The sequence below is a fragment of the Mytilus trossulus genome, chromosome 8 (genome assembly GCF_036588685.1).
Source record: "Mytilus trossulus isolate FHL-02 chromosome 8, PNRI_Mtr1.1.1.hap1, whole genome shotgun sequence".
NCBI lineage: Eukaryota > Metazoa > Mollusca > Bivalvia > Mytilida > Mytilidae > Mytilus > Mytilus trossulus.
In genome coordinates, this window is record NC_086380.1 from 5,488,980 (window position 1) to 5,561,068 (window position 72,089).

The 72,089-nt window shown below is 31.4% G+C and overlaps 3 protein-coding genes and 1 long non-coding RNA gene across 4 annotated transcripts in view; all 4 read left to right on the top strand.

The window, feature by feature from the left end:
* Nucleotides 1-6,817, top strand: part of LOC134681539 (uncharacterized) — a 12,041-nt gene extending 5,224 nt beyond the window's left edge. The window contains exons 2-5 of the mRNA XM_063541182.1: nt 3,028-3,148; nt 3,860-3,975; nt 4,708-4,966; nt 6,490-6,817. Coding sequence (XP_063397252.1) covers nt 3,028-3,148; nt 3,860-3,975; nt 4,708-4,966; nt 6,490-6,709 — 716 coding nt within the window. The 3' untranslated portion in view covers nt 6,710-6,817. The remainder of the gene's footprint in view (nt 1-3,027; nt 3,149-3,859; nt 3,976-4,707; nt 4,967-6,489) is intronic.
* A 23,949-nt stretch (nt 6,818-30,766) lies between these two features.
* LOC134681540 (collagen alpha-1(I) chain-like) lies at nt 30,767-35,715 on the top strand. Its single transcript, XM_063541183.1, has 4 exons — nt 30,767-30,972; nt 31,657-31,677; nt 33,937-33,978; nt 35,195-35,715. The coding sequence occupies exon 4, from the start codon at nt 35,197-35,199 to the stop codon at nt 35,713-35,715; it is 519 nt and encodes a 172-aa protein (XP_063397253.1). The 5' UTR covers nt 30,767-30,972; nt 31,657-31,677; nt 33,937-33,978; nt 35,195-35,196.
* An 833-nt stretch (nt 35,716-36,548) lies between these two features.
* LOC134681541 (uncharacterized) lies at nt 36,549-38,964 on the top strand. The gene is made up of 2 exons (XM_063541184.1): nt 36,549-36,653; nt 38,519-38,964. The coding sequence occupies exons 1-2, from the start codon at nt 36,632-36,634 to the stop codon at nt 38,962-38,964; spliced, it is 468 nt and encodes a 155-aa protein (XP_063397254.1). The 5' UTR covers nt 36,549-36,631.
* A 32,878-nt stretch (nt 38,965-71,842) lies between these two features.
* The window catches only part of LOC134728173 (uncharacterized), a 3,305-nt gene continuing 3,058 nt past the window's right edge, over nt 71,843-72,089 (top strand). Inside the window, exon 1 of the long non-coding RNA XR_010108777.1 lies at nt 71,843-72,089. This exon is cut by the window's right edge and continues 490 nt beyond it. This is a non-coding gene — a long non-coding RNA (uncharacterized LOC134728173).

The following is a 72,089-nucleotide window of genomic DNA, read 5'->3' on the forward strand; positions in this document are numbered from 1 at the left end:
ACACAGCAAAATTTGAAAAGTGAACCATTTACGGCCTTCAACAATGAGAAAATCAAATGCATTATATTTAGTTAGAATTGTTGAAAAAATATGAAAAGTGAAGCATTTACGGGCTTCAACAATGAGCGAAACCAAATGCATTATATTTAGAAGTTGCTTTAAAAAATATGTAAAATGAAGCATTTTCGACCTTCACCAATGAGCTAATAGCAACTGTTGCCTAAAGAGTGTTTCAATGGAAGTCGCGAATTTCTGTATTCTTCCCATTATGATGTCATTGGTCTGTATTCTTTATTTTTGTTTAATTATTTTGTTAAAATTTCTTCATACTTTACCACCCTATTAGCCTTTATTTTTTATATTGGGGTATAAAAGCGTATAGTATGCATTTACAGTTTAAGATGCCATAAATAAATTAATATAATTTCTGACACTATAAATTCTGTTAATAAGATATTTATTTAGGCGCTCCATATAAATAACATGATAAGAATCAATCAAGTTCATATGGACAGGTTATTCGGACATTTTTCTATAAATAGAGAATCAGGTGAAAGCTGCATGGGTTCTTATTATAGGACATTAATCACGACCAGGTCAAAAATGTTGCATAATTAGTAAAGGTTGAATCAAGTGCATTTGGTAACTATGCAATTATTCTAAAAATAGTAAAATCACGTGAAGGCCGCGTGGAGTCTGCATGCACAAAGCGTGATAGATATTGTTCGGAACCAAATTGCGTTCTGAAATTCTCTTGACTTTTTATTACTTTAACATATTCCCAATCATTTATTTATTTAGTATATTGATATATAATAAAGCCTGACGAAAGTTCATTCTGTTGTTTCGGGATTGTTCTTAAATACTCGGATACATCGGGATTTTTCAATCTCTAAATTCTGAAAATCAAGTGAAGGCTGCTTGGAGTTTGCATGCAGCAAAAAAAGTGAAACCTTTGGGGGAACAACGTAAAAGTAGCATGTTCTGACAGAATATTAGACTTAAGTGAAATGTTTTTGACATCTCTTTTGAAAAAGATCAAAATGGCTGCCGTTGATATGGACACAGCAAAGTTTGAAAAGTGAACCATTTACGGCCTTCAACAATGAGAAAATCAAATGCATTATATTTAGTTCGAATTTGTTGAAAAAATATGAAAAGTGAAGCATTTACGGGCTTCAACAATGAGCGAAACCAAATGCATTATATTTAGAAGTTGCTTTAAAAACTATGTAAAATGAAGCATTTTCGACCTTCACCAATGAGCTAATAGCAACTGTTGCCTAAAGAGTGTTTCAATGGAAGTCGCGAATTTCTGTATTCTTCCCATTATGATGTCATTGGTCTGTATTCTTTATTTTTGTTTAATTATTTTGTTAAAATTTCTTCATACTTTACCACCCTATTAGCCTTTATTTTTTATATTGGGGTATAAAAGCGTATAGTATGCATTTACAGTTTAAGATGCCCTAAATAAATTAATATAATTTCTGACACTATAAATTCTGTTAATAAGATATTTATTTAGGCGCTCCATATAAATAACATGATAAGAATCAATCAAGTTCATATGGACAGGTTACTCGGACATTTTTCTATCAATAGAGAATCAGGTGAAAGCTGCATGGGTTCTTATTATAGGACATTAATCACGACCAGGTCAAAAATGTTGCATAATTAGTAAAGGTTGAATCAAGTGCATTTGGTTACTATGCAATTATTCTAAAAATAGTAAAATCACGTGAAGGCCGCGTGGAGTCTGCATGCACAAAGCGTGATAGATATTGTTCGGAACCAAATTGCGTTCTGAAATTCTCTTGACTTTTTATTACTTTAACATATTCCCAATCATTTATTTATTTAGTATATTGATATATAATAAAGCCTGACGAAAGTTCATTCTGTTGTTTCGGGATTATTCTTAAATACTCGGATACATCGGGATTTTTCAATCTCTAAATTCTGAAAATCAAGTGAAGGCTGCTTGGAGTTTGCATGCAGCAAAAAAAGTGAAACCTTTGGGGGAACAACGTAAAAGTAGCATGTTCTGACAGAATATTAGACTTAAGTGAAATGTTTTTGACATCTCTTTTGAAAAAGGTCAAAATGGCTGCCGTTGATATGGACACAGCAAAATTTGAAAAGTGAACCATTTACGGCCTTCAACAATGAGAAAATCAAATGCATTATATTTAGTTAGAATTTGTTGAAAAAATATGAAAAGTGAAGCATTTACGGGCTTCAACAATGAGCGAAACCAAATGCATTATATTTAGAAGTTGCTTTAAAAAATATGTAAAATGAAGCATTTTCGACCTTCACCAATGAGCTAATAGCAACTGTTGCCTAAAGAGTGTTTCAATGGAAGTCGCGAATTTCTGTATTCTTCCCATTATGATGTCATTGGTCTGTATTCTTTATTTTTGTTTAATTATTTTGTTAAAATTTCTTCATACTTTACCACCCTATTAGCCTTTATTTTTTATATTGGGGTATAAAAGCGTATAGTATGCATTTACAGTTTAAGATGCCATAAATAAATTAATATAATTTCTGACACTATAAATTCTGTTAATAAGATATTTATTTAGGCGCTCCATATAAATAACATGATAAGAATCAATCAAGTTCATATGGACAGGTTATTCGGACATTTTTCTATAAATAGAGAATCAGGTGAAAGCTGCATGGGTTCTTATTATAGGACATTAATCACGACCAGGTCAAAAATGTTGCATAATTAGTAAAGGTTGAATCAAGTGCATTTGGTTACTATGCAATTATTCTAAAAATAGTAAAATCACGTGAAGGCCGCGTGGAGTCTGCATGCACAAAGCGTGATAGATATTGTTCGGAACCAAATTGCGTTCTGAAATTCTCTTGACTTTTTATTACTTTAACATATTCCCAATCATTTATTTATTTAGTATATTGATATATAATTATCAAAATTCAAAATCCTACGGAGAAAAAGATGGGCTCTGTGTAGATATCTTTTGCTTATTATGTCTTTAATTTGTATTTAAGATGACCCGACTTTAGATGAGGATGAGGATGACGAGCAACCTTCATCAACGTTTCAACTAAGCATTAAATATTCCTCTAATGCTATAACCTTTGAATCCTGCTGTCACGTGTATTATTATTCGTAAGTATGATACAAATTACCGATACATTGCAGTTTGTTTAGTGTTGTATGTTCAACTTGTCTTTTAGGTCGGGGTTTATTTTAACTAAAATGTTCAACATTTATGTAAAACATGGATTTTTTAAAATTTTAATTTAAAGCTGTTTTTTTTTCTATTAATTCGAAATGAAAGAAAGTCTTAAATTACACGTATTATAAGTTACTTGGTGTGCTAGTGACATAATACGATGTAAATGGGGTAAGTAAATTCCATGTGGGGTAAGAGCGAAGCTAGATTCTGAATATCATTTCCTTTGATCGATATTTCCTGCTGGGGATTAAAAAATCCTTTTACGTATCAAATGACAACTTACGAAAAACAGAGGTTCGAACAACTTGTCAAGACCAAATTCAATACTTTAAGACATTTTTTTTTATAGTATTATACATTTGAAAGCTATTAAGAACAGATCACTTTATGCTTCATTAAAAAAGGTTACATGCATTCAGTGCAATTAAACGGGTTATTAAATTAACTTTTCAAAGTCATCTGACGGACTTCTAAAATTGTTGAGGTCAAGGTTGAGTTACTTGTGCGCACAAGATAGTAACTTAATTGTGCGCGCAAGTTGTAATTTTATTTTTGCGTGGCACTTCAGGGCTTCTGTGTGTCATAGACGTTTCTTTTAAAAGTTTTAAAAAATTCTTATAAAAATGTCTATACCTTTGTAGACAAAAGACATTCTTCTTGCCTTCGGATGAAAACGTGATGGTGAAAACAGCAGACGTTAAATCGTCCAATGAGCCTAAAGTCACGTGGAAGAGGGAAAGCGGATCTAGACGAAAAGGTTAATATTTGTATTTTGTATTAAAAGCAATTGTTGTTTCAAATCTTTAAAAAAATATAATAATGCTGAAATATTAAGAAACCGAAAGGGAGGGGCGATAACTAAACATATATTTTGGTGAATAGAATAACAAGTGACGGAATAGCAAAATACAAACCATATATTTTCCAGAACGTATGTGATTAGCAATTTCATACGATGTGATCAAGTAATGATTTCCGGAAGAATACATCATATTGTTAATGACCTTTAAGTTTGGCTACCACAGTGATAAGTAATATTCCATGATCACAAGCTGAAGAAAAACGTGGCTAAACAAACAGAAAAACAAGCCTACCAATATTTTAATAGAAAATATGTGTTCCATTTGTCGTAAAAACGACATCTTCAGACTACGTCAGGAATTGTCATGCCAATTTACTATTAAGGTTTTCGTAAATATAGAAACACCCACTTTTTTGTTATCCTTACTGCCTATTTAGTAAAATAATTGTTTACTTCATCAATGAAAAGTTTTTAATCCTTTTGATTTCAGGTTACTTTTAATAATTTATACCGGCCGAAAACTAAGTTTCAAAATTTTCTTAAACACATTATTATTGTCATAATGTAACTGTATTTATAGTTAAACGTTATATAGCATAATGTACCTTTAAAAATATGTCAATTTTGCCAGACTGATTATTTTCGCTGCAAATTTTGATAACACCAGACCATTTGTTATTTTTATAGGTGATTATTCGACTTTGCTTATGGTAACTGGTTACACGGAGTCTTCTAACAAACAAGACAACCAGCCTCATATTTACACCAACTGGATGGTAGCTAACATTGCTAACGGACAGGTCTCAAGTGGAATAACAGTCAAAGAATATGAGGGTCCACAACCAACCCCTAACACTGACAATAAAGTTTACTTCCTATTATATCATCACTCAAAATCTCTAGAAATCTCTTCATTAGGAAAATACAGCAATCCGGAAAACTCAAGGTAAAATGTCCAAAAAAAAAATAATGCCTTTGAATAAATTGAGACAAATGCGAATTAATATTTAAGGTAAATGTGTAATAAACTTCAATGTAAATAAATAGAGATCAAAAACAACTAATTTACAATAAAACCAAAGGTTCACTTGTATGAACTTATTTTTAATACTTGTCCAGATATTTCGTCTCTCTTTATAATTTGGCATGTCTGGAATTTGGTATGATCAGATGGCAGATCTGAGATAATCTCTATTAAATAAATTCAACATTTTTCTAAACTTGGAGCAAATTTAGTTATGATAGGTGATGGTTTAAAACATTCATTTATTGGATATTAATACCGTGTAACGCCAATTGCTATGTGAATTCCGAATAAAGGATAAATTTTAACAATGATTTTTCATTATTGCTAAATGTCGTCTCCCGTCAAATTCTGCATGTGAAATATAGCTACGGAAATTCAACAAAATATTAATTGGGTTTGTCCGGGAAAATCGTTTGATCTGCTTTAAGATTTTTCTTAGGTTATATAATTGTTTCATACAAAATCACTATACTTTGAGATGGCTTAAATTAGCAAGATCTTTCAACAGCACAAACATTGATTTTATGAAGTAAGGCAAACAAATATATACTGCGATCCTGCTTCCATGCAGGTAAAATTATTGATTTACTTTATTTGTTTACATCTATTATATAGAGAAGTACACTTGTATTTTTCGGTATGTCCAGTGGCATAGGTTACATTTTCAAAATCACTTTTAAATCACTCAGGTAATTATGATCAATCTTTAGCGAGCATTTTCATGTAGCTCTGACGGAAGATTTTTTTTTTAAATGACGTTTTTTAAGTGGACACTGTGGCTCTTGGCAAGCTACTTCTTTATCCCGATATATATAAATCAGGCGTGGGTGTGGGTGCTGTAGGTATATATAATAATACGGAGATGTGATATGATCTCCGGCGCAGAGTTCATATCCGTTCCATACATGCTCCGCAATACTGCACTTGTTTGAGTGTAGTGTTACAAAGTATTGAACGGAACGGATATGATCTATGCGGAAGATGTGATATGATTGCCAATGAGACAACTATCTACCAAAGTTCAAATTAAGTTGTTGTAAGCAATCATATGCAACCATTCGCCAATTAGCAATGAGAAAAACCCATACTCTGTGGTTACAAAAGTATGCATAATCCGCATGCTTCCAATATAATCAGATGATCAGATGGTCCTACATTTCTGTATATTTGTATATCCTTTTGCCCATTACTATCTATCTATTCTTTACAGTTATTGCCCATTATTCTCTATTCGTGATATTTTAGCACCCAATTATATCCTATTCCTAATTTTTAAGGCTTTTTGCAATTCTATATATTTTGGCCCATTTTTGCAGTATAGTCATAGTATTTCATATTCTGTAATCACCACTCGGACCCTCAAAATACGAAGTTAACACTGTAAACTCTTTCTAAAAACTATATTTGAATGATAATTAACATAATCGAACTTATGTATTTAGATACCAGCTGGATATAGACGCCATCTTGAAGGACAACAAAATGGACTTAACAGCGTCAAAGTATATGTTAATGGAGGTCGATGAATATTCTCGGTTCAAATCGATTCAGGACTCACATAGGCCCGAATCTGAAGTTTGTAAAGGTGTAGTTGGATACCCAAAACTATGTGGAAAGACATTACGAAAGAATGTTCCTTTAACGATCAACAGGAAGAGATAGATAAACAATATCTAATGTATATATTAACATTTCAGTTGCGAGTGATATGATCTGTGATACTGGTAACTGTTTTGTGTCATATTGTTGAAATTGAAATATAGTATAATTGTACAGAAATGTTTTTGTGTGTGTTTGTTTTAATTATATAAACAATACAAAGATTATATTGAATTTCATTGAATTTTAAACGTTAATAAAAATACGGTCATTGCGAACGAGTTAGTATAAATAAATACTAGAACATAAGATGATGCCAAAGAAATATCACCTTCCGAAAAAGGAAAATTAACGATAGGAAATGAAAAATCGTCCCTTTTGTGGTAAATTTTGACGGTTACCTACTGAGTCCGGCCATAAACAATACTTCATAACAGTACAAGAAGTAGTCTGATATGAAAGGGGCACACATGGTACCCATACGAATACCTACAACCTCTCAATTAACTTAAGCTTAAAAAAAAAGGTTACCTATTAAGAATACAAAAGCTATAGAATATGTTTTTATATTTTTTTTGTCATTTTGTCGTCTCTCTATGGTGTAGCAACGACAACGCATGCAACTTCTTCTTTCTTGTTTAAAATTCTTTTCTCCGCCATAAATATGCGTGAAATATTTGCCACTGTAGTTCAGAAAACAACAATCAATCAATCATGACATCTTACAAAATAAGTAAGGAGTAATTTTTTCCTTGTGAAAATTGCAGACGTGTGAACGTAAACAAAACCATTTAATACTGCTTCCATTTCGTCCATGTTCATTCCATCACGTAAAATATTTAATTTCATTCCATCCCGTAAAAGTGTGCATGAAGAAAACGTCCGTCGAAAATATGAGCGTTTAATTTTTTTTTCGACTATGTCCGTTATTGATTACCAGACTTTTACTGCATCTTCATAATGATACAACCATTGAACATATATTTAGTTCATTGAACCGAGTTAAATCTGATGCTTTTACTGAAAATAATGAATAATCTACCGATTATAAAGAAACCGGGACCACTGAAGGTAATACATAATGTACTGCAAATGATATTGAACCTACTAACAAATGCAGTAAATATAACGTTAGAAGTACCGAGCACAATTTAAATACCACTGCAAATAATAATGAAACTACTAAACATAATAACCAAAGCACCAGACATAATTTCAATACTACTTCACACAAGTGACATAATGTAAAAACTACTGAACATAATGCATAAAGCACCGATCATATTAAACAATGAACACCAGAAGACAGTCATGGCGTTCCATACTTGACAACAGTGAACATCTACAATTTCAATGTGTTAATGCGAGCTTTATAATTTGAAAAAATGATATTATTTCAGTAGAGGATTGTATCAGAAGCAGTATTGGCCACCACGCAATGTTTGTCCTGTATATTGACATCATGTATACTGATACACAATTACTGTCCTGTATACTGATATCATGTATACTGATAAACCATTACTGTCCTGTATATTGATATCATGTAAATTGATCACACCATTGCTGTCATGTATACTGATACACCATTACTGTCCTGTATATTGCTATCATGCATGTATACTGATACACCATTGCTGTCCTGTATACTGATATCATGTATACTGATACACCGTTGCTGTCCTGTATACTGATATCATGTTTACTGATATCATGTATACTGATACACTATTGCTGTCCTGTATACTGATAACATGTATACTAATACCCAATTACTGTCCTGTATATTGATAACATGTATACTGATACACTATTATTGTCCTGTATATTAATATCATGTATACTGATACACCATTGCTGTCCTGTATACTGCTATCATGTTTACTGATACACAATTACTGTCTTGTATATTGATACACCATTACTGTCCTGTATATTAATATCATGTATACTGATATACAATTACTGTCCTGTATATTGATATCATGTATACTGATACACCATTGCTGTCCTGTATACTGATAACATGTATACTGATACACCATTACTGTCCTGTATATTGATAACATGTAAACGGATACACAATTACTGTCCTGTATATTGACAACATATATACTGATACACCTTTACTGTTCTGTATATTGATATCATGTATACTGATACACCATTACTGTCCTGTATATAGAGATCATGTATACTGATACACAATTACTGTCCTGTATATTGATATCATGTATACTGATACACAATTACTGTCCTGTATACTGATATCATGTATACTGATACACAATTACTGTCCTGTATATTGATATCAGGTAAACTGATACACAATTACTGTCCTGTATATTGATAACATGTAAACTGATACCATTTACTGTCCTGTAAATTAATAACTTGTAAACTGATACAACATAACTGTCCTGTATATTGATATCATGTATACTGATACATCGTTACTGTCCTGTACATTGATGACATGTATACTGATACACAATTACTGTCTTTCATATTGATATCATGTAAACTGATACACAATAAATGTGCTGTATATTGATTTCATGTAAACATATCCACCATTACTGTCCTGTATATTGATATCATGTTTACTGATACACGATTACTGTCCTGTATACTGATACACAATTACTCTCCTGTATCTTGATATCATGTATACTGATACACAATTACTGTCTTGTATATTGATAACATGTAAACTGATACACCATTACTGTCCTGTATATTGATATCATGTTTACTGATACACAATTACAGTCCTGTATATTGATACACAGTTACTGTCCTGTATACTGATAACATGTAAACTGATACACCTTTACTGACCTGTATACTGATATCATGTAAACTGATACACAATTACTGTGCTGTATATTGATGTCATGTATACTGATACACAATTACTGTCCTGTATATTGATATCATGTATAGTGATACACAATTACTGTCCTGTATATTGATATCATGTATACTGATACACCATAACTGTCCTGTATATTAATATCATGTGTACTGATATACAATTACTGTCCTGTATATTGATAACATGTATACTGATATACAATTACTGTCCAGTTCATTGATATCATGTATACTGATATACAATTACTATCCTGTATATTAATATCATGTATACGGATATACAATTACTGTCTTGTATATTGATATCATGTATACTGATACACCATTACTGTCCTGTATATTGATATCATGTAAACTGATACACCATTACTGTCCTGTATATTGACAACATGTTAACTGATACCATTTACTGTCCTGTAAATTGATAACTTGTAAACTGATACAACATAACTGTCCTGTATATTGATATCATGTATACTGAAACATCGTTACTGTCCTGTACATTGATAACATGTATACTGATACACAATTACTGTCTTTTATATTGATATCATGTAAACTGATACACAATAAATGTGCTGTATATTGATTTCATGTAAACATATACACCATTACTGTCCTGTATATTGATATCATGTATACTGATACACGATTACTGTCCTGTATACTGATACACAATTACTCTCCTGTATCTTGATATCATGTATACTGATACATAATTACTGTCCCGTATATTGATATCATGTATACTGAAAAACAATTACTGTCCTGTATACTGATATCATGTATACTGATTCACAATTACTGTCCTGTATATTGATAACATGTATAATCATACACTATTACTGTCATGTATATTGATATCATGTACTTTGATACACAATTACTGTCCTGTAGACTGATATCATGTATACTCATACACCATTACTGTCCTGTATATTGATATCATGTACACTGATACACAATTACTGTCCTGTATACTGATATCATGTTTACTTTATGATGTATCATTTAACATGTAATCAATATACAATTACTGTCCTGCTTATTGATAACATGTATACTGATACACAATTACTGTCCTGTATATTGATAACATGTTAACTGATACACCATAAGTGTCGTGTACATTGATAACATGTATACTGATACACAATTACTGTCATGTATACTGATACACGATTACTGTCCTGTATACTGATACACAGTTACTGTCCTGTATACTGATACACAATTACTGTCCTGTATACTATACACAGTTACTGTCCTGTATCTTAATATCATGTTTATTGATATACAATTACTGTCCTGTACATTGATAACATTTATACTGATACACAATTACTGTCCTGTATATTGATAACATGTAAACTGATACACCATTACTGTCCTGTATATTGATAACATGTAAACTGATACACCTTTACTGTCCTGTAAATTGATAACTTGTAAACTGATACAACATAACTGTCCTGTATATTGATATCATGTATACTGATACACTGTTACTGTCTTGTACATTGATAACATGTATACTGATACACACTTACTGTTTTTTATGTTGATATCATGTAAACTGATACACAATAAATGTGCTGTATATTGATATTATGTAAACTGATACACGATAACTGTCCTGTATACTGATACACAATTACTGTCCTGTATCTTAATATCATGTATACGGATACACAATAACTGTCCTGTACATTGATAACATGTATACTGATACTCAATTACTGTCCTGTACATTGATAACATGTAAACTGATACACAATTACTGTCCTGTATATTGATAACATGTAAACTGATACACCATTACTGTCCTGTATATTGAGATCATGTTTTCTGATACACAATTACAGTCCTGTATCCTGATACACAATTACTGTCCTGTACATTGATGACATGTATACTGATACACAATTACTGTCTTTTATATTGATATCATGTAAACTGATACACAATAAATGTGCTGTATATTGATTTCATGTAAACATAACCACCATTACTGTCCTGTATATTGATATCATGTTTACTGATACACGATTACTGTCCTGTATACTGATACACAATTACTCTCCTGTATCTTGATATCATGTATACTGATACACAATTACTGTCTTGTATATTGATAACATGTAAACTGATACACCATTACTATCCTGAATATTGATATCATGTTTACTGATACACAATTACAGTCCTGTATATTGATACACAGTTACTGTCCTGTATACTGATAACATGTAAACTGATACACCTTTACTGACCTGTATACTGATATCATGTAAACTGATACACAATTACTGTGCTGTATATTGATGTCATGTATACTGATACACAATTACTGTCCTGTATATTGATATCATGTATAGTGATACACAATTACTGTCCTGTATATTGATATCATGTATACTGATACACCATAACTGTCCTGTATATTAATATCATGTGTACTGATATACAATTACTGTCCTGTATATTGATAACATGTATACTGATATACAATTACTGTCCAGTTCATTGATATCATGTATACTGATATACAATTACTATCCTGTATATTGATATCATGTATACGGATATACAATTACTGTCTTGTATATTGATATCATGTATACTGATACACAATTACTGTCCTGTATATTGATAACATGCAAACTGATACACCATTACTGTCCTGTATATTGATAACATGTAAGCTGATACACCTTTACTGTCCTGTAAATTGATAACTTGTGAACTTATACAACATAACTGTCCTGTATATTGATATCATGTATACTGATACATCGTTACTGTCCTGTATACTGATAACATGTAAACTAATACACCATTACTGTTCTGTATACTGATATCATGTAAACAGATTCACAATTACTGTCCTGTATATTGATATCATGTATACTGATACACAATTACTGTCCTGTATATTGATATCATGTAAACTGATACACCATTACTGTCCTGTATATTGATAACATGTAAACTGATACTATTAACTGTCCTGTAAATTGATAACTTGTAAACTGATACAACATAACTGTCCTGTATATTGATATCATGTATACTGATACATCGTTACTGTCCTGTACATTGATAACATGTATACTGATACACAATTTCTGATTTTTATATTGATATCATGCAAACTGATACACAATAAATGTGCTGTATATTGATTTCATGTAAACATATACACCATTACTGTCCTGTATATTGATATCATGTATACTGATACACGATTACTGTCCTGTATACTGATACACAATTAATCTACTGTATCTTGATATCATGTATACTGATACATAATTACTGTCCCGTATATTGATATCATGTATACTGAAACACAATTACTGTCCTGTATACTGATATCATGTATACTGATTCACAATTACTGTCCTGTGTATTGATAACATGTATACTCATACACTATTACTGTCATGTTTATTGGTATCATGTACTTTGATACACAATTACTGTCCTGTAGACTGATATCATGTATACTCATACACCATTACTGTCCTGTATATTGATATCATGTACACTGATACACAATTACTGTCCTGTATACTGATATCATGTTTACTTTATGATGTATCAGTTAACATGTAATCAATATACAATTACTGTCCTGCTTATTGATAACATGTATACTGATACACAATTACTGTCCTGTATATTGATAACATGTTAACTGATACACCATAAGTGTCGTGTACATTGATAACATGTATACTGATACACAATTACTGTCATGTATACTGATACACGATTACTGTCCTGTATACTGATACACAGTTACTGTCCTGTATACTGATACACGATTACTGTCCTGTATACTATACACAGTTACTGTCCTGTATCTTAATATCATGTTTATTGATATACAATTACTGTCCTGTACATTGATAACATTTATACTGATACACAATTACTGTCCTGTATATTGATAACATGTAAACTGATACACAATTACTGTCCTGTATATTGATAACATGTAAACTGATACACCATTACTGTCCTGTATATTGATAACATGTAAACTGATACACCTTTACTGTCCTGTAAATTGATATCATGTATACTGATACACTGTTACTGTCTTGTACATTGATAACATGTATACTGATACACACTTACTGTCTTTTATGTTGATATCATGTAAACTGATACACAATAAATGTGCTGTATAATGATATTATGTAAACTGATACACGATTACTATCCTGTATACTGATACACAATTACTGTCCTGTATCTTGATATCATGTATACTGATACACAATTACTGTCCTGTACATTGATAACATGTATACTGATACACAATTACTGTCCTGTACATTGATAACATGTAAACTGATACACAATTACTGTCCTGTATATTGATAACATGTAAACTGATACACCATTACTGTCCTGTATATTGAGATCATGTTTACTGATACACAATTACAGTCCTGTATACTGATACACAGTTACTGTCCTGTATACTGATAACATGTAAACTGATACACCATTACTGTCCTGTATACTGATATCATGTAAACTGATTCACAATTACTGTCCTGTATATTGATATCATGTATACTGATACACAATTACTGTCCTGTATATTGATATCAGGTAAACTGATACACAATTACTGTCCTGTATATTGATAACATGTAAACTGATACCATTTACTGTCCTGTATATTGATAACTTGTAAACTGATACAACATAACTGTCCTGTATATTGATATCATGTATAATGATACATCGTTACTGTCCTGTACATTGATGACATGTATACTGATACACAATTACTGTCTTTTATATTGATATCATGTAAACTGATACACAATAAATGTGCTGTATATTGATTTCATGTAATTATATCCACCATTACTGTCCTGTATATTGATATCATGTATACTGATACACGATTACTGTCCTGTATACCTATACACAATTACTCTCCTGTATCTTGATATCATGTATACCGATACACAATTACTGTCTTGTACATTGATAACATGTATACTGATACACAATTACTGTCTTGTATATTGATAACATGTAAACTGATACACCATTACTGTCCTGTATATTGATATCATGTTTACTGATACACAATTACAGTCCTGTATATTGATACACAATTACTGTCCTGTATACTGATATCATGTAAACTGATACACAATTACTGTGCTGTATATTGATGTCATGTATACTGATAAACAATTACTGTCCTGTATATTGATATCCTGTATAGTGATACACAATTACTGTCCTGTATATTGATATCATGTAAACTGATACACCATAACTGTCCTGTATATTAATATCATGTGTACTGATATACAATTACTGTCCTGTATATTGATAACATGTATACTGATATACAATTACTGTCCAGTTCATTGATATCATGTATACTGATATACAATTACTATCCTGTATATTGATATCATGTATACGGATATACAATTACTGTCTAGTATATTGATATCATGTATACTGATACACAATTACTGTCCTGTATATTGATAACATGTAAACTGATACACCATTACTGTCCTGTATATTGATAACATGTAAGCTGATACACCTTTACTGTCCTGTAAATTGATAACTTGTAAACTTATACAACATAACTGTCCTGTATATTGATATCATGTAAACTGATACATCGTTACTGTCCTGTATACTGATAACATGTAAACATATACACCATTACTGTCCTGTATACTGATATCATGTAAACTGATTCACAATTACTGTCCTGTATATTGATATCATGTATACTGATACACAATTACTGTCCTGTATATTGATATCATGTAAACTGATACACCATTACTGTCCTGTATATTGATAACATGTAAACTGATACCATTTACTGTCCTGTAAATTGATAACTTGTAAACTGATACAACATAACTGTCCTGTATATTGGTATCATGTATACTGATACATCGTTACTGTCCTGTACATTGATAACATGTATACTGATACACAATTACTGTCTTTTATATTGATATCATGTAAACTGATACACAATAAATGTGCTGTATATTGATTTCATGTAAACATATACACCATTACTGTCCTGTATATTGATATCATGTATACTGATACACGATTACTGTCCTGTATACTGATACACAATTACTCTTCTGTATCTTGATATCATGTATACTGATACAAAATTACTGTCCTGTATATTGATAACATGTAAACTGATACACCATTACTGACCTGTATATTGATATCATGTTTACTGATACACAATTAGAGTCCTGTATATTGATACACAGTTACTGTCCTGTATACTGTTAACATGTAAACTGATACACAATTACTGTCCTGTATATTGATATCATGTATACTGATACACAATTACTGTCCTGTATATTGATATCATGTATACTGATACACCATAACTGTCCTGTTTATTGATATCATGTGTACTAATATACAATTACTGTCCTGTAAATTGATAACATGTATACTGATATATTCAATTACTGCCCAGTTCATTGATATCATGTATACTGATATACAATTCCTGTCCTGTATATTGATATCATGTATACTGATATACAATAACTGTCCTGTATATTGATATCATGTATACTGATACACAATTACTGTCCTGTATATTGATATCATGTAAACTGATACACCATTACTGTCCTGTATATTGATAACATGTAAACTAATACACCATTACTGTCCTGTATATTGATATCATGTATACTGATAGACAATTACTGTCCTGTATACTGATACACAGTTACTGTCCTGTATACTGATAACATGTAAACTGATACACTATTACTGTCCTGTATACTGATATCATGTAAACTGATACACAATTACAGTTCTGTATATTGATGACATGTATATCGATACACCATTACTGTCCTGTATATTGATATCACGTAAACTGATTCACCATTACTGTCCTGTATATTGATAACATGTAAACTGATACACAATTACTGTCCTGTATACTGATACTCCATTGCTGTCCTGTATACTGATATCATGTAAACTGATACACAATTACTGTTCTGTATATTGATGACATGTATATCGATACACCATTACTGTCCTGTATATTGATATCACGTAAACTGATACATCATTACTGTCATGTATATTGATAACATGTATACTTATTCACCATTACTGTCCTGTATATTGATAACATGTATACTGATACACAATTACTGTCCTGTATACTGATATCATGTAAACTGATATCATGTAAACTGATACACAATTACTGTCCTGTATACTGATACTCCATTGCTGTCCTGTATACTGATATCATATATACTGATACATCGTTACTGTCCTGTATACTGATAGCATGTAAACTAATACACCATTACTGTCCTGTATACTGATATCATGTAAACTGATTCACAATTACTGTCCTGTATATTGATATCATGTAAACTGATACACCATTACTGTCCTGTATATTGATAACATGTAAACTGATACCATTTACTGTCCTGTAAATTGATAACTTGTAAACTGATATAACATAACTGTCCTGTATATTGATATCATGTATACTGATACATCGTTACTGTCCTGTACATTGATAACATGTATACTGATACACAATTACTGTCTTTTATATTGATATCATGTAAACTGATACACAATAAATGTGCTGTATATTGATTTCATGTAAACATATACACCATTACTGTCCTGTATATTGATATCATGTATACTGATACACGATTACTGTCCTGTATACTGATACACAATTACTCTCCTGTATCTTGATATCATGTATACTGATACAAAATTACTGTCCTGTATATTGATATCATGTAAACTGATACACAATTACTGTCCTGTATATTTATATCATGTATACTGATACACAATTACTGTCCTGTATATTGATATCATGTATACTGATACACCATAACTGTCCTGTTTATTGATATCATGTGTACTGATATACAATTACTGTCCTGTATATTGATAACATGTATACTGATATACAATTACTGCCCAGTTCATTAATATCATGTATACTGATATACAATTCCTGTCCTGTATATTGATATCATGTATACTGATTTACAATAACTGTCCTGTATATTGATATCATGTATACTGATACACAATTACTGTCCTGTATATTGATATCATGTAAACTGATACACCATTACTGTCCTGTATATTGATAACATGTAAACTAATACACCATTACTGTTTTGTATATTGATATCATGTATACTGATACACAATTACTGTCCTGTATACTGATTCACAGTTACTGTCCTGTAAACTGATAACATGTAAACTGATACACTATTACAGTCCTGTATACTGATATCATGTAAACTGATAGACAATTACTGTTCTTTATATTGATGACATGTATATCGATACACCATTACTGTCCTGTATATTGATATCACGTAAACTGATTCACCATTACTGTCCTGTATATTGATAACATGTATACTGATACACAATTACTGTCCTGTATACTGATATCATGTAAACTGATACACAATTACTGTCCTGTATACTGATACTCCATTGCTGTCCTGTATACTGATATCATGTAAACTGATACACAATTACTGTTCTGTATATTGATGACATGTATATCGATACACCATTACTGTCCTGTATATTGATAACATGTATACTGATACACAATTACTGTCCTGTATATTGATAACATGTATACTGATACACAATTACTGTCCTGTATACTGATATCATGTAAACTGATACACAATTACTGTCCTGTATACTGATACTCCATTGCTGTCCTGTATACTGATATCATGTAAACTGATACACAATTACTGTCCTGTATATTGATATCACGTAAACTGATACACAATTACTGTCCTGCATAATGATTACATGTATGGTGATACACCATTACTGTTCTGTATATTGATAACATGTATACTGATATACAATTACTGTCCTGTGTATTGATATCATGTATACTGATATACAATTACTGTCCTGTAAACTGATATCATGTAACCTGATTCACAATTACTGTCCTGTATACTGATATTATGTAAACTGATACACCATTGATGTCCTGTATACTGATATCATGTACACACCCGGTTATACGTCTAATTCGGGAGGTCACATTCGTGAACTGGGAACGGGCTTGTAGGAACATATCCGCTATCATTTGTGAAACGGTAATACCAGGCACGCTTTTGAGGATTTACATTCACCAACAGATGATATTATTCTTTTGAACAGGATTTGGAAATATTCAAAAATATTGAACATACACAAATCGACGTAACTAACATACACTTACACATTTTGGGGAATATCTTTTTTTATCAAATGATGTTCTATAGGATTATCTGTGTGTAATTTGGGACAATTAACTCAAGAATTGAGTACAAGTAATTTCCTGTAGAGTTTGTGAGTAAACGAGTATTGACAGCTGGTACCACTTATTACACATAATAAACTGAGCCTGTTTGACTGTTCCAAGGATATTATGATTTTACGGAGCAACATGGTGTTGCTGAAACTCGACAAGAATTCAGTTGAAAGATCAACCAATATCGGTCAGAGAATAAAAGTATTGTACCATTTGAATGACTGCACTCTAATCTTTCTTAAACAATTAGCGTACGCATCATTAGGAACCTCACCACCATATACGCATAGCCCCATACTAAGTTAACTTTCCAAACTAATAGGGAACAACTGAATAAAGGACAATCCGTAGAATTTTTATATTTAACAAATTGAGAGTGTTGAGATGATGATCATGAGAGAAATAGATTCAACAACATGTGAAAATTAGATATCGCTTGAAATCAACTCTCGTTTTTTAATTTATATAGAAATTATAAACCCGACGAAAGCTCGATATGTTTGAAAATAAATAACTCGAGTTGATATCAAGCGATATCCCATTCTCACTGGTTATGAAACCTATAAGTATATTTATCATTCTACAATGAAGAGTTATAGGTCATTGTTCTAAATAGAGAAAGGAACCGATGACTCTGCATGGGAGATTTATCTTTAAAGATTATAAAACAATTCAGAAACATACATGAAATAATGACATTTCTCTTAAACAAAATGCATTTTATTTTTAAGAATGTTCTTACATATGTAACATTCTTTACAATAAAATTTTGAAATCGATGGAATGTGGGGTTTTATTGTACATAACATTCTCGCTTTTCCGCTTTCATGTTTTACACTCTTTTTTTTATTAAAGCTAATGAAGCATGAACCAGATTTGTTTTGTTTTAGTTTTTTATATTCAACGGATTTCAAAATAGAAAAAAAGGAAGAATAAAATATACCCTTTCATGACACAAAAACATACGCACCAAAAACACACGTGCATTAACGAAACAGATTTTTAATTGGCGTTTAATCTCAAATAGGCACTCGACACTCAGCTAGTATCAAACTATTTTAGATATACTGGTAATTTAAAGGAAAAGTGATGGATTGTGCTCTCTGTATAACACCTTTTAACTAATAAATTTGAATAATTAAAACATGCACGAATAAATCTAAAAAGTATGACATAAAATAAGTGTTTCGCAGATATAAAGTACTTAATTTTGTACATATATCCAGAGTTCTTGTAACCAGAACGGTCTGAAAATTAACCATGTATTGACTTTGTTGTACCAATTTGTAAAACAGAAAGGATGCGAAGATTTGATATCTAGTAAGAGTAATTATTGAGATGTGTAGTTTGAATTTGTCCTCTCTTTCGTCTTTTAAGTTAATCCTCATATACGTAAATGTGATACATTCATGAGGCGTAGATATGGAAGGGGGTTCCTTCATTTCAGTATGTTTAATATCTTTGAGATGAGATTCCCCAATTATCTGTCTTAACAATGCTGCAAAGACTGTGGATCTACATTTAAATATTCCTTAGTGAGAACCTTAATTGGTAAGAATGTGGTGATTATTTTACCAAATAAAAAGTTTTTTTAAATTTTAGATTACAACAATTGTACGCAGTATTCGATGCGGTTAATGCATAACAGGATTTTCCCGTCGTATCAACATCTTACAAGGATATAATATGATATGCAGATGTATGAAGAAATCAAATAATACTCATAATAGAAAATATTTGAAGGAGAGAACTTTTAAACAATACTACAATGTAACAGACATGTATCGGATGTTGTTTGCTCTATGGTCGGGTTGTTGTCGTTTTTACACATTCCCCATTTCCTTTCTCAATTTTATATAGTGGTGTATTCGACCAATGATTAAAAGAAACTGGGAATAACATTTAATAATTGTATATCGTCTACATGCAAAATCTCTCAGAATAATATACTATTCAAATTATGCAAAAAGTGTATGGTTATAACAGATAAAGTTAAAAAAAAATAATAAGAAAAATAGGAAAGAATAAAATACAACAACAACATTGAACTGAATATTATTGTTATATACATTTACACATGCACATTCACATTCACGGTTCTACAAACTGTTGATACCTGTTTCTTTGAATTAAACAAGAGCATGTGTCATATTTGAATATTTATGACGTCTCTACACTGAAACCATTAAATGTTGGACGAGTACTGATTGATTATTTAATCTTAGATATATAAATTTATTACTCGTAATTGGTTTTGATATATTTGTCAGTAACTGCGAGTACTCTTAGATCTGAACTTAGTTGGAATGTACCCGGCCAAATCCACTCTCTGTTTTTGTTAGATGTATTTCCAGTTATATCCATCTGGTGAGTTGGGCCTTTTTCAGCAGATTTTATAGTTTGTTCTTATGGTGTACTGTTGACCTCTAGTTGTTAATTCTGTATCATTTGGTCTCTTGTCTTGATTCCAGATTTTCTCTTCTCGAGGACGCTTATGTAACATCCCAGAATCCTTTTAATCAAAAACACAACATCTTAGTATGGCTCTATGATATATGATATATCTGTATCATCATCACAATTTAACAGCGTCAAAGCTAATATGAAAGAAAAATTAAAATAATATTTATGGACCTATGACACAATGAACAGATAAATCACGTAGATGGTAAACTGATAACAAATGTTACATTTAAATCAAATTTTGGAAAACAAAAATATCTTTGATTTTGGGAATCATGCACAGAGACGAACTTTAACTACGTCTACTGAACCAAGATAAGAGTTTCATCACACCATTTAAAAATGAAGTCCGTAAGGTATATCAGGGCACTTCCCTTAATGACTTTTCTATGTCAATGTGTTAAATTCAATTCATCTATTCAAAAAAATAACTAAAAACTGAATGTGTTGTATTTATAGTAGAATCCGGTGAACTACATGACAGATTTCATTACAATTTATATATCTGTATTTTAGGTGACTTAGATAATAATACAACGTTGACTGCTGTACCCTTATTTTTGACAAATTTACCAATTATGTCCGTTTGTTTTGATCGCACATCGTTGTCAATATAATGGAATTTTATACGACTGTCATACAAGTGAGAGGTTTTGCTGACTATTGAACCACTTTGATCCACCATTTTTCACATAAGAAAATGCTTTTACCAAGTCAGGAATATGACAGTTGTTTTCAATTCGTTTTATGTGTTTTAGCGTTTGATTTTGCCATTTTGTTAGACTTTCGTTTTCAGACCTTGGACATATAACAAGGCCATTATAAAAACACCCATTCATTAATACTATAATAAAAACCAGGTTATGTGATATAATTGGCGCCTTATGACCAAAATACAAGGATACTAGGTATAACTATTATGTTTAACATTAGACGTCGACAAAACCGATTCAACTCCGTCACATTTTTATACATCTCGGTCAACATTCGGACAAGTTCATATCATTGATATGTCTTAGTATAGTTATATATCTTGTTTACTTAACCATATTATGTATGCTGCTGTACAGAAGAATAGTATTTCTAGTTTAAATTTTTGTAAGAGCCATTCAACGCTTAATTGTGTGTTTTGGGATGCCAAACATTTAAAGCTATTTTAGTTTTGTATTGATGCTCATATGAATTTGGCTGACTTCATGAAATTGCTCCTTTCCTGTTTTACACATATCAACATATGAAAAAAACAAAGCGCATAGAAAGCTATAAAAATCTACCTAAAAACTAGTCCTTTGACAATGTTTGATCAATGGCAACACATTGTATAAAACCTTTTATGATAAGATTACATACACCGATAATCAAAAACTAAAAGTCTTGGCCTGAAACTGGCACATAAAAAATGTGACGATCAACATAATTCATCAAACGAATCTCTAATGCTTTTGAACGGGTTGAAACGAAAGAATAACAATAATGGCGTTTTAAATAAAAAATACTTTTATTTATCAAAAACCTCCTAAGGATGTTTGTAATAGCAAAACAGAGAACTTTTAATCTGATCTTGAATATGACTACAATTTAAGAAATGACTGAAATTACAGTACAAAAATGACTGAAATTTACAGTTGTAAAAATGATTGAATTTTACAGTAGTAAAAATGACTGAAATTTGCAATACACATAATGATAAATGACTGATACTGTAAATTCAGAAATTATTGCGAGGTTTTTATTATTGCGAATAATGCGACTGAGTTGTAAACGCAATAATTAAAACTCGCAATTTGTAATATTTTAACTGAATTAAGCATGACTTTTCTCATTATCGTAAAAATTAAAAACGCATTCAAGTGTAAAATGACAAAATCGCAATAATAAATGCACGCAATAATTTCTGAATTTACAGTATTTTTATTATTGCAAAAATAACTTAAATTTTCAGTACTGAAAACAACTTTTTCTGATTATTACTTAATTCTCCATATAATTGAATGTACTGAAAAGACGTGGGTGAGAAATATACTGACTGATTGTATTTTGATCAGTACTATATATGTAGTCGCATTCAACGTACATGTAAAAATTCCGGGTTATCTACATATTGTCCGTCCTTTCAACTGATACAAAATATGTTTATGAATTTGGATGTCATCATGATATTGCTTAGTTTTTACACATACCAACAATGACAATCATAGCGCATAGAAAGCTATAAAAATCTGGATAAAAACTAGTGAAACCTAACAAAAAGAACACCGTCCTTTGACAATGATTGATCAATGACAAAACATTACATAAAACCTTTTATTACAAGATTACACACCGACAATAAATAAATAAAATTCTTGGCTTAAAACTGGCACATAAACAATGTGACGATAAACATAGTTCATCAAAAGAATTTCCAATGGTTGATCATGTTGAATTGAAAGAATTAAAGCAATGTTGTTTGAAATAAAAATACTTGCATTCAAAGCAATGTTATGATATTTGTAATATCAATAGTATAACAAAGAACTTTTAAGATTGATCTTCAATATGGCTACACTATTTATTTAAAAAAATGAATGCAATTTTCACTACTAAAAATCAATTAAACTGTCATGTACATTGATACATGATGTCTCGCTTGTATACAGAAACACAATGTCTCGCATGTATACGGATACACAATGTCTCGCCTTTACATCGATAAATAAATTTGGTCCTTTACACTGAAAAGAATGTTATTCATGTAGATTGATAAACGTTGTCTATTCATCATAATCTGCCTGTATACTTATACATAATATTCGCTTTTGTCTGTTTATCCTAGTTGCTTACTATAAGTTTATAAATTTTAATACGATATCTTATTTTGAACTAAAACTATTAACCTTTATTTTACACGAAAAAAGCTACTCATAATTGTAATGCCATTTCATTTTGGTGGGTTTTTTTTATGCAATTGAAAAAAAAGTGTCATTAACTTGATTTTTTTTCTTCTACCTTCTTTTACATGCTAGGGAATTCAAATGAACATGATGTTTAACAATGTTTTAATCACAACAGAAAATTCACTATATCAAAGACGACTGAATCAGTCTTTCATATTCTATTCAGAACAATACACATGTGGACATCGTATATTGATGTGATCCGTAAATATAACTCAACATGCAGACATCTTATACGTTCAGGTATTTCACATCAACTCTTTTATGGTAATATTCTTTACAAATCACTAAAATGTTAAAGCGTACAAAACCTTTAAACAGACTTTTAAAAAAGCAATATACATTGTAGACACGATACTGTTGTCAGGTCTTAAAGATTGCATATATTGGATTTAATTTTGATTCACTTTTTGGGTCTTTGCATCGTTACTAAACACACTTTAAAAAGAACAGATTTTAATGACACCGGTTATGTTCTTCTCGTATATTTTATGATAGTATGATACTAAATCTCTCACGGGAATGAGTGTGCCTTATATTTATAAGAGGAAGACATCTCAGAAACTACTTAACCTTTAAATAGACTTATCAAGAAGGGATATAGTTACGATACTCTTGTCATGTCATTCAAGATTGCATATTTTGTCGTAAATATTGATTCACTTTTAGGGTCTTTGCATTGCAATTAAACACATAATTTCAAAAAACAGTTGTTGGCATGACACGGGTTATTTTCTTCTCATATATGATATTATGGTATGATACTAAACCCTTAACGGGAAGGATTGTGCCTGATGCTCATATGATGACATCATAGTCGTTCAGTCAGTTTAATTGAAGTCTTGAGCTGGCATGTCAGTAAACTGCTAGTAGTCTGTTGTTATCTATGTATTATTGTCATGTTGTTTATTTTCTTTGGCGACATCTTCTCAAATCAGTCTCGGACTTCTCTTGAACTGAATTTTAATGTGCGTATTGTTATGCGTTTACTTTTCTTCATTAGCTAGAGGTATAGGGGTGTTAAAATATGACAAACCTGTTTAACCCTGTCGCATTTTTGCGCCTGTCCCAAATTAGGAGCCTCTTGTCTCTGTTAGTCTTGTATTATTTAATTTTAGTTTCTTGTGTACGATTTGGAAATTAGTATTGCATTCTTTAGCACTGAACTAGTACATATATGTTAAGGGGCCAGCTGAAGGACCCCTCGGGGGGGGGGATTTCTCGCTACATTGAGGACCTGTTGGTGACCTTCTGCTGTTGTTTTTCTATGGTCGGGTTGTTATCTCTTTCACAATATTCCCCATTTGCACTCTCAATTTTATAATCTTCCAATCAGTTTTTTAGGTCTAGGACTAGCATGTCAGTTAAAAGCTAGAAGTCTGTTGTTATATATTTATTATTGTGATTTTATTTCTTTTGTTACATCTTCTGACATTTGACTTATACTTTTCTTGAACTGAATTTTAATGTGCGTATTGTTCGTTTACTTTTCTACATTCGCTAAAGGTATAGGGGAAGGGTTGAGATCTCATATACCTCGCCGCATTTTTGCGCCTGTCCCAAGTCAGGAGCCTCTGGCCTTTGTTAGTCTTGTATGATTTTTAATTTTAGTTTTTGTGTATAATTTGGAGGTTAGTATGACGTCCATCATTACTGTACTAGTATAGATATTTTTAAGGAATCAGCTGAAGGACGCCTCCGAGTGCGGGAGTTTCTCGCTACATTGAAGACCCATTGGTTGACCTCGGCTATTGTCTGCTATATGGTCGAGTTTTTGTCTCCTTGACACATTCCCAATTTCTTTTCTCAATTTTATAAAACTTAAAACAGCCAATAAACAAACAATCAAACAAACATCGAAACATATAAAACTATTGACTAAGCACAACTTATCCTACCTCAACACATGGCTGATCTCAGATTCTCAGGAAGTAAATTAAATCCTAGTCCTATTTAATCGTATAAGGCATTTTTTTCAATTTCAGTCCTTAGCCATAATGTTGGACAATTCAATTTTGATATGTGCTGGTTAAAACTACAAGTCCTTTGGATGGACAAGTAGGACAATTCTTTAAAGTGCAGTTTTGGCATATCAAATAAAATATAAATTGAAAGATACTTATCTGTACAAACAGTTACATTAATTGAAGATCTAACTGCATTCTGAATGGTTGTATAGGCGCGTCTTCATACTAGCTGAACCAAAACTATAAAACCAAAAACCAAAAAACTCAAACTTACCACATTAATATAAACAGAATGTAAACTTTGCTTGTTGATGCTTTGGATTCTTTGGTTTACTTGGTTTCATTTTCCAAGGCATTATCCAAATTGCATTGTTCTTACACCTGTTCACCTATGTTTATCTATGATCAAAACTTAAATGTTCACTGTTTGTCTATTTTGTCTAAGTACAAACACTTAATGACTATATAGTTACAACAATTTACTTTTGAATCCTTATTGAATCATAGAAAAATTGGGTTGAACCAACCTCGAAACGACCCATGGTTCTTTAGTGAGGACTATCCAAGTTGCATCAATGCTTAAATTCAAATCTTGAAAATCGAATAATGGATGTTTTTTTATGGTTTTTTTTAAGTCCATGGCTAGTATGTTTCTCATAACATAATTATTTTGCTCATTTTTTAAAAAGACAGCTTAGAACATCGCATGCCGACGTTTTTATAGATCGGACTTTTTCACAGTGAACACTCCATCTGTAGGTGTTTGATATTAATGTTGTGTATATGTTAAAATTTACCGATTTGAAAGCCATGCATAATGTAAGATAAAATAATAAAATAAAAACGAATTGTACAGTCCCTAAATAACCAGTTTTGCTAAACAAGTACAATTTGAGTATGCATTGGTAAAGTTTGGGTACGGTGACGTAATATGTCTTTCAATATCTTTATATTTATTGAATATTGTAAAATCAAAGATAAGTTAAAAAAAAATGTGTCTTTAATATATAATCAAGGAGAAGCATGTTGTTACAAATATAAAAGCGATTGTTTTTCAAAAGGAAAATTTGTTAACAAAAGTATTTTGAGTATTCGTCGTTATAATTTGGGTGCAATGACATTATATGTTTACATTTCCTTATTGAATATTTTAAATCAAAGATAAGTAGAATAATGTATTATTAATATATAACCAAAGAGAAGCATGTTGATATTAAAATTTTGTTCAAAAGGATAAATTGTTATCAAAAGAATTATATTGCTAAGAAAAAGTATTTAAACGGACCAATTTGGAAGTATTTTGCAAAGGATGCAATTACACAAAAAGATGTCAATATATATCTGTCTATGGTATTGCTTAGCAACTCTTGATACTCTTCAAGTTGGTGCTCAATATTGCTAAGAAAAAGTATTTAAACGGACCAATTTGGAAGTATTTTGCAAAGGATGCAATTACACAAAAAGATGTCAATATATATCTGTCTATGGTATTGCTTAGCAACTCTTGATACTCTTCAAGTTGGTGCTCAATCTGCGCAAAAGATATTCGGTAAGTTCTTTCTTAAAAAAAAAAATCATACTTTGTATTTTCCTATGTCAACGTTGAGTTTGTGCTTTATAGTTTTTCTTAGGGTTTTTTACGGAAAAGGAGAGAGAGACAGTGTTTTGATTGTCAAATCTTTTCGTTACTTTCTTTGAAGTTGCTATTCTTTTGTAGATTAAGGAATTCAATTCTCCCTATAAAATTTTTGACGTTTGTTATATATAACACGGCTTTCAAATTTGTTAAATATCTGTATCAAATAAACGGCATTGATTCGTTCCATGGATTTTTGTAATACTTAATCATGTCAGATTTTAGTTGATGAAACATTGATCAATTTAACTATCCAAAATTTTCAACAAAACCATTTATATTTATTCGGTAACGAACGTGTTTTTTATTTTCTATCTTTTTTGGTGAATAAAGTATTTCGTATTTTGAATCGTTCAATTGTGACCAAAACATTCAATATGCGTTTATATATGTTTTTTTTACAAATAAAGCTTTACACAGTTTAAAATATAGGTACAGCAAAACAAAAATGCAAATGTCCATTCTAAACTCTATGAGTATTTTACTTTATATCTGATTATCATTTTACTAGTTTTTTTGACGAGTATTGTCTTTACTTTACATGGGGAAGATGCAAATAAAAAGATATAATATGACTATTGGATGTGACATATACACATGCAAAGTCATGTCGTCTACAAATACCATACTGTATACTTTAATAACTAGATTTTCGCCTTTTGAGTGCTATTTTGACATGACTTGTATAGTCCGATATATGAAAATAAATAACAAGTGTTCAAATGTTATATACATTTCAATGAAGTGTTTAAATTTTATATTTTAAAACCTGTTTAACTAAAGCCAATTGCCACATTGAATGCGCTGTTTATGTACATGCATATCATACGACGATTTGTGAAAGTCTTAAATTTACAAGACAATAGACACAGAAAATCATGTGTTTTAGCGTAACAGTTACGTTTAAAAAAAACAAAATTTGCAAAAAAATGTTGCTTGTATTATTGTAGTCCTATGATAATCAAAATACATGAATAACTAATCGAATAATTAAAATATTAAAATAGTAACCAAACAGACATTCACGAAAGCGTGTAGCTCATGAGTTATTAATCAGTGAATGTCGGTTTTGAGTTGGATATTTTTCTATATTTTAATTTTTCGATAAGTCAATGTTTTTATTACATTGACAAACGGCTTTCTTATGAAATTAATTTTAAAAATGTAAGTATATTATGTGAAATTATCGGGGTTTTTTTTCTCACTGGAAAATCAATGCAACCAATGCAACCAATGCAATTACAATGTAATACATATACGTGTACCATTCCACTAGTTCTGATGTTGGATTATCTATATATTTATTGATTATCGGTGATTATCTCAACGAGATTGATTTCCTCGCTTGAGCTGGAACAGCGAAAGTCAGAAAAGCAATCGAGTTGAGATGACCAATGATAATCTATTTATCGCTGTTTTATCTATGACGACGTTGTCAATTTCAATGTCAATTTCGTTAGCAACACCACGTGGCCTCCTTAGTTTCTAGCGATAATTTTCCATCTCAAGCGAGAAGCAAGATATGAAAATTATCACAAAAAAAGATCAAAGGAAACATGCACAAAAAACGATAATAAAGTATATTTATTATTCGTAAATATTGTATTTTGTTTCCTATCGAGTAAAGTTGACTTTAGTTTTCTCAAATTTGGCCATTTCGATAAGGTTATTAAGCGAGTTAATGGTTCATTGTGGTTTAGCTTCACATTCGTTATGTCAATTCGTATATGAAAAGGTTGTTACAATCACATGTAATGCGCGGGTTTTCACATGATTAGGGTTTATTTCTAATTTGTACATGCAAACTTACAGAACAACAAGATAAGGATGAGGTATGATTCATTCTTATTAAAGCATAAACATTGTCTTTTTTTCTGTTGTCCAGCGATTCCGTAACTCTTTAAAACGAGTTTACTCCAGTGAAGCTTAATGGAAGGTTATTTAAGCAAAACTCTTGATGCATGAATATATTCATTCCGAATTTAAGATTGTTAATTTGACTAATTATTACACAAAACACTAGGCAATATATTAGGCTTAAATTTCTGTACTGCAGTCGTACGTTTCGTCTAACAACAACTTATCAGAACAGTCAAATCAAAATAAAAAAAAAGCTAAGTAACATGCAAAAATGAATAGTATTAATTAAAGACCTTAAATTCCTATTGGTTTTGAAAAATATGATTTAGATATCTGTGTGCTCGGAAAGAAAATAATAATCAAAATGAAAACAACATGCTCTATATTTCATGTGTCTGAAGCGCTTAGATGTACTTTTGGTACTACTGCAAACAAACATACACAGCAAGAATATTCACTGTATCCTGCTAACATGACAAGAGTGCTCGCAATGTTATTAACAAATAAAATTTAAACACTGACGTCATGTAATGTTTCATGTTCAGTAAGAACAGACAATAGACTTACAATCCGCTATATTCTGGAGCGCTGAATTTATGATAAGCTTCTACTGAAAACCTTCTATCCTTTACGGGTGACTTTACATATATAAATTAGTTCGTATAAGAAAACCAAATGAGTATGATAAATTTGATGTATGCCTTTTTGTGTTTCTTCGTTACATTTGTTGTTTTATAGTGATATTAAGATGATAACACAATATTGACTGATGTACCCCTATTTTTGACATTTTTACTCTTTGAGCATGTTTGTTTTGTTCATGCATCGTTGACGATGTAATGGAATTTGTCATAAAAGTGACAAGTTTATCTAGCTATAAAACCAGGTTCAATCCACCATTTTCTACACTAGAAAATGCCTGTACCAAGTCAGGAATATGACAGTTGATATCAATTCGTTTGATGTGTTTGGACTTTTGCTTTTTGCCTTTTGATTTTTGATTTTCCTTTTTGAATTTTCCTCGGAGTTCAGTATTTTTGTGTGTTTACTTTTTCTGATAGCTTCTTTTGAAATATCACCTTTTTGAACTTATAAAGATCAAACACATATTGTAGATCGTGTAAAAAGATACAATAACGACAACGCAGACTATGTTTATGTCGATCTTGGACAAGAACAGAACAAAGGTAAATACATTTTTTATTCATGTTATTCACAAAATGCAACTACATTGTAAGCTTTGGAAGCAATAGATAGATAAACAACCACGCATCATATTTTATCAATCATGCTATTCAACCCAATCAAAATATATGACTGTATAGAATTTTTTTGGTTATCTCCCGAAAGATATCAAATAAAATTCGAGCTCAAAATGATAAAATATAAACTGACAACGTCACAGAGAAAACAAAATACAAACAAAAGTAATCAACACACCACATATAAAGCAAAAGATTATGTCACACCAACCCCCACAAAACAGACACTGAGATGATTTACGCTATCTGGAAGGGTAAGCAGATCAAATGTGACATCTGTCGTATTACGCTAGTAATTTCAAAACCGTTGATAAGTCTAATGCGGAAGTTCATCACATTTTAGTAACATTGAAATCATTAAAAAGGTGACTGCGATTCGATGTATAAATAAATATTTAAAGTGATATTTTTTTTTCTTAATTATGATATTTTATTAAAACTAAAGATAAGGGTGAAGGTTGAAGACTGTTAAAACATTCAAACCCGCTGCATTTGTTTGCATCTGTTGGTCAGTGGTTCTTGTTTGTTGATATAGTTCACTAGATGTTCTCGTTTCTCGTTTTACAAACATAAAAGGGAATTGCTGTATTGTTTTTTTCTTTCTTTTAGATGAACCTCATGAAATATTAGGTGAGTTATAACACCTCTGTAATTGTCATAGTACACACAATAATATGTGAGTTATAACACCTCTGTAGTTTTCATAGTACACACAATAATAGGTGAGTTATCACACCTCTATGGTTGTCAAAGTACACACAATAATAAAACATCAACAATAGGTGAGTTATAACACCTCTGTAGTTGTCAAAGTACACACAATAATAAAACATCAATAATATATTAGTTATAATACCTCTGTAGTTGCCATAGTACACATCATAATAAAATTTATAGATTTTAACTAATTAAGTTATTAAAAAATGATCCGATTACTTTTTGGAATTTTGGATCCTCAATGCTCTTCAACTTTTCATTTGTTTGGATTTATAAATATTTTAATATGAGCGTCACTGATGAGTCTTATGTAGACGAAATGCACGTCTGGCGTAATAAATTATAATCCTGGTACCTAATAACTAATTAAGCTCAAATATGCCAAAAAATGTCACTTTTCAGATGATCTTTGTCAAAAATGAAAGTGGCCGCATCTGTGTTCATGCACAATCTTTATATATGTTATGTATTATCCTCAAATACAACTTACTTTTCAATATTTAGGATGAACACGAATGCGGGCACTTTCGTTTTACAGGGAAATCGTCTTAAATTAAACTGAAATGCTAGAATTGTGAAGATTTAAGTAATTTAGCATGACTAAATTGAGTTAATACCCGAGATATGTGCATTGTATTGTCAAAAACAGTCCATATTCATGCAGTAGAAGCATTCTACTCTCCAGAAAATAACTAAACGTTTAGATGTTAACAACTTTGTAAAACTGCTATATTTTGGGGCGAAAAGGGGGTCTTACTGGATCTACTCCTTTTGTCATTTTAAGAATATGGGAAAAAAGTAAAATTACTAAAATACTAGACTCCGTACACAATTCAAATCAAAAAGTCCCTAGTCAAATGGCAAAATCAAAAGCTCGAACACATTCAACAAATGGAAAACAGCTATCATATTCTTGAATTGGTACAGGCATTTTCTTATGCAGAACATGGTGAATTAACTCCTGGTTTTATAGCTAGCTAAACCTCTCACTTGCATGACAGTCGCAAACATTCCATTAATTTGAAAACGATGTGTGAACAAAACAAACAGGTATACTGTTATAGCACTGTCCCAGGTTAAGGGGAGGGTTGTTTAACCCCGCAACATTATTTATGTATGTGCCTGTCCCAAGTCAGGAGCCTGTTATTCAATGGTTGTCGTTTGTTTATGTGTTACATATTTGTTTTTCGTTCATATTTTTTACATAAATAAGGCCGTTAGTTTGCTCGCTTGAGTTTTTTTTACACTGTCTTATCGGGGCCTTTTATAGCTGACTATATGCGGTATGGGCTTTGCTCATTGTTGAAGGCCGTACGGTGACCTATAGTTGTTGATGTTTGTGTCATGTTAGTCTTTTGTGGATAGTTGTCTCATTGGCAATCATACCACATCTTCTTTCTTATATAACATGCACAAAGTTATCCATAATACAACAGATGCTGAAACATTGAATTCATGAAGACTTGAATGCTTCTTTTTGTAAATTTATTGGGGTGTAAAAGCGTTGACCGAAGTACATTTTGTATGAAGCGCGGAAGCGCTTCGTTCTAAAAAATGTACGCACGGTCAACGCTTTTACAACCATATAAAGTTACAAAAAGAAGCATTCAATACTTATAATTACATTTTTTAGCTAGGATTATAAAAAACACGATTTTCATGAAGTTAAATTTTTAAATTCACCTGTGCACTTTATTGTTGGACCTCGTGTAATCATGAAGGAAATGGTATTGTCTCATGCAACTGCTTACGGAATAACATGTGATGTGCAATTAGCAAATCAGAATAACGTATTATAATGAAACATACATCTAATGTAATTATTGATAATTATGTAGCTAAAGGTAACACAATGACAATATAATGAAGATTTAAATGGAATCATACTTATGCATGTTTTACCTTTATCTTGTTCTTGTAAGATTGAATTATGAATCAATACTGCTAGTATGAGTAAAGTCAAATCACAAAAAACGAACGCCGATGAAAATTATAATAAAACAACCGGAAAGTCACTAATCAAATGGCAAAATCAAAACCTCAAACACATGAAACGAATGAAACGAAACAACATATACAAAATGTCCAGAAAGTTTCAAATTTTTAAACCTTTAACAAGATCATGTAAGTTGACAATGACATTCAACGCTAATTTGAATTGCTCATTTACAGAAATAAGAATACCTGGGCCTCCTGGCAAACAAGGTGCACAAGGTAAGATTCATTATAAATTAGTACTCAATTTCTAATGTCTAACGAATATACAAGTTTTATATAGGATTTATTGCGAAACCACGAATGAAAAATCCATTAAATGCAAATTTATTTCGCTATGCCCGTGTCCGTTGTGACGTTTTTGATTTTTGACGAACGCAATCTACGTATTACTGGTTAATTATTTCACAAGGGGTATCGTTAATATAAATTACTTCAAATTTTTACTAAATATTTCCATAGATCCTTTTAAACTTATCGCTCCATGACGTATTCTAAAAGGTTACCAATCTACTGCTGTGATAAAATCATTGAATATTGTTTTTACTGGTATACAAGTTGATTTTGTTATCAGTAAATTAAAAGCAAACTACATATTACAAGTATGTTATATACATATACACATTCATGGATCTACATTCTGCATTGCACAACGTTATGTTTTTCACTGACTGTTATGACGTCTTTACACTAAATCCATTGGATGTTTGATGTAAACGGATTGATGGATAAAGGAAGATGTGGTTTAGTTTTAGATGCATATTTTTTTTAGTTGTTAGTGGCTTTGAACTAGCTATTAGGTAACTGCGAGTACTCTCAGATATGATCCTAGTGTCTGTTTTATCAGGAAGTACCCGGCCACGTTTACTTGTATTCTTGTCCATCTGATGAGTTTAGCATTTTGAAACTTATTTTTATAATTTGTTCTTATGTTGTACTGTAATATCAGTTTAGGGAGAGGGTTGGGATTCCGATAATCTGTTTTTCTCCGGAACATTACTTATGTATTTGCCTGTCCCAAGTAAGGAGCCTGTAATTCAGCGGTTGTTTTTTGTTTAGGAGCTACATATTTGTTTTTCGTCTTTTTTTTTTATAAAAAATGCCATTAGTTTTCTCGTTTAAATTGTTTAACATTGTCATATCGAGGCCTTTTAAAGCAGACTATGCGGTATGGGCTTTGCACATTGTTGCAACTTTAACTGTTAATGTCTGTGTCATTTTGGTATTTTGTGCACAGTTCTTTCATTGGCATTCATACCACATCTTCTTTTCTATATTACGTTATTTGTGTGGCAAATAAAAATTGAATGAAATTTCAATTTGCTCGTTCCTTCAATGGTGTATTACACATTATTTTTTCAAAACAAATAAACCAAGCGACCAATATCTTTGTTATCATAGCTACAACATTTCATTTATCTTTGACATTTTGTAGGAATGAGAGGTTATCCTGGTCAAGCTGGAACTCCAGGTTCAAAAGGATATAAAGGAGACCCTGGAAAAACAGGACATGATGGACCTCGAGGATTCACTGGCTCTACCGGACCAAAAGGTCAGATGGGAGATACTGGACAAAGGGGTAACACTGGTCAAATCGGACCTACTGGATCTCGTGGACCTGCTGGACCTATTGGCCAACGTGGTACCCCTGGAATGGACGGAGCCGATGGACCTCCTGGTGTTAATGGTTCAAAGGGTCTACAAGGAGAACAAGGACCCACTGGACCCTCGGGGCTTCCTGGCAAAACAGGGCCATCTGGGCCGTCCGGTCCTACAGGACCATCTGGTCCCAGAGGGGAAATTGGATCAACTGGTCCCGAGGGACCAAAGGGAGATTCTGGTGACACAGGAGATCAAGGAAACACAGGACCAAGAGGGGACGTTGGACCAACAGGGCCTCCGGGACCCACTGGTCCCAAAGGAGATATTGGTCCTAAAGGACCTTCGGGTATTTAAAAATTTTAATATTTGAAGTATTGTTCGCATATGTTACTAACTGTATGATTGTTATAAGTCTTCAAACACGATATTATAATCATAGGAATAACCAAAATTGACGTCTCTTTTTTTTTTGTCCTTTGATTTTTTTTTTACAAAGAGTTATTTCTCTACTGGACGAAATAACAACTTTTTATAATAGTAACAGTCGTTCTAAGACTGTTCATGTTTGTTAAAGTTGTAAAGTTTGACTGTTGCAGTTAGTTTGTGACGGCTAAAACTTTTAAAGTGTTTGTCTCCTACATAAATAGAATAAAATAAAACACAACTGTAACAACGCTAGAAATAGCTGTGAAGACATTTAAGGACTGATACAACTATTTTCAAATTGTAACAGTTGCATCACAATTGTCCCAATTCAAAAAGCGTTGTTAAAGTTATAAATAAACTGTTTAAACGCCGAATTTCTTGTCACAGTTATAATACGACTGTTGCAACCTTCTGAATTTAAAGTTGTTACAAGTACTATATATACCATGGTTTTTACGAGTTAACATATTTAAACAAACGAATCCGAAGGATGAGTTTGTTTAAATATGTTAATGAGTAAGACACATGGTATATAAAATTTGTAATATAAATAAAATGAATGACAGCTTCAAGAACTTCAACCAATATTGGAAATTGATCACGTTACAGTTTTATCCAATGAAATGGAAGCTCGCGCAAGTCACTTTTGCGCCTCGTGTATGATCTTCTGTGTATTTCATGTAATAAAAACCCCTGAATTTGCAAAAAGGAAAGAACATGTCAGATTTTCCCGATTTCTATTTAGTTTTGCGCCCCGTGTATGGTTGTTTGCGCAAGTAATTTCATAATGTCATCAGACTAAGGTAAACAAAAATATCGGATTCCAGCATCGGACAAGGATTAAATGATTATTCTAAGTAATGACAGTAAGAATTGTTTTTGTTTTGTTTTCAAGTATCATACAAATTAATCATAATTTACAGAATTTTCATCTCATTGAAAAATGCATATTTATACATTTCTAGTTTTCGTACAAACTGCTTTCTTCCATTATTTTAATAATTCGATTATTAGATTAATTATTAAAACAACAATTTTAATGATAAAACACTGTATTTAAACAGTAGCGGATCCAGGCAGCATAGATAGTGCACGTTATCCTAATTGATCGCAAAAAATCATGTTTTTTTCACAGAAAATTGTAACCGATATTTATTTCTTTTTCTATAGGTATCCCCTTTTTTAAATCGAAATTTAATTGGATCTTCGCAAAGGAAATGATCACATTTCATTTTTTTTTCACAACTTAAAGAAGAAACATTTTTAGTAATTGTTTCCAAAATGAGGGGAATTCGTAACAATCCTATATAGTTTGAAAAGGGTTTCTTAAGATTTGGGCACACATAATTTTATGGCTTTTTGTTATGAAATGAAAACAAGTGAAGCCCTTTTAGTACGTTTAACCGTTTCCTTAATATTTAAGAGGCGGATACATTTTAAAAAAAGGGTGGAGTTTCAGCCATGGAATAAAATGAACATGAATATGTTATACCATGGCTGAAGCTCCGCCTTTTTTCCTTTGAATTCTAGTTGAGTTGCATATTTAATTAGCAAAGTATGGTACAACATTAATTTGCATATATTATACCATGGTTTTCCCTCACCACACTTTTTAAGCAAATTATTTCATAAAAATATCAAACGAAAAAATCCAATTTATGTTACAATTATTTAATAACTGCCCCAACACGCAAAACGTTGCAACAGTCATAAATACACTGTTTAAATGTTGACAAGGCTGTTACAGATAAATTATGATTGCTGCAAGCATTATATTCATTTCATAGAATCAAAAGTCTCGGATTACAAATTTCTATCTGACAGTCCGGGATAGGTTAAACTATTTTAATTGGAATTACATCGTGTGCAACTTAAGATTTTTAATACAGTAACTTTAATTTAGATAGAAACTGATTGTTAAAAAAACATAATGAAAAATCAGCCGCTGAATATTTGGGGATTCCCCGCTTATATGCTAAATTTGGTCAATTGGTAACTTATTTAAGACTCCCTTGTCGCGCATCTCTTCGAAAAAAATTAGCCCACCGATAGGTACCTGCAATTTTACACAGAACTGGTTTATACGAATTTAATACTTTAACATTTGCATACACCTGTCAGATAAATTGAACAAAGTGTCTCAGTTTATCTGCAAACGAATGCCTCTTTCTACATATCAATTTAACTGTTACAGTGAAAGTCCTTAACGTTTTGTATCTATGAAATTGTAATTGTATTATTTCTCAACCAATTCATCATACACATTTGTTCAGAAAAACAAATCACATATCTAAACAGGTTAATGTACCATGTATACAGATGATTTTTTTTTTCTAAAACAAGTAAGTGGGTGGATGCGGAATATATTTAATGACAGGGAACTCCCCTCACCTTAACAACGATTTTATATTGTAGTGATACCAAAGAAGGCTTTAATCGCACACTTTCACTACAGAAATATATAAACTGCTGATAGAAAATGCATCCTGGTAGTTCGGTAATAAAATCGATTCGCCAAGTATTTCTTAATGCTTCATTATATTGAAATTAAACTTCATCCTCTTAAAATTTGTTAGTCAAGCGTTGAACAGAGAACCGTATATGCCTTGTTTTAAGACCTGACCAAGACATAAAATAAAATCATGTAAATTGCAGTTATTTTGTTTTACACCATCTAAGATAATTAATGTTCATGAAATGAAATAAAATTATAACTCTCTATTTCTTTTAGAAATAAAGGCGTTTAAAGGATTTTCGGCATACATGTCTCAGGGTTTTGTGAATGGTCACAGTATAACTTTGTCAGAGGGTAACACGCTGATCTTTGACATGACAGAAACCAACACTGATGGTGTATACAACACGACTACGGGTATCTTCATAGCGCCATCTAGCGGAATGTATGGTTTTACTTGGACAATTTGTGTAGATGGGGCTTACAATGATGATGGTTTTGGAGAATTTGGGACAGAGTTGGTTGTTGATGGAAACATTTGTGGAATATTGCATACAGATACAGAAGTACGGCATGATGACGAATGTTCTACTGGATTCGTTATTAAATACATTACAGAAGGTGGCGCTGCTAGTTTGAGGAATATATATTCACATCAAGGTCGTCTTCTTAGCAACGAAAACCGAACACGAACAACATTTACAGGATGGAAACTGAATTAGTTAACTTGTACCTAGCTAAATAAAAATCGCAAAATTATATATTTTCTCTTTTTTATCAATTATTCGTTAAACTAAATTGTCCTGCCTGGATCCAATTATCAGCATACTAACACTATACGTAACTTCAGCTATAAAAACATGCATCAAAATAGATGGATTCGTTAAATACTGGAATGTGCTCTTATCGTGTTGAGCTATGTTATATGTATTCGAGGATGTCTTGAGAAATCTGAATGTAATACGTGATAGAATTGTGCGTCCTATCGTGGATGATTTTCGGTATAGATGGTTACTTCTTGGACTTAGGATTTTGTATTTCTCTTTGATGTTTTCTCACACATTTCTCAGAATAAACCTTAATATCAAATATGTCAGGCATAATTATTTCGTGAAAGTACATTATGTATATTTAGCAGTGCTTTTTCCAAGTAAGGAGTTGATTTCATAAAAAAAAACCTTGATCAAGGTAAACTGATTTGTTCATGACTTAAGATCAATCTTAGTCACAATGTTTTTGGTAAAACCGACTCAGTACAGGATCCTGCAATTCAATGGTTGTCGTTGGTTGATTTGTAGTATTATTTAGTTTATTTTTTGTAAGTAGATAAGCCGGTTGGTTTTCTCTTTTGAATTGTTTTAAATTGTCATTTCGGGGACTATGCGGTATTGGCTTTGCTTATTGTTGAATGTTGTGTGGTGACCTGTAATTTGTAAGGAGTAGTGACTATAAGAGCCATTTTTGGTCCCAACCCTAAATTTCATTTAATTTGTCATGGTGTAAGTCTATACCATAGGCCTTCTAAAAATAATTAAACTTTGGGTCTAGTCCGTTTATTCTGATGCCTAGCAACCAATATAATGGTGGAGTTAAACTCATCAAATATGATTATTATACAGCTTTAGTAAATAAGCTACAATTAAAATGAAAACTGTTTAGCATGTAGTGAACTTTTTAAACATTACATGATCAAATTCAATATTTTTGCGAAATTCACTGTTGTGTCTCCTTATAGCTAGCAATACATCTAAGACCATGAGAAACGAAACGTGTTAAAATACTTTTCTATTTTACAAGATTTAATTTTAGATATGTTGCAACAGAAAGGCAATTTATTAATAGGAAAAGCAATAATGAAACAAACAAAACAAAACACCGGGTATTACTGATTTATACAGATTGTGCATCTAGTGCTAGGTGGGGTCTCACTTATCTGCGACAAGAGGTATACTATATAGACAAATACACATATTTAGCGCTTATAAATATTAATATCAATTAACTTAAATAAATAGATACAGACACATGCATTAAATAATTTTTTTAAATGTCGATGTATTTCCATTACAGCTGTTATGTTTCAGGTAGGGGTTGGGTTGGAGGGGCACTTCTATTTACAAGGTGATAAATCGTGCCTCTGGATTAGTTCGCGTTCTTAAGCTTAAAATAAGCGAAAAGTTAAGAAAAACTATCAGATATTCATAAAAAGGACAATAAAGTTCCCCTAACTTCTTTGACTGTCAACTTCTTTGGTGTTTCTGTCGTATTTTTATCAACCAATTTTTTTCTCTTTTGACACTTCAGTATTCCACTTTTACCTAAAACCACATGAAACCAAATCAATATGGGAAAAGGTCACTTTTTCCCGTACGCAATATATCAAAATGTATATATTTTTAAAATGGAAAACAGGATGAGGTAACAAAACAGCGGCACCCCTATCATTTAAGTATTGAAGTACATCCCATTCCCTCTAGAGATGTGTATAGGATCGTTAGAGTTCTCTTTTCGAATTTCATCTTATTTTCATTATCTATTCCAGACGTCCATATTTATAACAATTTCATTCAGTATTCTTTAGCATAACAAAACTGGTCCATGCTACTATCTCAAATAAATCTGTGTTCTTAAAAAATTTCTATATTCATTATATATATTATTTACTTAACTGTAGTTCTTGTCTCTGTGACTAGTTTTTCTTTCGCTTTCACTAATCTTAGTGTCGTATTACTTGGTATTTTTTTATGACAATATTCATTATATATACGTCAAAATATTCGAAAACAAGAACCTGTCTTAAGTATATGGATGCCCAAATTGCAAGACTAACAAAGGCCAGAGAATCCTGAATTGGGACAGGCTCTAAAATCGGCGGACTTAAACATGCTATTTTTAGATCTCAAACCCCTACCCTTGCTCACAACGAAGCTATTAAACCAAGAGTTCCAAATGGTGAAGTTGAAATCATCCCTTCGTACATTTTACGGACGCCATCACGAGTTGGTTGACCGTTATGGAATAACCGTTTCACAAATGATGTCGGATATGTTCCTTACGTCGTAACTACAATCCCCTTCCCTTTCATGAATGTGACCTACCGAATTATACTTTTTACCGGATTTGTAATCACATAAGCAACACGACGGGTGCCACATGTGGAGCAGGATTTGCTTACCCTTCCGGAGCACCTGAGATCACCCCTAGTTTTGGTGGGGTTCGTGTTGTTTATTCTTTAGTTTTTTATGTTGTGTCGTGTTTACTATTGTTTTTCTGTTTTTCTTTTTCATTTTTAGCCTTGGCGTTGTCAGTTAGTTTTAGATTTATGAGTTTGACTGTCCCTTTGGTACCTTTCGTCCCTCTTCTATATCTCTAGCCAAAGTAGAATAAAATCAAACACGCAACAACACGCACAGTAAAAGTTTGTTCAAAAGAAGTCTTTGTCTGATGTCAGATTAAACTATCTTGAATGGAAAACATAAACCAGAAATGGGACACAAGGACGATCGGACGAACAGACAAAAAACAAATGAACGGACAAACAGCCGCACAGACCAGAAAACAAAATGCCCACAGATGGAGCGAAATAAAAAAAACCGGGACACATTTTTAAAATCCGGTCGGTCTTTCATTTGATCAATCCTGTCACCCCTCGGTGTGTTCTACGACAAGAAAAACCTTAAAATATGGATCGTCTATAACAAAAAGAAGATTGCCCCATTTAAACACCAGATTTTGAATTGATAAAATTGATAATAAGAAGAAACATAAGAAATGTATAGATTTTGTTAAATTGAAGGTCTATCACTTTCTTAATTAAAAAAATGTCCTCAATGTTGTTACTAACTCCCTTACACGTGTAAATCACTGCTTTCGGATTTTTTAAAAGATATTTAACTAGATATACTTACGGAAATAATATTAGAAATACCTGTTACATTTAGAAACAAACAAAAAAAATTCCCATAGGCATACGAATGTATAGACAAAAAAGATTTTTTATCCGAAGTTTGATATGTATGAACTTATCAAAATGTTAAAAATCTAATTGCTGCAAGCATGGTGTTGTGCTCAAAATATAGACAAGCAATCCAAATTTCTGTAATTGATTTTGCTTATCGTCCCAATTATGACGTCATTGAACTTTTTTTAAAGATAAAAACATTTATTCTAAATCATTGACTCATATTCTAATATTCTATGGAGAAACAATCTGCTCTGTTAGAATTTTTATTATCTTGTAAATCTTGGGCCATTTGAGACCAATACAGCCTTACTCCTTGCTGTGTCATTTTGGTCTGTCGTGGAGCATTGTCTCATTGGCAATCATATCACGTCTTTATTTTTATATGTGTTTGCTTAAAATTTGTATGATTCTTTTTATATTACTTTGTAGTTGATCGTCAGTATCATTAGTAAAACATTTTGTACAATGTCAAATTGTTCCTCAGATAAGAAGACATTTATTTGTTTTTAGTAATAGCAATGCCTGACATGATTTTTGGTAAGCCTACATGCTGTCTTTTATCAATTGTTTGATAATATCCCCTAGCCTCCAAAGAGGGTCAAAGCAAAAACAAAAGTTTTGACCAATATGACTAGATGCTCAACAGTGCGCAGCATTATACGACCATAGAGGTCGAACCCTGAACAGTTTGGGAAAGTATGGACACAACATTAAAGCTTGATACAGCTCTGAATTCGGATTGAGATTAATCTCATCCACAACTTGAAAAAAAATAGCTTCCTCTACCTCATGTTTGGACTTCTACTTCGAATTTGACAATAACCGTTCATCTAAAAGCTATATTTTTTGACAATCGAGACGATTTCTCTTTGAAATTATAAATAAGTCCAACGGTAGCAGCAATATACAAATGTCATCTGCATATGAAATATACATCTCCCATCTAATGCGATATTGAACAACTTGGAGAATATGTCATTTATAAATTGATTTGTTTTTGCTTTCATACAGGAGAAAAGCTTTGTACACTTTTTTTACAATCATGAACAAATATATATTTTATTATTTCTAATTCTGAAGTGTACATATACATGATACAATTCATATTGCATTCAACAGTTGTTTATGTCTTTGTTTGTTGTGAGGTCGAATTAAAACGATTATTGCCAAATTCTTTGGATTTATTAATATTCCTTAAATTTGTCGTGGATTTCGTGTGTATAATGGAACTACACATTTTATGTTCAAGTATGAGGCTTTGGTTATATCGTGATTAGTTTTCCTAATTGTGTGCATTTCAATAGATCGGAAAACTATGTTATTCATTGAAAATCCAAAAGTCTCAGATTATTATGCCTAATAGGTTGTATCAGTTAATTTCCCTTTTCTCATATACTTTAGATAAAAGTCTACATGTAAATTAGTCACCCCTTGAATACTACTGATATCACTTGATACCAAGAAATTACAATTTTCATAATTTGCTTTCATCATGAAGTAGACACTTTTCGGAAATAAAATATATACATATAATGTCTTTTTTATAACTTTCTTAAATGAGTTTGAACTTTATCGTATTTTCCCGTCCGTCACAAGATATAACATTTATTCCCTACGTCATATGAATTCTGTAATATTCAACATTCAACACAAACGTGGCGAGTCAAAGACTGACAGGAATTGATTGCCATGAATTCTTGACAAATTAAATATTAATAAAAAATAATTTCAATCATTTATTGTATTTCATTCTGCATCAGAAATATTCGTCTGTTGGTATGAGTATGACTAATTCCCAATTGGTAGACCATGGTACTGGACGGGTTATCTTATGTAATAGAGAACAAGATAACGTGTCAAATTACACAAATAACTTAATAAAAGCAAATTTGAAGCGGTAGTTCACATAATCAATTTTATGTTGATAATATGAATATTGAAACGATGATCAGTCAACACAGTTTTTAGTAAAATATCAAAATTACCTAACGCCAAGGAAAATTCAAAATTGAAAGTTTTATCGAGCATGACGGGTGTCACATGTTGATCAGGATCTGGCTTCTCTTCATGGGCGTATAACATGTCTAATATCATCCATGGTTGTCAGTGTCATGACGTATGTTGCATGTTGACCAAGATCTGGCCACCCTCCATGGGCGTCTAACATGTCTAATATCATCCATGGTTGTCAGTGTCATTCGTATGTTGCATGTTGACCAGGATCTGACCACTCTTCATGGGCGTGAAACATGTCTAATATCATCCAAGGTTGTCAGTGTCATGACAGGTATTGCATGTTGACCAGGATCTGTTTACCTTTCATTCGCATCTAATATCATCCCCGGCTTTCACTGTCATGACATGTGTCCTTTGTTAAACAGAGTCTCTCACATTTCAGGACCGTCTAATATCATCCATGGTCTACAGTGTCATGACGGTTGTGACATTTAAACAAAGTCTGGTTACACTTCAGGAGCGTTTAATTTTTCATCACTGGTTTGCCAGTGTCTTGACGGAGGTCACATTTAAACATAGTCTTCTTACACTTCCGGATCATCTAATATTATCCCTAGTTTTATGTGTTGATTCGTACCTCTCAGTTCTATATAGTGTTTTATTGTGGTTTTTTTTTAAATAAAAAGGTAAATTTGTCTTCAACTTTATAACGAAAATATTCTTCTATTTAGGTTTACTTTTACAAATTATAACTTGGATGAGAGTTATCTCATTGGTATTCATACCATATCTTCTTATATCTTAGAACAGATAAATTTCATTCGACCAATTATTATTTTTCTCTGATTCGAAAAGCATGATATGTAAAGCATAAGTCATGAATTCATTTAAACATTTAAGATTTGTATATAAATATTACATTTAAAATGGATCTTCTATCTGTGATATACATGCAAAGTATCGTACATTTCCCCTCTCCCTAATTTAGAAGTTTTTCTTAAGCAAAATGTCAGACTTATTTCATAATATAATTGAAAAATCTATGCATTCATCTTCTTGTTGTTTATATATCTTTTGTATATAAAAAAATATTTAATGTTCTAAAATAATTCCAAAAAGATTGGTCAAACATGTAACCGTAGGTACTTCGCAGACATAAGAGAGACTAGCATTACAATCTGCTTTGCCCCATGCCCATATAGAGAGTGCGGTAGTATTTGCTCATTCAATAGAAACACATAATTCTTGTGAATCAGACTTTTCAACTGAAAAAAATAATAGGGAAATGATTAATTTTACAAATAAAACTAATTCCGTACAAAACATGTCATTTAAAAATTAGACGAACCATGAGAGATAAGAAACCCCTCAATCGGCTAAATTATTTGGGGCATACGATACGCACCCGGAGGCGTCCTTCAGCTGGCCCCGAAACAAATATATACTAGTTCAGTGATAATGAACGCCATACTACTTTCCAAATTGTACACAAGAAACTAAAATAAAAATAATAAAAGACTAACAAAGGCCAGATGCTCCTGACTTGGGACAGGCGCAAAAATAATAGTACATAATATTTATGTTATATACATTCAAGGTGCAATTACTACATAAATAAGTCGCCTACCAAAACCAATGCAAACAACATATGTATAGTTCTTTTTATTGACAGAGATATCTGATATCATGTGTGTACTGATTGAAAATTAAGTTATAGAACAGTACGTCTTTGTTTTTCAAAGTTGTGTTCTTAATGTGTGACGTCATCATACATAGATGCCTTTTTCATGACTTAACAATAGGACATTCGGAAAATTAATTTACCTGTAGTTCCTCTTTCTTCAATAAAAAATATCTCTTGTGATTGTTCTAATTGATCTTGGTCAAATATAAACTGTCCAGTTATCTGTCTAGGTACCTGTCCTTCTACGAGCCGTACTAAGCATGTACATCGAGATATATATGTCCCAGTAAGAAGTATAATGACTAGCTGTAAACAATAAGTAAGCTAACTGTTCATCACACTTAAAGAGGGTACAGTAGTTACAACAGATAATCTTGATGAATTATTCTATTTGATTTTTTTTAAGATATCATTTATTCAATTGTGGAAAAGAAACGCTATGATGACAATGTCTTGAGGTCTTTGAAACGAGCGCCACAACATATCTTTAAAGGACACATCTGTATTTTTTTAATTGATTCACATCGGACTAAAAAATAGTAGATGACAAATAACACGAAAATCCATGACCATTACCATTATAAGATATGGCATACATTTATTCAATAAGAAAATTAACCAGGCGCTTGCAGCGACAGAGAACAAGGGTAGGGGATAAGAAAATCTTTAGCTTAAAGAACAGACTAAAATTACACACTAATCTGATAACGCTGTTTATATATGTGTATGTCATTGCTTTTCAAAGATTTTCAGATAGTTGTGTTATTTATATGAGACGTCATCACAGATATGAGAAAAAAATTTCAGAACGTCACAATAGGAAATTCAGAAGAAATTCTTAAATTTTAACATCATAGATAAGTTTTGACCAATCAGAACAGATATTTAACTAGTGAAGAGAAATATTTTTCTCACACATCTCAAGAAATGTGATAATAGGCAAAAAAATGCAGAAAAAATTGTTTCTTGTCGCTCTCATTGAGTTCAGCTATTTAGAACGTCTATGAATTTCATAAGATGATTGCGTTGCCATAGGAACAGCAAATTTGAAAGAAAAGAAAATAAATCAGTTTCACATGAATGATTTTTGTTTATTCTTATTCTTAAACCATCAATAGAATTAAAATTGATAATGGAAATGGGGAATGTGTCAAAGAGACAACAACCCGACCAAAGAAAAAACAACAGCAGAACGTCTCCAACAGGTCTTCAATGTAGCGAGAAATTCCCGCACCCGGAGGCGTCCTTCAGCTGGCCCCTACACAAATATATACTAATGTTTATCAAAACGTAGTGTTCCACAAAAAAAAGGTTAAGGAGGATTTTCAGAATCATTTGAACTACTATATTGCCATAGAAATGGGAAGAAAAATGTGAAAAATGTCAATGTAAAATGCCAAGTTTTTTTTGGCAAGTGAAGATGAGGCATTTTATCTTAGAATTTTCAAAATAACCGCTGTTGCTATGGAAAACATAATAATGCAAAAGAAGAACGACTACCACTTTTCATATATGTGTAGTTTTGTTTTATTAAGATGCATTGATTTAGACAGATAATTGACAAAACCAAAACTTTTTGTTGATAAGAATGAGAGTACACAGGCATTTCACTATTTGTATTTAAGTTTTTGAATTTCAAATGTGATCAGCAATATTTCAAATTAATTGTAAAACACAGATCATGAATATAAATAATAATTATACATTTGTTAAACACAGACAATAAAACATCGAAATATATACCTTGTAATATTGAGACATCTTGCTCTCATATGTTATTTCAAAATCAAAGTATTTGGACTTTTCAACAACACCAATGATGTTTTCGCATTTCTCCAACTTTTGATAGTTGCGTGCGCAGGAAGATAATTTATAGTTGAACAACCTTGATAATTTTCTCAGCATGATTTATTTTCAGAAGGTTACAGGTAGACTTGTACTTCCTAAGCCATAGGGATAATGTTAACCATTTTAGAATGTTCAGCATTTTCTCAAACTGAAGAAGAATCTACGCAAAAGAAGAACTTAAATTACATATTCCGAACTAATAGTGAGTATAAATGAGGACCGTCTAAATATTATGTATCTTGTCTGTCTTTTTGTTGTTTGTTTTGTTTTTTGAAATGTCTTTGTCAGCTTTCTTTTTTGTTTATAAGTTTGAATAGCCCTTTGATATCTTTCAATTTGATTATGAACTTGCGGCCAATAGTGTTTTGGAGTTTTTAACCATGAAGTGACAGACAAATAATATACTCAACAAATGAATAAGCACATGCAAATATGGATACTGTGATATTATTTAGTGAATCAAATATTGAATGAACATTGTTGGTGTATAACGTCTATTTCAGCCTCATTGGCCATATTTTGGAGGTGACCGAATGTTATTAATTAACTACACTGTTATTGGACTTAATATGATGAAAACTGCCTATGCAATATAAGATGTAAACTTGGCCAATACAGAATAACTCGGCCAATATGTATCTTTTTTTGTAATGGCCGAGTTATTCTCTATTGGCCGAGTTGGCACAAGTGCAGGATTTCGGAACGTCTCTAGTTTTTATATCGAAAGTCATGAAAAACATAAACTGAAAGTAAACAGTTGTTTTGAAGACTCTGTTCAGTCATTCAGTCATATTAAACATGCAGAAAATATCAGTTTGGCATACATTTCAGGCTTCAGACGGTCACATTCATTTAATAAGTATTTTGAAAGCAGACGATTGAACTATTTCAGGTTTGGGGAACGAGTAGATTATTTTTGACGACCTCGGACCTGTTTACTTTCGCTCTTTTTTTTATTAACTGTCAATTATTTTTAAACCCGAGCCAGGCGTTCTGTAATTATGAAAATATCTGTTCTTTGGTAATTTGGCTTATGGAAAGTGGTTTCAATATCAACTCCTACATCATTGGCGGATCCAGGATCGGAACCCCCTTATTTTGGCCGATCAATGCATTTGAATTGGGACATATAGTTTGAACCTCCTCCCCCTTTTGATCTGGGTTGGGAACCCCCTTTTCAAAATGGCTGGATCCGCCCCTATACATTTTTTTTAATTAATTCAATTTGTTTCTGCATATAAATACATGCAAAGGCAGTACCATTACTATTTATGTGTTAATTGCGTCTAAATTATAATTGTAACACTTTATAGTGACTGGAAAGGGTAGAAAAAACATCAGATTAGATTATGCTGAAGACACCTGGAAACAACACCAGATCATTATATATATTGCATCTAATAAAAAGAAACTTAGTCTGAGATTTGGATAGTTCAACTTCAAGGTAAAAATATAAATCTCTTGTGGAATGAAAAAAAACATGTTACACTGTAGTCAATTAATAAAGATACTATGACGTGTATTTCTGTATTGGCCTTGTTATTTGTCCCCGGCCAGCAAGCCTCGGACCAACAACAAGGCCAATACAGAAATACTTACGTAATATTATCATAGTGACACAGAAAATTGGAATATTTTATGCATGCAAAATCTAATTGATGAATATGTGCAACAACAAAATAAGCAAATATATTTTTTGTGAAGTTCAATGAAATACACAAAACACTCTTTGTGAGAATTTCTATGTGGAATAAATAATTTGCATTATTTGTGTTGTGTTGACCATAAAGTTTTTTTCACAGAAATCGTTGACAGTCTGTTACTGAAGTTATTTTTAAAATACCTTAGCGAGTGTATTAAGATACCTCAACTGTTTTATGTGACAACAGAGTAACTTGTCCTTTATTTTCTGAAGTATATCTATTGGTGAGAATTTCAAATTTGACCATTGCGTTGGTACCTGAAAAACCTATCCCGCGGAAATATGTCACTAGTGTGTAGGCGGGGGGTAATGTTAATGTGTAATAGTTATGCATGGTAATGCATTTCTTTTTCCCAAATAATTGCATGTTATGTGTTTTGCAGCAATTAAGCATTACAAATAATTGTAATGTAATACCTTACTTGTGAAAAAAAATGTTATTTCATACATAACATTGCATTACCTGGCATTTCATTTTTCACATACTATATGAATGTGCCCCTGGTGGAATAAGGCTCAGATAAATTGAATGCAAAACGTTCATATTTTAATGAATACCCTGTATTTGTACCTCATGCAAAGCTCTGATTCCTTTTACGGATTTGGCTATACTTTTTGGACCTTTTGGATTCAAGATCTTCATCTTTGAATTTCAAATATTTTGGCCACGAGCATCAGTGAAGAGACATGTATTGTCGAAATGCGCATCTGGTGCAAAAAAATTGGTACCGTTAATTTTATTGCACTTGTTTGGCTTTATTAACATTTTGATATGAGCGTCACTGATGAGTCTTATGTAGACGAAACGCGCGTCTGGCGTACTTAATTATAATCCTGGTACCTTTGATAACTATATAATATCATAGAAGGCAACGACAGATCTGAAATATACAGATAATGACAAAAACACCTTTACATATAAATGCATATGAATATTTCATTTTGTAGCAAATATGTATATTATGTTGAATTACACAATTGCAACTAATAATAAGGCAAAATACATTTCAATGACAACCCTGAATGTAAACAATTTGTTAATTAATGCTAATGAAAACTGTTCACTACAGTAAGTTGACCATACAACTATATGAAATAATATACAACATTGAAAGTTATTTACAGGTAAATAAGAAAATATAAAGTTTGAAATACAATTAGCAAAGTAAATGAAACTTAAAAAATGTTTTAGGTCAACCACATTTAACCAAAGATTAATTTTAAAAACCCTTGTTTGTAAATACCTTATAAAATTAACGGTACAAATTTTCTTGCAACAGATGCGCATTTCGACAATACATGTCTCTTCAGTGATGCTCGTGGCCAAAATATTTGAAATCCAAAACTCATATAAAAAATGAAGAGCTATAATCCAAAAGGTCCAAAAAGTATAGCCAAATCTGTGAAAGGAATCAGAGCTTTGCATGAGGGAGATACATTTTTTAATTTATAATAATTTCTTATATTTTGTAAAAGCAAATTTTGATAACACAAAAAATCCGTATTTCATGCCAGTACCGAAGTACTGGCTACTGGGCTGGTGATACCCTTGGGGACTAATAGTCTACCAGCAGAGGCATCAACCCAGTGGTAGTAATAAAATTAACGGTATCAATTTTCTTGCAACAGATGCGCATTTCGACATTACATGTCTCTTCAGTGATGCTCGTGACCAAAATATTTGAAATCCAAAACTCATATAAAAAATGAAGAGCTATAATCCAAAAGGTCCAAAAAGTATAGCCAAATCTGTGAAAGGAATCAGAGCTTTGCATGAGGGAGATACATTTCTTAATTTATAATAATTTCTTATATTTTGTAAAAGCAAATTTTGATAACACAAAAAATCCGTATTTCATGCCAGTACCGAAGTACTGGCTACTGGGCTGGTGATACCCTCGGGGACTAACTTATAATGTTTGCTACGGTTCTTGATGTTGTTTCTTGTGTTACTTATTCTGCATTGACAATATAGTATAAATATAGAGTATATGTATTCAAAATGTGAACTGTTAAACTAGATAGAACCAGACAAAATAACTATTAAGTAAAGTAGTTTGTCCAATAGCCAGTGGTGAGTACATAACAAAGAGTCTACATGGAGTATTTGGATTGATTAAACCATATTTAACAGATATATCATGTTATGGAGTGGTATTTGCGAAACATACCAGTCAAGAAATTCTGTCCCAAGACTGGTATTTTTCGCAAATACCCCTCCATAACATGATATATATGTTTAATTACACAGAATAGATTTGGATTGAAACTCTCTGTACATGTGCAGATAAATACTATTAAGCTGTAATTCATAAAAATGTTTATGCATAATTTTGATTATAAGTGGATATTATCATAGAACCGCGGGAATTATACATGTACTAATACTCGTTAGCTCGCTTTAATTATGTAACGTCAGATTCGAAATCTTTTGGCGGGAAGATGCTCGCAAGGGTAAAAAAAGGAATATCCAAAATGGCAAATACCATAGTATTTGAGGCAACTTCACCGGCAGTGTTGAAAAACAGGCAAATTCGTTTGAAATAAGGAAAACATATTAGAATATGCGAAAAATACACTGGGTATCAACCAATCAAAATCTTTCTTTCTTAAATAAGGTGTAATTAAATACAAAATATGTTCAATATAGTAAGATCATTATAGTATAGGGTAAAATAGATATAAACTAAGTACAAAGTCGGGAATATGTTCAAATAATTAATATGTATATAAATGAACTTGTCCAAATATATTCCACAGATTGGTAGAGGTTGTAAATTGTCAGAGACCATCAACAAAATAACGAGATAGCAAACTATGTAAAGACAACGCCATTCCTGGCTGTGTAAAGTACAAAAGAGCATTTTGAAAATTTGAACAAACGAAAAAATGGATATGTGTATTAAGAAGAAATTCATTTAAAAAGTCCCGTAGTATATACTAAAACAAGAATAGTTCCTCTGTACATATTACGAGGGAAAAGATTGGAGTAAAGGCACACAGGAATAATGTTTCTTACAGACAAGAAATGTGTTCACGTTCGAAGTCTTTCTGTAAGGTAGTCAGCAATGTTTACATAAATGTCATTATATGGTCATTTTTATAAATTTACTGTTTGCAAAAATTTTAATTATTCTAAATACTAAGGATTTTCTTATCCCAGGCATAGATTACCTTAATAGACAGTCACCAAAGTGAGAGGGTTAGCACTATAAAACCAGGTTTATCCACTATTTTCTACTTTTGAAAATGCCTGTACCAAGTCAGGTATATGACACTTCATGCCCATTCGTTTGTGATGAGTTTTGTATTTTTGATTTTGCCATGTGATAATGGACTTTCCGAAATGATTTTCCTCTAAGTTCAGTATTGTTGTGATTTTACTTTTAGTCGTATTTGACACATGTTTGGGGAATTTTGGGTCCTGAATGCTCTTCAACTTCATTACTTTTTGGCTTTTTAACTATTTTGATCTGAGCTTCACTGATGAGTCTTGTGTATACGAAATGCACGTCTTGCGAAACACATTATAAGCCTGGTACCTTCGATAACTATAAGAGTTCAAGTGCCGTGAAATCTCGTAAATAAAACAATGAATAATTCATATAACAACTAAATACATGTATCCAACTATTTGTTATATTCACGACATAAACAGTACCAATTTTAATGCACAATTGAGCCTTTCGATATATGTTCAGTGATGCTCGAGGCAAACATATGTTCTGTCGAAAGCGTAGTTTAAAGACGAAGAGCTATACACCAAAAAGGATAAAACAAAAAGTATAGCATTAGCTGGGAAAGGAATAAGAGCCGTGTATTGAGGAAGATATGTATTCCTTAATTTTAAATGCAAACTATAAGAACATTTACTTCTTGCAAAATACAGGTTGCTACAAATTAGATAAAATTATATGTTCAGCCGTCTGTGAAGAGTTAAAGACATTGATTCAATACAGGAAGTATGTCTCTTTATACGTAAACGATGAATTGTTGTCATATTGAATTGACATATTTGTTTGTAGGTAGTAGGAAGAGACAATATAAGAGGTCATGGCCATACCCACGAAACATGCTTATGATGTAAATTGACATATTACGTAAATTGACATATTTATATGTTAGTAGTAGGAAAAGAAAATATAAAAGGTCTTTGCCATACCTGCAACACATGTTTTCCCGAATAAGCTACGCGCGTTTGGCGTATACTTAATTTAGTACTGGTATCTATGATGAGTTTATTTCCAACCACTGGGTCGATACCACTGTTGGTGAATATTTATTTCTCCGATAGTATCACAAGCCCAGTAGTCAGCACTTTTTGTGCTGACATGAATTGTTATTGATATTGTTATATTTATAAATTTACTGTTTACAAATTTTTGACACGCGCGTCTGGTGTATACTTAATTTAGTCGTGGTATCTATGACGAGTTTATTTACCATGAATAAAGCAGAAACCTCAAAAATCACACATCCTTTATATGTAAAGCGAATTTGTTTTTCAACGTGTAGTTATGCGTGTTCATGCATGTTTTGAAAACTTAAATTTATGATAAACTGTTTGACCAGTATTATCGAGAAAGACAATCAGAATCGGTTATTCTTGACTTGTATTTTTTTTATTTAAAACACGTAATAGAATCATAAGGAATAACAACAATACATCAATAATCGATTTATGTATAATAATAAAGCTGCTTGAAGTAGATTTCTAATTTTTTATAAGGTTTAGTTTTTTATTAGTAACTTATTTGAGATATAGTGATTTTATTTTGAAGTAACGACTAATATCTACTTTATGTATCTAAGCCGTGTGTTAATTCCAAATAAACGTTATTAGAAAACAATAGAGAAGTATATTTATTTGAATATTCAATTAATGAAAACAGACAATGATTTGTACATTTCTAGTTGATACATGAAGCACACGTAAAAATTACCCTTACAATTTTTTTTTCTTTTCTTTTGATGACATGTTTACAACACGTATGAAAAACTTTCGATCTTATCTAGAGGGGCAGTGGACTTTAAAATAAAATGATTTGGCAAAGACTTGCTTATATTTAGATGAACAATCGATTTGTTGAATAAAAACCTTATATACAATAAGATGCAATATCTATTTATTGTGTAATGACACGTTTCTTGAATCTAACGATTCAGTCGTTTCCATTGTCCCACATGTCTATAACAACCATAAATTTTGCTGCAACACTCAACTAAGTCACACAATGGTTATTCCGTACGACGTAAACTTTTTATGCGTTGATATAATATACCTAATAATATCAGATTATTACATGGCAATTTTCATATCGGATGTATTATCAGCCCTAGGTTCAATATCAGCCCAAGAGCCACATAGCTCGAGGGCTGATTATACATGCGATATAAAAAATGACATGGACGAATCGACCAAAAAAAATAATCCAACAATATATATACATAATGTAAACTGTTTGGAAAAGTCAACTTATTTTCAAATAACTTTCTAAATTATGTTTGAAACTTTAAAAAAAAAATGCATTTATTTATTAATTAGTTTTGTTTTTTTATAATTTGTTTACACGATATACTTTCCAGTAACTGTTTTGTACACTACTTTGTAAATTGGTGTTTTTCACTGATAACTAAGCATTGAGGTGTATTTTCCGGAATTTGCCGAGTATCACCGGAATGCCATGCGATAACGTTTCGGAAAGGCATGTGATTACAATCGAAGAATGTGATAAACTTTTCATATCAGCCCGCTAGGCACCAATTCGAAAAATAAGGAATTTACGTTAATGTAATTCTGTTATCATACAGTAAAAATCACATGTTATTAGGAAGAGAAAATATAACAGGTCATTGCCATACCCGTAAAACATATTTATCATATCAATTGACATATATGTATGTAAATTGACATGTTAATATGTGAGTAGTAGGAAGAGAAAATATAACAGGTCATTGTCATACCCGTAAAACATATTTATCATATCTTTTTTTTTAACGTGGATAATATACTTTATTGCACTCTATTGCTGTTAACAATTTACTTAGTGTACAGCATTGCACTAAGTATCCCTGATATATTAGTTATTAGGTATCCAGGGAGAATATCTAATAAAAGTAAATTGATGTTACATTACAATATTACAATATTTTAAATGATTTCATGTTTACCGGAGAATATTTCACTTCCGTCCGATAGTGTTTTTTAATATCAGATAAATGTGCATCGTTTTGCCATCATCATCTTTGTGATTTGGATAAATTTAATTCACAATACTTAGACAGTTTGTCTAATTTAAAAGGTAGGTTGATCATAATTTTCGTGATGTTTTGAATCATAATAAAAGTGTAACTGTTAACTTATTTGAAACCTGCTGTATTTTAGACTGATATATGAGGGCCTTCATGGGGTTTTTGATTATGTGATTACTTGGCCGTTTTTTTAATGATTATTTGATTATTAAGCCAAATATTTCATGATTATTTGATTACCTAGGACTGTATTTTTAGTTTATGATTATTTGATTACTAAAGATAAGCAAATATTTAATGATTATGTGATTATATTGGCAAAAAAATGGTGATTATGTGATTACTAGGACCCCCCCATGAGGGGCCTCATATATCTAAACTGCTCGGGTAAACATGATTATACACGACATCAGAGTGCACTACACATAGTTGTCAGAGATAAACACATAAAATATAAAGTAAAAAAGAAGACAAACAAGTGTGTATTATACAATATTGAATGATACATTATTATCTTTTTTTTTAACACGTGGTATTAAAGTACATTATTGTCACCTGACATGCTCAAGTCATGTGACTTAATACTTGGGTCATGTGATCTCAGGGATATTTGTACAAATCCTTGTTATTATTTATGATCATTTATGTAGTTTAGGGTTTTTAAAATCAATTTACTGGTTTTTCTTTTAATTATATTATTGATTTCAACTATAGATTTTATTTCTGCCTTGAATATTTTAAAGATATCTATTTTTGTTCTTTTTGAGTCAGAGATGTAATATGATTTGTAGATAGAAAAAAATATTACAGTCAAAAGAAAGTTAATTTCATAGTAAGCTTCATCATTTATTTTATATCCTACTACAAGATTTTTTATATTAAGAATACTTTCATTGAAACCTATAAATTTAAGAAGGTTGGATATTTTTGATAAAAAATTGCTGTGGTAACTGCAAGAAAAATAAATATTCATAATCTTCTTTTATACTGCAATGATTACACAAGTTGAAACAATTTTCTAGTTTGAAGTACAGGTTTTTGGCAAACATTTTTTCCCACATTATAACTCCTACAGGTTTGTCCAGTTTGTTTTCATTTATAATAATGTTATAAATTTGTTTTGTACTCATTTTAGAATTGATATCTTGATTAAGCATGATTTTTAGACTATTTATAGTATTATGAATATTAACTTTAGTTTTAATTGAATTATCTTGATTTATTATTGTAAGCCATTGATTTGGTATAGCTTTTTTAATGCAAGATATCTGCCTGATCCAATCTTGTTTGTTTTTTAGTTTAGAAAGTATAATATGTTTCTGAAATTTGACCTCTATCATCTATGATATCATTTATGAAATACAAATTGCTTTTTACCCACTCTTCATAGAATAAACATTTTCCATTTAGTCTGATAAAGTTATTTCCCCATAGAAATTGTTTTCTTATTTGTAGAAAGTCATGTGGGTATCATGACCCACCTCCTTTAACACTAATCCAAGTTTTAATTAATTCTTGGTAAAATTCTGGAACACTCTTGAAAATTAATTTATCTAGATCATTTATATTTTTCAGATTCATTAGAAATATTATCAAGTTATTACCAAATTTATTTAAATAATATCTTGGTATAACTGTCCAATTGTCTGTTTCAGTATTAAATAATTTTGTTATCCAGCCTATGTGTATGGATTTTATAAAATTATCGATGTCTATCATTTTAAGTCCCCCTTTTTTGTACTCTGTTGAAAGAGTATATCTTTTAATTTTGTCTCTTTAACCATTCCATATAACATTATATATGAGGGTTTTAAATTTTTGTAGCAAATCTTTTGGTATTACAGTATTTGATGCTATATATGTTAAATTTGGTAGAATTAAAGATTTAGTTACTACTATTCTTCCTAATATACTTAGTTTTCTTTTCTTCCAGTTAGCTATTATTTTTTCACATTTCAATATTTGTTTTTCAATATTAAGATTTTGACATTCTAATCTATTGTGTCCAAAATAAATTCCTAAACCTTTGATAGGTTTATTACTCCAATTAATATACTCATATTTTTCTTTGCAGTGTTTTAATTTGCCAGGCCATATTCCTTCAGTTTTAGTTCTATTAAGTTTAAGGCCAGAAAAGTTACCAAATGTTTCAATTAAATTTAATGCAATTGTAATGTCCTGTTTAGAATGTAGGAACAGAGTGGTATCGTCTGCTAGTTGACATATTTTTAGTGTATTGGTGCTGCTTTCTAGCTTAATTTCTAATCCTTTAATATTTTTATTTTCTCTAATTTTTATAGCCATTATTTCTACGGCAAGAACAAAAAGTAACGAAGAAAGCGGACAGCCTTGTTTAATACCACGGAATGCTTTAAAACGACTTGAAACCCAGCCATTATTAGTTATACATCCCTTAATATCTGAATACATTAGTTGAATCCATTTTAAAAAACTTTCTTTAAAACCAAACTTTTTTAGTGTTTCAAACGTAAATATCCACTCAAGAGAGTCAAAAGCTTTGCTAAAATCTAGAAATAAGACAGCTCCGTCTATTTTGAGATTTTCTGAATAGTCAATAGCATCTTGTATCTGTCTAATGTTGAAACCAATGTACCTATTTTTTATATATCCTTTTTTATCAGAATGTACCAGTTTATGAAGTAGGGGTTTAAGTCTTTGTGCCAAGGCATATGCTAGGAGTTTAACATCATAATTCAAAAGTGTTATTGGTCGATAATTATCAAGTGACAATGGGTCATTTTTTGTATAAATAAGTGATATAACGCCTATTTTTTGTGTGTTGGACAATTGTCCTTTAGAATAGCAATAGTTAACTGTTGTCACTATTAAAGTTTTTAATTCTACTCAAAACGTTCTGTAAAATTCAACATTTAGTCCATCTAATCCTGGGGCACGGTTTAATTTCATTTTAAATATAGCTTCTGTTCATTCTTCTTCAGTTATTTCTCCTTCGCAAGTATCACTTTCACTTTCAGTTAATTTTTTTTGTTTTTTAATATCATTTAAATAATTTTGTGTTTCTTGTAAATTTGGATTTGTTGACGTGTATAAATCTTTATAATATTTTACTTCAAGGTTTAATATTTTTTCATGATCCCTAGTTATCTCCCCTTGTTCATCATATAGTTGTGTTATGGTTTTTTTGCTTTGCCTAGATTTCTCAAGACCTAGAAAATAAGCTGAATTTCTTTCACCCTCTTCCACCCATTTTGCTCTAGCTCTAATTTGGTTACCCCTTATTTTTTCATAGTAAAGCTTTCCTAATGTTTCTTCTGTATATTCTATTGTTTGCAATAAACTTGTTTTGGTTGTATTATTGTTTTCAGTATCAGCTAGGATATTAAGTCTTTGTAAGTCTTTTTCTAAAATATTTATCTTATCTCTTTTTTCCTTAGCTTTAAATTTGCAAAAATTGATTGAAATATCTCTTACCTCAGTTTTAAAGTTATCCCATAGTAGGTCGAGATCGGGATAATTTATACTTTTGTTTTTATAATTAGTTATCAAATTAGAAATTGTATTCACATAATCCTCATTCTCTAATATACTGCTATTCAATTTCCAGTATCCTCTGCCTTTAGGACCTCTATTTAAATCTATTTTTAGTGAGACACAATTATGATCAGTATGTTGCAGAACTATAGGTCTTATATCACATGAAATGGAGTTTTTCTACACTTCAGATCCTATTAAAAAATAGTCAATTCTTGTTGCTTCAGATCTATCTTTTCTACACCAAGTGAACTGTGTTTTATGTTTGTTTTTCTCTCTCCAAACATCTATAACTTTTAATGATTTGATTAATTTGTTAAGATTACAGACTGGTTTTTTATTTTTTATTTGTTTAGATTTATTTTTTGAATATATTTGAGCTAATATGTCATTAAAATCACCTCCCATGATTATTTGTCCTATGCTATGTTTATCCACCAATAATTTAATGTTTTTAAAAAAGTTATTTCTAGTGTGTGGGTTATTAGGTGCATATAAATTAACTAAAGTTAATATGTTGTCATTAACTTCCATATTTACAAGTAGAAATCTACCTTCTTCATCTTCAAAACTATCAATTAATTTCAAATTTAGTGGGTTTTTTATCCAAATTGCAACACCTCGTGAATTGCTTGTTCCGTTACTTAATATAATTTGTCCTTCAAATTCATTTCTTAATTGGGTTGACATATTATTTACAAAGTGAGTTTCTTGCATTAATATGATATCACATTTTTGTTGCTTTGACCATTCTATTAATTGTTTTCTTTTTTCAGCTTTTTGTAGTCCTTTGCAATTAATAGAACAAATGTGAAGATTATTCCAAATTTGCATACGATTGGTAAGTTTGTTTTATATTATTTTCGGAAAGTTGGGGAATTTCCATTCTATTTTTATAGACAGGTATCATGACCTGTTTCTGACCTAGATCGAAATCGATCACGTGGTATATATGTGTATAGTTTACAACGTGGATGTCGGATATATTCTTGTTTAAGTTTATGAAAGTGGTAGGTCTTTTACAGATCAGTTCGTTATTTAAGCATTCGTGTACATGACATGCATTTAATAAAGAGTACTTAAACAATTCAACAATTGCACAACATTCTCTAATGGTACAAAAAAATATACACATTATTTCATGTGTCAATATATGGGTCATCATGGTGACTTTGTTTACAAACTTTGACATGCAATACAATGTGCACTTACATTCAAAGTTTGAACAATAAAATTTACAGTAATAACAGTTTAAAAAGATAGAAATGAAAAGGCGAAGAGTTGTGTAGAATAAATATACAGGTATATACAATAACATAAGTTAGCTGTTTAATTGAAAATAAATTCTGTACTATATTACAGTAGTGAATTATAGTTGTTTTCCTATTTATTGTAATAATGATCTGACAATAAATGACAAAAAGACAGTAAATTCTGTACCTGTAAAGAAAATTATGAACATAGTCAGACTGGATTTGTTTTGCTTTTAAGCTTTGTTTGAAATAGAATTTTTCTCTCTCTTTTAGGTTTGATATTATTTGATGATGAATGGTGTGACCATTCCAGTGACAAGTAGTTGAATGACTTTGAGTATTTATCTTTATGGAAGATAACAAACAGTATGAGAAGATGCTGTCCAAATTTACATATAAACTTATGAAAAAACTAAAAATAGATATGTACAAATTCATGGGTTTTTTTTATAGTTTTTTTATACGACCGCAAATTTTGAAAATTTTTTCGTCGTATATTGCTATCACGTTGGCGTCGTCGTCTGCGTCGTCGTCTTCGTCGTCGTCGTCGTCGTCGTTGTCGTCGTCGTCGTCGTCGTCGGCGGCGTCCGAATACTTTTAGTTTTCGCACTCTAACTTTAGTAAAAGTGAATAGAAATCTATGAAATTTTAACACAAGGTATATGACCGTAAAAGGAAGGTTGGTATTGATTTTGGGAGTTTTGGTCCCAACATTTTAGGAATTAGGGGCCAAAAAGGGCCCAAATAAGCATTTTCTTGGTTTTCGCACTATGACTTTAGTTTAAGTTAATAGAAATCTATGAAATTTTGACACAAGGTTTATGACCACAAAAGAAAGGTTGGGATTGATTTTGGGAGTTTTGGTTTCAACAGTTTAGGAATTAGGGGCCAAAAAAGGGCCCAAATAAGCATTATTCTTGGTTTTCGCACAATAACTTTGGTTTAAGTAAATAGAAATCAATGAAATTTAAACAGAATGTTTATGACCACAAAAGGAAGGTTAGTATTGATTTTGGGAGTTTAGGTCCCAACAGTTTAGGAATTAGGGGCCAAAAAGGGACCCAAATAAGCGTTTTTCTTGGTTTTCGCACCATAACATTAGTATAAGTAAATAGAAATCTATGAAATTAAAACACAAGGTTTATGACCATAAAAGGAAGGTTGGTATTGATTTGAGAGTTTTGGTCCCAACAGTTTAGGAAAAAGGGGCCCAAAGGGTCCAAGATTAAACTTTGTTTGATTTCATCAAAATTGAATAATTGGGGTTCTTTGATATGCCGAATCTAACTGTGTATGTAGATTCTTAACTTTTAGTCATGTTTTCAAATTGGTCTACATTAAGGTCCAAAGGGTCCAAAATTAAACTTAGTTTGATTTTGACAAAAAATGAATCGGTTGGGTTCTTTGATATGTTGAATCTAAAAATGTACTTAGATTCTTGATTATTGGCCCAGTTTTCAAGTTGGTCAAAATCTGGGTCCAAAATTAAACTTTATTTGATTTCATCAAAAATTGAATGAATGGGGTTCGTTGATATGCCAAATCTAACTGTGTATGTAGATTCTTCATTTTTGGTCCCGTTTTCAAATTGGCCTACATTAAGGTCCAAAGGGTCCATAATTAAACTAAGTTTGATTTTAACAAAAATTAAATTCTTGGGCCTCTTTGATAGGCTGAATCTAAACATATACTTAGATTTTTGATTATGGGCCCAGTTTTCAATTTGGTCCAAATCAGGATCTAAAATTATTATATTAAGTATTGTGCAATAGCAAGTCTTTTCAATTGCACAGCATTGTGCAATGGCAAGAAATATCTAATTTCACAATATTGTGAAATAGCAAATTTTTTTTTAATTAGAGTTATCTTTCTTTGTCCAGAATAGTAAGCAAGAAATATCTTACTGCAAGAATTTTTTTTAATTGGAGTTATCTTTCTTTGTCCAGAATCAACTTAAATCTTTGTTATATACAATATACAATGTATATTCACTTTTTACTACCAACTGATAAATTTAAATGATCTTTACCATTCAGTGATAACAAGCAGTTTTTGTACATCTTAATATTTTATGATGTATTTAAATGAGTATTTATTGTTGCAAACTCCATTAGAATATTTTAATTGAGATTAGTTTTGGAATAAGGGAAAGGGGGATGTGATTAAAAAATTGGGTTAATTTTCAATTTTTCTCATTTGAAATTTCATAATTAAAAGAAAATTTCTTCAAACATTTTTTTGAGAGGATTAATATTCAACAGCATAGTGAATTGCTCTAAGAGAAAACAAAAATTTTAAGTTCATTAGAACACATTCATTCTGTGTCAGAAACTTATGCTGTGTCAACTATTTAATCACAATCCAAATTTAGAGCTGAATCCAGCTTGAATGTTGTGTCCATACTTGCCCCAACCGTTCAGAGTTCAACCTCTGCGGTCGTATAAAGCTACGCCCTGCGGAGCATCTGGTTTTGATTTTATATTAAAAAGAATAAGTCTACATAGTATTCTGGTCTTAATCTCTGGCATGACGTCTAGGAAGCGGTTTTTGATCTTTTGTTTGCATTATTACGGGTTCCATCGTGTAATTGCTCAGTTGGTGTCACTGGTGACTTTTCGATGCCACGGCCTGATGTTGATTTTCCTGGCGTATTGACTTGTTTATTTTCATTTTTTCTTGTTGAACGAGATTCCTGATTTGTGACTTGCATAAATTGCGTCATTTGCGGTTGACCCGTATTCCTGCTTTGTTTGACATGATCAGGATTAGCTTGTTTGTTTGTTGGGCCTGATTTACGTGTTGGAAAAACTTTAGGTCTAACTGCTGGTGGATCATTTTTTTGTGACGCTGCATTTGTTTTGTCTGCATTGGCAGTTGTTAGGATTGACTGCGATTGTTTATCATATCAATTGACATATGTATGTGTATGTAGTAGGAAGAGAAAATATAAGAGGTCATTGCCATACCCGCAAAACCTGTTATTCGAATAAATTATCAGACAAACTGTCCTCCCAAGGTTAAAACAGAAACATAAAATAAATACCCCTCCTTTGTAGAGAGAATGTGTCTAACAATGTGTTGTAATGTGTTTAAATGCTCATTTTGAAAGTTTATAGTAATGATAAACTTGTTAGAGCTAGACCATCAAACATGGTAATACAGCATGTGTATATATTGATTAGAAACACAAAATAAAACCGTACGGAATAACTCAAATACATTAATTATAAAGTTATGTTTAATAAGCTGTTTGTAGTATATTTCTGCTATCAATTTTTTCATAAGCTAAATTTTGTTGTATCTTATTTCTAAGATAGTGATGTAACTAGATTTTATTTTTAAATTACAACTATCATTTACTTTTGTGTAATTAAGCCGTATTTTCATTTCAAATATGCATTAATAGAAAAACAATCGAGAAGTATATTAACTTGGATATTCAATGTATGAAAACAGACAGTGATGTGTACATATCTGGCTGAAGCATACGTGTAAATCACCCTCACAAAAAAACAAATCATTTTGTGTTTTATGACATGTTAACTATATAAAGCTTTAAACGTTTTTCTAGAGGAGCAGCATTGTATTTGAAAACTGGATGTGCAAAGACTTGCCCATATTTAGATATGGACATTCGATTTGACGAATAACAAACTTATATACAATTACCTGCAATATTTCTGAATTTTGAGGTGACTTGAAACTTACGATACAATAATTGTCTGTCGGTTAAAATACCATTGAGTGCCATGAGATAGACCCTAGATTTGTATTTTGAACGCAAATCGTCATAAAAGAAGAATAACAATGCACAATGTCATGTCATTGTTTCTTTCTGGAGCGTACTGGTTTCCGAAAGTTTGACTGTACACAATCAGGTAACCCTATATAATTAATCAGCAGAAACTTTCAACAAAGCAATTTCGTCCATATAATTTCATAAAAGATATAAAGGTACCCAACAGTTTACAACCAGGTCCATTGATATTGATACGTAATTAGTAATCTAGTTCTGATGTATCAATCGTTGATTAAAATTGACTCATACATTTTCCAAATATCCCTTCGGTTAATTTATATTGCGAGTGTTGTAATGCAAAAAATGGTAAATTGTCCTTGCGGCTGCAATTTAATTAATATTTCAACTTTGCTCGACGGTGTTACCACAGTATCAAGGGGTACAATCAAAATCACGTGATGGATATACACACACCGGAAGTAACAGTCGAGCAGACCGCTTGAAAGGTAAGTAGTTGTATTTACTTGTTTATATCAATAAAATTTAATAAATAAGGTAGTGCACCGAATGTCGGATACTATTTAGTTTTGAAATACACAATTATCCTTGCTGGTAAGCGTGCAGTTAATGCTAACACTTCGACACAGTTCCAAAATTTCACCAGATAACACACACACCTCATATGTTTTTATAACAAAATTTCTGAAAAGTCACTGTTATGGGAGTTTTTAGTGGAAAAAGAATGCATTTTTTAATTCATCATCTTTAATTTTGATTTAATCAATCAAATAGTTAAGATAAATGGTCGTTTGACAGGAGAATAGCCGATTTTCACAAATGATACCACACACACCCAATTAATTTAACTGATAACACACACACACACAAACCGAAACTGAAGGTATGTACAAATTTTCAAGCAAAGTCAAATAATGTATTTTACTACATTATACTAAAAACATAAGAACAATTTAATATAAGCCTCAACCTATATAACATTTTAATTGAAAAGCAATCTCTCATCGCTTTAATTTTCTTATATGTCGCGTGGTGTATCTTACAAAACCTGGTTAGAGGTCTTAAACATTTATACAAGTGAACTCGGAATGGTGTTCTGTTCGACAAATCATTTTGCAGCTTTCTCGACCTTGATTGTTTATCGGATGTTAATCGAAGGGACTTTGTATAACGAATGACGAACATGTTTGATTAACATACAGAACCGAAATCATCTCATTTGCATATCAATATAAATACATAAATTAGTTTTCCTACCGTAAAAGGGCTTCATAGCCAGTCATAGTCGTTAACCTCTCCCGTAGTAGAAACTTACGCATGACACCAACATATCTCAAAACAGAAGCGATGAGAGATAATTTTTTTAGATGGATTATATCTATTGTTAGATTATTTATATTTTTCTTATATTCATTTTCAAAAAATCAATTTTCTTTCTATTTATTTATAGAATATGTCACATTTGTGCAAGCACTGTGGAAAGAAATTGAAAGGTCGAAGTGGTTAACGACAACATGAGATGATATTAAAAAAAAACATTTTACAGAATACGTAAAAGCATGGCATGATCCAATCACAAATCGCACAAATGTTGCCGCAAATACTAGCCAAAATTTCATTATTCATACGAGATGAACTTAAATAATGAATGGTTTAGACTAAAAACTCATGAAGACAACCACTTAGTACGAACTGCATGTCATGATGATTGTTTGTTTTTACGTTCTTTGCGATTAGCCTAAAAATGTGTATGTGTTATCCGTTGGTTTTTTTCCGGTGTGTGTGGTATCATTTTTGAAAATTGGATTTTCGACAATAAACCAAGCGTTTATTGTAAAAAAATATATTGTATAAATCAATAGTACTTAGCGGTGTTGAATTGAGACATGCATTTTTTTTGCCAAACAAATAAAGAAAACAATTTTATGAAATTTTGATTAAAAATATTCAAAGTGTGTGGTTAACCGTTGACAAAATATTGAGTGTGTGTAATATCCGTCGAAAAATTGAAACTGTGTCGAAATGTTTGCAATAACTGCACGCTTTCTAGCAAAAACAATTGTGTATTTTAAAACTACATACTATCCGACATTCGGTGTGCCAACTTATTAATCAAAATTTAATTGATATAAACAAGAAAATGCAACTACTAACCTTTCAAGCGGCGAGTTCGCCTGTAACTTCCGGTGTGTGTATATCCATCACGTGATTTTGATTGTACCCCTTGAGTATGGTCATCGTCATTATACATCATTTACTCTTTCTATTTCATCTGAAATTTCATCGTTGGAATTTTAAATTTTACACTAACAAGTTATTAAATGTGACTTTTAACATTGAGCATATTATTCATGCAATTGAAAATTACAAATTAAAACTGACATTTAAGTGATCCTATAATAGGGAAATTGTACTGCAAGTCTCGTTTCAAGGGAAAATTGGTTTGAATAAAGGAAACTTGAACCAAATTAAACTTTAGCTGCAGTTTATAAGTGTAGGAACGATGTTGTTAAATTGTATAACTTATTTGATGGTGTCCATATCATGTTTAATTGTTAAACTTGATGATGTGCATAATTGTGAACAAATCACTGATATGTGTAAACTGGGGATCGGAAAAAGATCTACAAAAGAACCATACACTTTTGGATATAACGTTCATGATGAAATACATAATCAACCTCATTGGGTCATATCGTACTGTCCTCGATACACGAAGCAGTTTTTATGCGAAGCGTATGCTCCTATTTGCTATCATCCAGCAAATACAGTGACGTCACATTTACCTTCACGACAACTCTGCGAAAAGGCCAGAAGTAAAGGCAATCCGATGATGCTTCCCTTTGGATATTTTTGGCCTGAATCGTTAAGTTGTGACAAGTTTCCGAGTAAGTTGTCTTTTTCAAAGCATGATTGTTTTGGGATAAATTAGACAAAAAATAATGTATTCTTTGACACATTCAAATTTTCCATTCTCAGCTTTATTCATAACAAATTGAAGTGCAATGTTTCTAGTTAAGGTGGTACCCAACACTTTCACTTAAATTAATTTGGCTCGTTTAATTTTCATAAAATTTTGTCCGAGTATTTACTTTGACACTTAAACAAAAAAAATCAAAATTTTTGAAATTTGAACCGACCGTTTTGTCAGAAAAATTACACTGGTTATATAGCAATTTGACAAACACCAATGTTGATCATTAAGAAGCTTAATATTCCATTAACAACACGACGTAATTAAAACGTTTAACTGATTTTACAGAGTTATCTCCCTGTAGTGATAGGTACCACCGTAAGCATGGGAGTTGATCAACACAATTTGTAATTGAAGACAGACCGGTCATGGAAGTTTAGTTGTCGGGTAGTGTGATGCTCTGATTAAGTAGTTATTTATAATTTGTTGATATTGTTCAAGCTATGTTATATCAATCAATGAAGCTATGATATAAAATGAGGCATTTGTTAAGAATAAACTGCTGTGTTAATGTTTGAACCAATCATGTCTGTTTTTGATAATGGGAAAACATGATAGCTGACAAAAGGCATTATGTCCATGACTGTGAACCATTTTTGTCGAGCCTTCGACTTTAGTCGAAAAAGCGAGACTAAGCGATCCTACATTCCGTCGTCGTCGGCGTCGTCGTCGGCGGCGTCCACAAATATTCACTCTGTGGTTAAAGTTTTTGAAATTTTAATAACTTTCTTAAACTGTACTGGATTTCTACCAAACTTGGACAGAAGCTTGTTTATGATCATAATATAGTATCCAGAAGTAAATTTTGTAAAAATAAAATTCCATTTATTCCGTATTTTACTTGTAAATGGACTTAGTTTTTTCTGCGGGGAAACATTACATTCACTCTGTGGTTAAAGTTTTTAGAATTTTAATAACTTTCTTAAACTATCCTTGGTTTGTACCAAACTTGGACAGACGCTTGTTTATGATCATAAGATAGTATCCAGAAGCAAATTTTATGAAAAAATAAATCCATTTTTTCCGTATTTTACTTTTAAATGGACTTAGTTTTTTCTGCAGGGAAACATTACATTCACTCTGTGGTTTAAGTTTTTAGAATTTTAATAACTTTCTTAAACTGTACTGGATTTCTACCAAACTTGGACAGTTGCTTGTTTATGATCATAAGATAGTATCCAGAGGCAAAATTTATAAAAATAATAAATCCATTTATTCCGTATTTTACCTTTAAATGGACTTAGTTTTTCTGCAGGGAAACATTACATTCACTCTGTGGTAAAAGTTTTTAAAATTTGAAAAACTTTCTTAAACTATCCTGGGTTAATTTGTACCAAACTTGGACAGAAGCTTATTTATGATCATAAGTTAGTAAATTTTGTATAAAGATAACTTCATTTTTTCTGTATTTTACTTTTAAATTGACTTAGATTTTCTTCCAGTTAACATTACATACAGTCTGCAGTTATAGTTTTCAACACATTTATTAGATTCATTAACTGTCCTAGATTTTTACCAAACTTGGACAAAACCTTCTTACAATCATAGGATAGCATCAAGAGGAATATTTTTATTGATTTTTTGCCTCATTTTTGTTGAGCCTGCGATTTACAGCAAAAGTAGGCGAGACACTGGGTTCCGCGGAACCCTTACAAATTTTTTCTTCATATGTCCTGTACAAAGTCAGGAATATGAAAGTTGCTATCTTATAGTTCATTGTTGTGTGTGTTTAAAATATTGTCGGGTATTTTTTTTTTTTTGGCACTTTAGAGTTTCTATAATTTCCTCGTTTTTTCTCTTATAGTTGATGTGTGTCCGTCGGTTTTATTTGTAACCCGAATTTGTTTCCTTTCAATCGTTTGATGACTTTTGAACAGCGGTAAACTATTTTTGTCTTTTTTGGCATGAACATTACACTGCATATGGAAAGTTGTAACTTTAAGAACTCATTGTATACATTAAATAAGAAAACATGTTTACTACAGGTCACATTGGTTTTTTTTAACTACTTCAATCAAGGACATTATGTATATGTGTTTAAATGTGTTTATGTCATGCATATGTCATTTTCTTTTCATTTATTTCAATAAACAAACAAAAAAATAAGAGAAAAGTAAAAAGCTACAAACAAATGATTAAAAGATTAAGGACAACCCCAATGAAAAAAATTGTTTTATAAAAAATTTAAAACGGAAGAAGAAAAATTATTAATCATAGGCAGTGGGTCTTACAAGTCTTTTTTCTAAAATTACAATTAACTTGTTCAATTATTTACTTGTTCGATCATATTTGCACAAATAATATCTTGTACGAAATGTATAATGACATCATAGAAGTGGTTACTTGTACAATGTACAAAAAATAACATGTACTATTTAAATGATTACACAACATATGCATGTTTTGTTTAAATGTACTTGCGGTATTCTGTTCAAGATTATGGTTGCATTGACTTTTTAAAATTATTCAACATCTTAAAACGATATACTACTGTTAAAATTATTTATCTATCCCTTTTTAACATAGGGTCTGATCTCATGAGATGAAATTATTTTTTCTCACTTGTGTTTTTTAATAGAGTTAAGCCATTTCAATTGATATCTTATATTTTGTCTTTCTATATTGTGATGTTACACCATCATTAAAGGCATTTGTTTGCACCTGTCCTAAGAGCGAACCTGATTTTCAGAAATTGTCGTTTGTTGTCGTGATTCAGAAGCGTTTCTCGTTTCTCGTTTGTTGTCGTGATTCAGAAGCGTTTCTCGTTTCTCGTTTGTTGTCGTGATTCAGAAGCGTTTCTCGTTTCTTGTTTGTTGTCGTGATTCAGAAGCGTTTCTCGTTTCTTGTTTGTTTATATAGGTTGGACCGTAGATTTTCCCGTTTGATTGGTTTTGCATTAGTTATCTTTAGGGCCCTTTATATCTTGCTGCTCGGTGTGAGCCAAGTGACGCTCCCTGTTTAAGACCGTACTTTGACTTATAATGATTTTCTTTTACAAATTGTGACTTGGAAGGATAGTCTTCTCATTGGCACTCAACCCACATTTTTTATATCTATTCAATCAATCTTACATGTTTAATATATTTAAGGTCTTATCCAGTATCCAGTAGACAGACCTATTATTTCAACATCTACAACAATCGTCGAAAGCAGAGTGAAGTCTTCCGTTCCATTCAAGCTCAGCATAAGATCATGTTGCCGTGTGTACTCCTACGCGTAAGTTTGCAAGCACTTTTTTAATTACTTCGTCATTCCCAGTCGAATATTTTGTCAGAAACAATTTGATGACTTTAATAGGAGCAATATTTTTTTTCAAATTTGCAACAGTAAACACTACGTTTGAAAAAATGAAAAATTTAAAAAAAAAGGGATTTCAAAAACCTCATGCAAAAGAAATGATAAAAACAATATCGTAAAAAAAAACGAAAAGAATCGAAAAACAACAAACAGACTTGAGCAGCATTCATTTAAAGACCGCTGATTTTTCGTTAAATAGTTTGACATTTTGTCATTTGAGCTACCACAATATAGACACTCATACTTTCAATGCACAATTCCACAGTATATCCACCTCCTTTTGGAATAGTTCAGGCAGTAATAGTAGATAACTTCTGAAAACAGCTCTATATTAGTTATGTAATACTAATCTAGTAACATTAATATAGATTTTATGTAATTTTAATCACAATTTAGCCGCTTTATAACATTATACTGGTTTAGTTTTACTTATTATTGATGGTCATGTAGTGTCATTTAGTCGCTTACAAACACGACCTTTCGGCTTGGTGGATAATTTTTTTGTAATTGTCTCATTGGCATTCATATCATATTTCCTCATTTGTTTAGCAAAGCGTTGAATTTTTATTATTAGAGGTAGGAGAACAAATCACGAACTAAGAAAATCTACAAAAACAATGCAACTGTACAGACCACAAAAAACCATGTATAATCATAGATCTCAAAAATGATCGAGTTGAATTTTTAATATACTTTGACTAAATGAACAACATATCTTTTGCTACAGTTTGTTACTTTTTCTTCTTAGAAAACATAATTTTGCGCTGTTTTCAGAACACAAGAAATTGATAAGATATCTTAATGATTGAAATCTCGTTATATCAATTTGAACTGAAAAGCAACTGTTGTAAATAAATTTGATGTATTTTCTGTCTTCTGATTGGTTAAAAGTCTGTGTTTTTTTTCCAATGTTGTCACTCTTTATGGCGACACGCCCTCTCCGACGTTACGTTTTCATACGCCAACATGTGTATACGTTGTTAATGTTAATAGCAATAATATAAAAAAAGATTTCTGAGCCTTATTTTTGATAGAAATTTATTTATGATGAATGGCAATAATTCATTTTGATTTTTTTTAACAATAAAATTATTCTAAATTAAATAACAGTCATTCATTTAAAAGAATAATAAGTAGTATTTATTATTAACTTAGGAAGAAAGAGTTTACACTTCCTGCAGACGAGGGTTTGCTCTTGAAAACAGCAGACGTCAGGTACTTGAATAAACCAACTGTCTCGTGGGAAGCTACATCAACAGCAATCTCCGGCGCAGAGATCACATATCCGTTCCGTTTAATACTTTGTAACACTACACTCAATATGACGAGGTCATATTAAGTGCAGTATTGCAAAGCATGTATGGAACGGATATGAACTCTGCGCCGGAGATTATATTAGGTAGCACTCCACAATTAGAAAATAAAATTAAAAATGAGCCCCAAAATGTTTTATCATCTTCTTTTCCTGGATTTCTAATACATTAACCTAACTGTTTGTGTTGTACATGTGCATATGTATGTAATCAGTATCTTCCATAGATTCAATTTTTCAAAGTTAAAAGGGTGAAAATTAATTCCTTGTATGTGTATCCATGGCAACATTCAGCATTTATTTACCATAAAATATTGCAAAAAGGGGGGTGAACA

What these genes read in the sequence shown, in the direction of transcription:
- LOC134681540 (XM_063541183.1), top strand. Translation starts at nt 35,197, where the DNA reads ATGAGAGGTTATCCTGGTCAAGCTGGAACTCCAGGTTCAAAAGGATAT.
- LOC134681541 (XM_063541184.1), top strand. Translation starts at nt 36,632, where the DNA reads ATGATTATTCTAAGTAATGACA. An exon ending in GATTATTCTAAGTAATGACA is followed by an intron (nt 36,654 to 38,518) that starts GTAAGAATTGTT and finishes TATTTCTTTTAG; the next exon opens with AAATAAAGGCGTTTAAAGGA.